The sequence below is a fragment of the Camellia sinensis genome, chromosome 8, assembly GCF_055761805.1.
Source record: "Camellia sinensis isolate YWXY chromosome 8, ASM5576180v1, whole genome shotgun sequence".
NCBI classification, from domain to species: domain Eukaryota; kingdom Viridiplantae; phylum Streptophyta; class Magnoliopsida; order Ericales; family Theaceae; genus Camellia; species Camellia sinensis.
The window spans coordinates 160,587,764-160,659,567 of record NC_138968.1 but is presented as its reverse complement, the minus strand read 5'-3'; the positions used below and the strand labels follow the sequence as shown (position 1 = coordinate 160,659,567).

Below are 71,804 nucleotides of genomic sequence, written 5' to 3'. Positions count from 1 at the left end.
ATTAGCATAGCAGTAAACAGTAGGTCTTAAAGACCGAACATTAATGATGGCCATCAGTCAGTAAACAGTAGTGGTTCCACGAGGGAACCGACAGAGATCTCTGTAACAGTAACAGTAAACAGTAGGTGCTAAGGATGCCACAATACAGTTCAGAATATAGGACATACATTCATTCAGTAAACAGTATCAGTTCAGTAAACAGTTCAGTTCAGTATTAAGAAGATAATCATTTTGAACATATCTTTACACAATTGTTACTCACAGAGTTCGGGCTACAGTAAGCTAGAGCGTGTCTCCCCAGTCGCCAACCCTACACAGTTAACAGATTGAACACACTAAGCTACGCAGTTGGGAAATATAGCAACTTAATCCCTAATGCCTCGGTGTGTTCTACCTCTATATCCTCAATAAGATATCTTAAACTAGGCCTAAGAATGCCTAGGATGGGATGAGGATGCAAGGAGGCACACTAAAAAGCATTTTCAGAAAAACAGATTCCCGCTCGAGCGCAGGTTTCCCCGCTCGAGCGGTCATGCAATAAAGGTACACGCTCGAGCGTAAACTTTCCCGCTCGAGCGTACTGTAAAAGTACTGGATGGGTGAAATCTCCGCTCGACGCCCGCTCGAGCTTGAGACATGACTCCGCTCGAGCGCCCGATCCTCCGCTCGAGCGGACTGTAAAACAGTGCAGAGAGATGCTGGATGCTCGAATTCTACGCTTGAGCGGAACTTCCCCCCGCTCGAGCGGAAGTGCGAAATCTGGAAAACCCAGATTGCACCTCCAAGCTCAAACTCAAGTTTAAATGCATCAAAACCGATCCTCTTGGGCTCATTTTCTGGAAAACTCTTATAAACACATGGAATAACATGATTCAAAGCTCAATTTTGAGAAATCAAGGCCCAAGGGTGGTTAATTCAAACCCAATTTCAAGAACAATATGAACATGCAAACATGCATGAATTCAAATCATTTTGAAGCTTCAATTTGATGCTCTCAGGAGCCAATTCTTTTCAAAACATGGTGAAATCATGGACTTAAACATGATTATGAACATGCATGTAACCTTTTGCCATGAAAACAACTCAAACATCTACAATACAAACATGCATGCATGAAATGAGCCTCAAATCAACAACAATGAACCAAAATATGACTTAGTTCTACAATGAAGCATGACTCATGCAAGAACTAGCTCAATGGCAACAATAAGAAGGTGAGTTTCCTACCTTAGTCTTGTATTCAAGGTTTAGGGGCTCAAATGTGAAATCTACACTTCAATCCAAGCAATTCTTCAAGATGAATTCCAAGTTCTCTCACTCTCTCCCTCTCTTGGTCGGCTAGAGCAAGAAAATGGCTGAGCAAAATGTTGCCTAAGTGTATATTGAGGCTCAAATATGTTATATTGAGTGGGCCACTAAGGGTGGCAAAATGGTAATTAAGTCAAACTCTTTAATTAGCTTAATTTAATCTAATTTAATCATACCTAATCAGTTTTCAGGTAAATACACCATAAAATCACATTAATTATGACGGTCATAAAACATTAATCAATTCCGGATTCGGCCGCCGATAGGGCCTTTAATTAGCAGTCTAAACATATAAGTATGAACAGATAATCATACAGTCAAACAGATAGAATGCAATTTAACTAACATATACTCAATCAATTCGGTTTCCAATTTCAGTCAGTCAGTTCAGTACTTTTAATCAGTCCAATTATCAGTCATAATCAATTCAGTTTAACAGTAATCGATGGTTATCGACAATCAATCAGTCATTAATCGGTAAACAGTATGAGGGTTGTTACATGCCGGCTCTTAACCACCATATCATCAATATAAGCCTCCATTGTTCGGCCCAACAGCGGAGCGAACATCTTGGTCACCATCCTTTGAAAAGTTGCCCCGGCGTTCTTCAAACCAAAAGGCATGACTCGGTAGCAGAAGAGTCCCCCTGGTGTAGTAAACGAACTGATCTCTTGGTCGGGCCGATGCATAACAATCTGATGGTAGCCGCGGTAGGCATCCAAGAAACTGAGCCTGTTATGCCCAGCCGTCAAGTCTACAAGCTGGTCTATTCTAGGCAGAGGGAAGCTGTCTTTCGGACAAGCTCGATTAACGGTTTTGTAGTCAACACAAACTCATCACTTCCCATTCTTCTTGGGCACCACAACCGTGTTTGAAATCCACCGAGGGTAGTGCACTTCCTGAATTGCTCGCGCTTCAAGCAAGTTCTTCACTTCCTCGGCAACTACCTCGGCGTGATGCAACGCCGATCTCCTTGTGCGCTGAATGACTGGCTTTGCTCCGGGGAAGACATTGAGATGATGGCATATAAAACTTGGGTTGAGACCGGGCATGTCGTAAGGTGACCATGCGAAGAATTCGATATTGGCCATCAAAAATTCAACCATGTCGGTCCTTTCTTGGGCTGTAAGGCTTGAGCCGAGCAAGAAGAATTTGTCCAAATGCTCTGTATCGATGTGCAATTCCACCAATTTCTTGACAGCTTTGTCCTCGGCCTTGGTGCCCACATCGTCAAGGACTCCCCGGTCTCCCGATCCTTCAATCATTTGAACGAAGCCTTTGGTAGCTCGGCTCCCATTGACCGCCACAAAGCATTGCTTCGACATGACTTGATCGCCCCAAATATCCTCAATTGCCCCCATAACCGAGGGGAATCTCATCACCTGGTGATAGGTCGACGCTACGGCTTGCATAGCGTGAAGCCATCCCATTCCAAGGATCAAATTATAAGTGGATGGCACTTGCAACACCCAGAACTCCACTTGTTTGACAACGGATCCCGCTTTGACCGGCAGGATAATCTTCCCCAAAGGCCACTCCGGTTGTGAGTTGAAGCCAACCAGTGGCGAAGTTGCCGGGGCCAAATCCGTATCCCGGAGCTTGAGCTGTTTGAAAGCGTCGTAGTACATGATCTCGACCGAGCTTCCCTGATCGATCAAGATCCGTTTGACATCAAATTCTTTGACGCGGAGTGTAACCACCAGGGCATCGTTGTGCGGCGTCTGGATACGCTCTAAGTCTCTTGAAGAGAAACTGATCACTTCTTTCTCTTCGGTCTTCTCCCTTTTGATCGCAGGCTGAACCGACAAAACTTTCCTCATGTGTTCTGCCTTCTTGATCATACCTCGGAGCTCGCATACACGTGCCGGTTCCACTATGCCGTGGATGACATTAATCACCCCTTGCGGAGGCGCATCTCGGTCATCCGGTCCCCGTGGATCAACCGGAGCTTGGTTGGCCTTCACGCCGCCATCAATGTAAAGGTCCAGGTGTCCGGCTGCGACTAGCTCTTCTAAATGTTGCCTCAAAGGCAAACAATCCTCTGTCCGATGGCCTCGCTCCCGGTGAAACGTGTAACGGTACCGCGGATTTAAGCCCTTCTGTCTGTCGCCTAACTTAGCAGGAAACCGAACATACTCCTCGTCACGGATTTCACTAAGTATGCGATAGATTGGAATCTTAAAGACCGTGGTGATGCCTATCCTTGCTTTCAACCTTCTGTTAGCATCGGCTACGTCATCTCGGGAGTAGTCATCCGGTCATTCCGACGTCCCCTACCGTCGTTTTTGCGATTACTGCCACGATCCGAGTCCTCAGCGCGGTCGCTGGATCGGCCGGCCTCCGGCCCGACCGCGTGCACTTTGCCAGCTGACCACTTGTCTGTTGCTACCGGAGTTGCCTTCACGATAGATGCTGACGCATCATCCTCCACTCGGATGTGCTCATTGATACGCTGCATTAGCAGTCCCATTGATGTCGGCTGGTGCATGGTAAGCGAGTCCCACAGTCTATGTCCGACCGGGAGACCTCGCTCGTATTGTGTGATTGCAAGGTTGGTCGGGCAATCCAAAATCTCGTTGAAGGTCTCCCAATATCTGGAGTTGTATGCCTTCAACGTGTCGCTCGGTTCCATCGTGACACTCAGGAGGTGATCAACTTCCTTTGGTGTTTTGGTATTGGTTTGAAGCGCGTCACAAAGGCTTCGGCCAACTACTGCCACCTTTCAATGCTCCCCTCCGATAGCCTCTCGAACCATTTCAAACCCAGCTCACCCAAACTCGACGGGAAGATCAAGCACATTAGAGCGTCATTCCACCTATGTCCGGCCATGACCTGTCGGAAATGACTTACATGCATATACGAGTCGGTTTTTCTGTCATAGAGTGTAAACTTTGGCTGGTGGAAGCCCGCCGGAAGCGGTGCGGTCTCAATATCCACGGAGAATGGGGTGGCACTCAGCCTTGCCAAGTCTGTATCTACAAGGAGAGGCGCGGCTAGACGGGGTAGAGGCATTCCGACCTCCTCGCTGGCGTGAACCTCATAGGATAGCCGCTGGAACGCTGGCACCCTTTGAGCCTCCCGCCGGCGAGCCCGCTCCTTCAAAACTGCCCGCAAATCTTCTGAATGAGCAGAATAAGAATACCTCGACATCATCGCCAGACGTGAGGGTCGGTAGGTACTATCTTGCGCGCTGGATTTCTCTTCGTACGCGTCGGAATCTCCAACCTTGTAACTTCTGGTGATTGAGATGGATGGTGTACGCCGCTGGCTCTGACTGCTTGAACAGCGGGGTTGGGTGCGCTCACTGTGGTCTTCCTCTCCAGCTACACCCTTTCCTTTGACATGCCGCTTCAGCTCCTCCATCTCAGCCGCCATTCGCCAGATGACGGTGTCCTGGTCTCTTAACTTGTGTTCCAGACGCCTGGCATGTGATTCTCTCTGCCGCCGATGACCGTCTGGACTCCATGAATGACCATAACTTCTTCCGCGCTTATCCCGCGCATCTCTCGAATGTCCTCCTGGAGAAATCTCCAGGTCCGCCATCGGAGGAATGATGGTGGGATGTTCTTCTCTCTGTCTGCCCGACTCCAGGGTAACTCCGTCGATGACGGACAGTGGAATCTCCTCGATGTTTGCCATGGATGGCGATCAGATGAACCTGGAAGACAAGGTTTTATCTGTCGATTTCCCACAGACGGCGCCAATTGTGCGGGGAGCAAATATCCAGGCGAGCCCGCACTCCTTGTTTCCGAGCTCCGATTCTATCCGATCACCTGCGTGCATAACAGCAATGAGCTACCCGGCGGTGTGTGGCCAGAAAACCCCTCCGACGATCAAGTTAGAACACACACACAGGGGATAGGTAGAGAGAAGGGAGAGTGTTTAGTGTATGTCTCACCAAATGTTCATCTGTCACAGCATGGGGGGCGCAGACTTACTTATATACCTTCTACGCGCCAAATCCACTCCCATTCGTCTCTCGACACGTGGTGCTACTATTCCATTTGTCAGCACAAATCTTGCTGAACATCACCTAACCCGACTGCCAGCCCACTCTTCTGGAAGCTCGGCAGCCGGGCTGTAACTTCTCGGCTGTAGATGGCCGTGTTGTATAGCTGGCCAGAGCGCTCCGCTCACCGCGCACCGCTTCTACCGAGCTCGGGCATATCCCGGCATCGCCGAGCTCGGGTCAACTACGCTTGTTTGCTGTGGGCCTTTCTGCCGAGCAAACATATGTAGCTCAGTCCAACCTTATCTTTCCGGGCACCGGACAACCCATTTGACAGGCTTCGATACCAAGAAGCTATGTAGCTCGGTTGAACCACACCTTGCATTAACCGAGCAGGATCTTTCAAGACATGGCCGTACTACCTCGGCCCAACCCTTGTTCGGCCTAAACCCGTCCGGCCCAATTCCATATCATAAATCTCCCTCTCAGTTAGTGTGGGGATATATTTTTTAGTATTAATATGTGGCAAGGTGACACCGACGTGTCAGCCAACGTGCCACGTGTCCAGGTCATGACGCCGAGGTAATCTCGGTTAAGCTGAGGTTATCTCCGAAGATATCGAAGTCCGAGAAAAGCGGATAAGAGATAAGGGACAATAGTCTTATAATAAAAAAGAGACTTAGCCAAGATAAGGATAAAGCTCTTAGAGAGTTTATCTTTATCTCTTGAGGAGTCCAAAGTAAGTACTGAATAGGAATTCATAGAAGTCAGGCTTTTATTGGGATGAGGATTGAGGTAACTATAAAAGAGAGGCACCCCCATGGGTCTAAGGTACGCAATTTATATTCTGTCTAGTGAGTTAAGCACTATTAATTATCTTTGAGAGATATACTGACTTTATTGTCGGAGTGCCCTCGGGTGGACGAACCACCGCCGGAATCTTCTCTTTCTGTTACAGGTTAACCAGGTATCATCTATTCTGCCAGTGTTCTCCAGCTAAATACTGAGTCAGGCAATGTGATCAGAAAATCACTCACACAATTTGGCGCCGTCTGTGGGAAGGAAAGTAGAATAGATGGCCAGTAACAGACAGAAAAAAAAGGTTGGGGACGACACTTCTGCTGGGAATGGGAGACCTATTAACCTCGATATCACAGGAGACGAATGCAACGAAGAAACTCGTGATAAGAATCACGGAGAAGAGAACTTCGGCCAGGAGGGCGACGTGCCGAAGAAATCAGATCGAAGCGAGTATTATAACGAGGACGACCTCCAGGTATGGAAAGATAGGTGCCTGTGGAGGGACGAAGAGGTAAGAGATATGGCAAACAAATTGGCAGACCTACAGTCGGTCGTCAATTTCATGATACAAAATAACGTCATGCAGCCACCATTCCCGCTGCAAGACACGCCGATTCCCGCGGCCAATACCCAAAAAGGAGGGCAGAAAACAATCCCCATAGCCCCTCAGCACAACAAGAGCAAAAGATACTCTCACCAACCTTCTGGGGAGGTCGGACGAAGAGAGTCAAGAAGAGAAGAATCACGGAGGACGCATCGCACAAAGGAGGCAGACCCCAAAGGACATCAGCATGTTCAGGGGCAGGCACTATGCTTCGACACAACTCATGGAGAAGGGTCGAAAAGGGCTCACCACGAGGCCAAGAGTAGTATACCGAAAAGACTAAAGTCAAAAGATAGTCGAGCTCCTGGACGGAGCAAAGAAGACTTAAGAGATTACCTCAAGAGGAAGCAACAGAATGCCTACGCTGAAGTAACCTCCCTAGATGGCCGAGGACACCATTCTTGGTGGAATTAGACAGGTTTGAGGCGCCGAAGAGATTCAGTATACCCAGGTTTCAAATATACGATGGTAAGTCAGACCCCAACTTCCACGTTGGACTATATTTAAACTCAATGGCATTGTATAGTGAGAACGAGTCGTTGCTCTGCAAAGTGTTCCCCTTATTTTTTGGGGAGATTGCATCAGATTGGTTCCATAAAATACCGAAGGGAAGCGTGAAGACTTGGGAAGGCCTGGCTGAGATGTTTATGGCCAGGTTTGTGACAAACAAGCTGCAGCCATTAAGGGTGGACGCGTTGATGGCTCTAAAGATCAGCAAGGATGAAGGCCTTAGGGCCTATGCAAAAAGATACTATGAGGTGTTCAATTGAATACCCGAATGTAATCAAGAGGTGGCAGTTGTATCTTTCAAGAACGGCTTAAAAGACAACTGTCCACTACGAAATTCTTTGGCAAAGACATTGCCAAAAAGTATGGAGGAGCTCATGGCAAGAATCAAGAAGTGCGCCAAAGCCGAAAAAGACACGTCGGGAACCAGGAAGATAAAACAAGAGAAAGGAAACAGCTCGCCGAAGCGAGGCCGAGGTAACAATGGAACGAGCAGGCAAGAGACAGAATTGAGGGCCACACAAGTAGTAACAACTGTGTTCCGAATCCCAATTCCTAAAGTCCTGGATCAAATTCGGAACCAGCCCTATTTCAGAACGCTAGAGAGGACTCTAGGAGAGTTCATGGAAAGAAGCATTGGCAGGCATTGTGCCTACCACAATGAAGATGGGCATACAACTCAGGGTTGTAGAGCCTTGAAAACATATTTGAAAGACCTGGTAAGACAAGGATATTTGAGAGACCTTGTCGATGAGACCAAGACAAGGGAAGAACGGGCAAGGTTGCCTCAGGCACCAGCAGCCCCACCTTCTCCAGCACAACAGTCGCAGGCAGGAGGACCTCGGATAATCAACGTAATCCACTCGAAGGTCAACGAAAACGAAATCCGAGGAGAGACCTAGAAAGTGAAGCACCTGCAACATGTCTACCAAGTCGGGGAGAAAAGACATCGGGCAGAAGAGTGCCAGGGACCAATGATAACCTTCACTGAAGCCGACCTAGAGATGGTCCAGCATCCGCATAATGATGCCTTGGTAGTATCCCTCCAGGTTGGGGAGTGCTAAGTACAACGCATCCTGATTGATCAAGGTAGCTCTTGCGACATCATGTACGTCCGATGTTACAAGGGGCTCGGCCTTCACCCAGGTGATATAGAATAATCTAATGGCCCAATGGTTATGTTCAATGGAACGCCGACATAGCCACTAGGAATAGTAAGCTTGGAGGTACAGGCTGGCACAAGGAAGATCAAGACAGAATTCACCATCATCGACACACCCTCCCCTTACAACATCATCTTGGGAAGGCCATGGTTGCATGCAATGGGGGCAGTTCCCTCAACATTGCATCAACTATTGCGATTCCCAACAGAGCATGGGATAGAGGAAGTCAGAGGCGATCAACTGCAGGCGAAGAATTACTCAATGGTAGCAATGAAATCTACCTGCAGCGTACGAGAGCCAGAGAAGGTAGAAATTGAAGATGAGGACGTGGAAGTCTTAGAAGACGTCGGCAAGGAGCCAACCGAGAAGAGCGAAGAGGCACTGAAGAAAATCCTCGTCCAGGATGGGGATGAAGAACGCTTCTTTCTTCTCGGCTCAGGCTTAGCCGAAGAAGAAGAAAAAGAGTTGGAAACTTTTTTTAGAGCAAATATTGAGGTGTTCGCTTGGACACCTTACGAAATGTCTGGCATTGACCCCAAGGTCAATTACCATAAACTGAATGTTGACAGGTCGGCCAAACTTGTAATTCAACGAGCCAGAAGACCGACGTTGATGCACGTCAAAGCAGTAGAGAAAGAAGTAGACATACTTCTGGAGGCCAGGTCCATTAGAGAAGTACACTACCCAACATGGCTATCCAATACAGTGGTGGTAAAGAAGAAGAACGGTAAATGGAGAGTCTGCGTAGACTTCACCAGCCTCAACAAAGCCTGTCCCAAAGACAGCTTTCCTCTACCCAAGATTGACCAGCTAGTAGATGGCACTTCAGGGCATGGAAGAATGAGTTTCCTAGATACCTACAGCGGATACCACCAGATAGCTATGTACCCCCCAGACGAAGAGAAGACAGCGTTCATCACCCCAAAAGGCCTGTACTGTTACAAAGTAATGCCTTTCAGATTGAAAACGCAGGAGCAACTTACCAAAGGCTGGTAACCAAAATATTCAAACACCTGATCGGCCGAACAGTAGAAGTCTACATCGACGACATGGTCGTTAAGACCAAGGAGCCCAAAGGTCATCTTGCCGATCTAAAAGCAGTCTTTGAAATCCTTAAAGCATATCGGCTCCGACTCAATGCATCGAAGTGTGAATTTGGAGTTGGATCTGGTAAGTTTTTAGGATACCTGGTGACTAGAAGGGGCATCGAGGCCAGCCCAGATCAAATCAAGGCCATCCTAGAATTGAAAAGTCCGACGTCGACAAAACAGGTGCAGACGCTAATTGAAAGGGCCGCAGCCCTGAACAGATTCATCAACAGAAGCTCAGATAAGTGCAGACCTTTCTTCAACTTAGTGAAGAAAGCCACGGACTTCCTATGGACAGAAGAATACGAAGCCGCTTTGGCCGACCTAAAGAAGTACTTGACCACAACTCCAGTTCTTTCAAATCCAGAAACTGGGGAGGAGCTGTTCCTGTACTTAGCCATTTCAGAACATGCGATAAACGCAGTACTAATCCGAGAAAAAAAAGGAGAGCAAAGGGTTGTTTACTATGTAAGCAAAACCCTAGCCGATGCAGAAACGAGGTATCTACCCTTAGAGAAATTGGCACTAGCTTTAGTGATGGCTTCAAAGAAGTTGAACCATTACTTCCAGGCCCATAAAATTGTGATGCTAACAGAGTACCCCTTGAAGTCCTTACTGCAGCAAGGAGACCTGACAGGAAGAATAGCCAGGTGGGCAGTCACCCTAGGCCAGTATGACCTGGAGTACAGACCAAAGACAGCAATTAAAGGCCAGGTTCTGGCCGACTTCGTGGCCAAGTTCACGCCAAGTTCCATTGAACATCAAGCTCCGTCGAGCCAAGATGAACGATGTCCAGACAAGCAAGGAAAAGCCCAGGCAAAGGCAAAAGAACAAAAGAAAGAAGAAAAACTCAAACCCTGCAGCATCTACATCAGCGACTCCTTTCGACTGTTCGTTGATTCAAACCGACAAGGAGGCGGGGCAGGAGTAGTATTGATATCCCCAGATGGGCAGGTACTAGAACAGTCTATTCGTTTGGGTTCAAGGCCTCAAACAATGAAGCAGAGTATGAAGCACTCATTACTGGACTGAAGTTGGCAGCAGCAGTGCAAGCAGATGAGGTAATAGTTTTTTGTGATTCACAACTGATAGTTAACCAGACAACAGACGAGTTTACAGCCCGAGATAAAAGAATGTTGGCCTACGCAAAAGAAGTAATTAGATTGTCAGCCTTGTTTCAGAACTGTCGACTACTTCAGGTAAGCCGAGATGATAACAGCCACGCCGATGTGTTGGCCAACTTAACTAGTGCAGTACAACCTGGAAAAGCAAGGATAATAATGATTGACTACCTGTCGGGCCCGAGCATTGAACCAGCAACCACAGAGCATGAAGCAATGTGCGTAGACATGGGACCAAGCTGGATGGACGCAATTGTTGCGTTCCTAAAAGAAGGAAAGCTGCCAGACGACCGCAAAGAGGCACACAAGATTAGATTGAAGCCGGCAAGATTCAGTCTAACAGCAGAGGGACACCTCTACAGAAGATCCTTCACTGGACCCCTTTTAAGGTGCGTACATCCTTTGCATGTTGAAGATTTTCTATACGAAATCCATGAAGGAATTTGTGGAAGCCACGCTGGGGGCAAATCACTAGCTCACAAGGCCATTACCCACGGGTATTGGTGGCCTTACATGTAAAAAGATGCAGAAACCTACGTGAAGAAGTGTGAACAATGCCAAAGGTTTGCACCTTCGATACACTAGCCAGTTGCTGACCTGAACCCTGTATCCAGTCCTTGGCCATTTGCCCAATGGGGCATGGATCTCATGGGGCAATTACCCCAAGCAACTGGACAAAGAAAGTACTTGCTGGTAGCAACAGATTACTTCACAAAATGGATAGAAGCAGAACCTCTTGCCAAGATCCGAGATGTGGATGTCAAGAACTTCATATGGAGAAACATCATCACCAGATTTGGGATTCCTAGAGCAATTGTTGCAGACAATGGAACTCAATTTGACAGCAAGTTAATCAAGAACTTCTGTGCAAAGTTCAAAATCAAAACTACTTTTCAACCCCAAGTTTTTCACAAAGCAATGGACAAGTAGAAGCATCCAACAAAGTAATTCTGGATAGGATAAAGAAGAGGTTGCAGGTAGCAAAAGGAAAATGGGTAGATGAATTACCCAATGTACTCTGGGCATATCGGACTACGCCGAGAAGATCAACAAGGGAATCCCCTTTCGCCATGGCTTATGGCACAGAAGCAGTCATTCCGCTGGAAATCGGTATCCCAAGAATTAGAACCCAGGGAGTAGAGAACGAGACTAATGATGTACTCTTAGCCCGAGATCTGGATCTTTTAGAAGAAAGAAGAGAAAGAGCTGCAATCCAACTCGCAGCATACCAGCAACAACTTGCAAAAGCTTATAACAAAAAGGTCAATCCAAAAGAATTTCAGATTGGTGACCTCGTCTTAAGAAAAGTCGTCGGCAACAAGAAGGATCCCAGAGAGGGCAAGCTTGGCCCAAATTGGGAAGGACCCTACAGAATCATCTCGGTACTGGGTAATGGGGCATATCGACTTGCAGATAATGAGGGCAAAAAGTTGCCAAGACCTTGGAACACTTGTAATTTAAAATTTTTCTATCATTAGAATTTCTTTGTTCCTTTGCCATTTGCCGAAGTAAATAAATAAAGATTCAGTTCTCTTTTCAAGATACTTGACATTGTCTCTAGAATACATGCATAATGAGAACCCAAGTGGAACTCAGGTTCACATTAGGGGGCAGAGAAAAGAAGAATATATTTAACACTTGTTAAAATTTGTGGACAATTTACAAGTTAAGTTAAACCGAAATCATTGCTTAACACTTGTTGAAATTTGTGGACAATTTACAAGTTGAAGTTAAGCCGAAATCATTGTTTAACACTTGTTGAAATTTGTGGACAATTTACAAGTTAAATTAAACTGAAATCATTGCTTGACACTTGTTGAAATTTGTGGACAATTTACAAGTTAAGTTAAACCGAAATCATTGCTTAACACTTGTTGAAATTTGTGGACAATTTACAAGTTGAAGTTAAGCCGAAGTCATTGTTTAACACTTGTTAAAATTTGTGGACAATTTACAAGTTGAAGTTAAGCCGAAATCATTGCTTAACACTTGTTGAAATTTGTGGACAATTTACAATTTGAAGTTAAGCCGAAGTCATTGTTTAACACTTGTTGAAATTTGTGGACAATTTACAAGTTAAGTTAAACCGAAATCATTGCTTGTGGACAATTTACAAGTTAAGTTAAACCAAGAAGTTTGTCTATCCGAGGTGTGTCACCCCGAGAAGATTGTACAAAGAAGAAAGAGTATGTGAAAGACATGCAAAATATTCTAAGTATAGAATCACGCCAGAGTAGTCAAGAAAAGACAAAAGTACAAGCAATCAGTAAAGAAAAGTTGTATTAGCATTCAACAAAAAGGAGGCACATCGGCCATATGGAGGGCTTACATTGTTTCAAAAAACAAAGAAAAACTAAGTACAAAAGAAAAGACATGAAAACTAAGGTTCCTCAGCGTCGATAGTGAGCTGAGTTGGGACCTCAGACAATTGATGAGAAGCAACCTCGGCCGCCTTCTCTGCCGTTAGCTCAGCATCAATTTCTTGCAAAGTTTTTTCAATACTCTTGTTGGCGAAAGGGACGTCGGCTGATACCTTCTCATGAGCAGCGTCTTTGGGAACCTCATCACCTTCCTCATCTTGAGTCAAGTCTAGGACTTGCTCCTTCTGAAGAGAGGACTTGGCCCCATCAACATCCTTGAATTTTCTCACCAAGGCCTCATCCTCATCCTCATCACCATCCTCGGACTCAGATTCGCCGATGTCTTGACTTGGAGGTGGAGATGGAGGGAATGGAAGAGGAATGGCGTCGGCTTTTCTCAAGGACGAGTCCTCAGGAACATTGAGCTTTTTCAGAAGGGACATCCAACCAAGGGTAAAACCCTTGTTGAATGCCTCCTTCACCTGTTTTTCATAAGCCTCAGTGACATCGGCCATGCCCTGGGCGTACGCCTTTTCATCGGCGTCTTTGATTTCAGCCTCTTTGGTGGCCAAGGTTTTTTGAAGCTCTTTTTCGGCTTGGGTCATCTTCTCCTCAGCCTCTTTTCTTTGGGACTCAGCAACCTTTCTGATGGCTTCTGAAGATTCAGCCTTCTCTTCGGCTTCAGTTTGGGCTTTGATTGCAGCCTCGGCTTGGCCCTCCAACTTTTTCATCTTTGACTGCAAATTCCTATTGGCTTTTTGAAGAGAAGAGAACTCCCTCTTCATATAGGCCAACTTCTGCCGATTTTCGAAAGATTGAACAGAAAAAGATTGGGCGTGCTGGATGGCCTGAAAAAAACACAAAGTAAAAGTTATTAGAAAATTTCTAAGTATATGAAAGAAGGAAAAAAGTGCCAGATGAAAGACACTTACTTGAACAGAGCGTTGAAGCATCAACGCATAGTTTTCATACTCGATCATCTTGGCGTTTTGATTAAGATCGCCGGGGAGAAGCGAGCAATACTGAGCGCTACGCCGACATTTATGTCATCGGCACTATCGGTAGCAAGAACTGGCTTATCCTCCAAAGTAATTTTTGGGGACCAGGGGGCATCATTCTTTTTAGACCCCGAAGTTGTAGCGGAGGATGAATTCGGCTTTTTGGATTTTGGGGACTCTGATGGTTGGGCTTCAGAGTGCCTCTTCCCAGTAGAGGGTTGAGGTTTGTCATTCTCAGCCAACTTTGAGATAAGCAAGGTATCTTCAGACTCAACCTGAGTTACCTTAGCCTTTAGTTGGACCTTCTTTATTCTTTTTGGCTTTGGTGGAGGTAGGGCTTGTGTTGGTTGTGCATCTACATCAAAAGGGATGCTAGCCAAGAGATCTTTCGCAATTGGTTTTGGGCGACCCATCTTGGCAGTAGAAACTGTTCGGCGTCGACGGCGGCGTTGGGATATTGGAATCAAGTATGGAGCCGAGGTTGACGGTTGATCAGCTGGATCGGAAGTTGACCCTTGATCTGTCCGAGATGTGGATGCAGTCTGTGGAGTTGTGGCAGATGGTGGAGAAAGGCTTTTTTTCTTCCTCCTAGGGACGTCGGGCAAAGCTGACTTGTACGTTGGGATAAAGTTGAGAAGCAAAGGCGCCTTCCGTTTGTGAACCGAAAGGTTCAGTAGCTTCTTCAAATCCTTGCTGGGGAAGAAGGATTGGCGAAAGTTCTTTGGAGGCTAAGGAAGAACTGCAAAGATAGAACAGCACAGACATTAGAACAGAATATTGAAAACTTTATGCAAGAAGATAAGAAAACTTATGAAGGGTGGCCCTTACCAGCTCCTTCCCTGAGAACTATTCGGCTTAAGGGATAAAGATGGAGGTCATCGTTAGGCTGAAACTCCCAATTGCCCGAGACGATGAAGAAATCATCTCCAGCTCCCTTGTTGGAGTCTGGGAGGTCGGCTACGATTTTATATTTAGTGGATCTCGGCTTGAGGTAGTAGACATAGTCCGTGTCTTTTCTAAGGCGACACATGGTATAACAGTACTGGAAATCAGCAAGCGTAATCCTGACATTCTCTTGTTTGACTAAAGCTATGGTACCAGTAATAACTCGGTAAGAATTGATGGCAAGTTGCATTGGGTTCAACTTATAGAAGTGAAGGATTTGACGGAAAAAATGGTCAAGTGGAAACCGAAGTCCACACTCAATAAAGGCAACCACAGGGAAGGGCATGGAGTTGTCTGTAGGCATGATGGAGTCATCATCCCCAGCCAACCTCAGATTGACATTGACTGGGATTTCAAACTCTTGCCTAAAAAATTCTAGCTTGGAGGGGGTGTCTACCCGATATTTCCACATACCCATGATATCGGGATAACTAAAGGTATTGGATTTCAGAAAGAAGATGTTTCAAAAAGGATTATTGGGACCTCGGCAAAAAACCTAGGTTTTAGCTGGTGTAGAAATTTGTAAGGGATGTTTCAATTTTATCCTAAATTGTGGGTTCTACAGACAAATTCCAAACCTAAGTCTATGGAAACAAAGACTGAAGGCACGAATCTGGAAAAGACACCAAAAAACAGAAATAAGAACGAGTTTCAAAATCAAGAACAGAGATGGTCTATCAAGAGCATAAAGAATACAAGAAGTATAGGGCCAAGAACAATGGCAACAATACAGGGAAGTGGTGAAACAGCGCGTGTGTTCAAGATATGGGCAAGGGCAAAAATCGTGGAAAAAACACATTTAGATGGATGATTCACAAGTTAAAGTTTTGAAAAAATGCAGTTATGGCAGTAAGTAATAAAAAGCACCAAAGAATGGAAAATGAAAGGAACAATAAACTTACCGAAGAAAAGAAGCCAGTGTAAGGATCGCCGAAGTCAGACAATGGTTACAGAAGTAACAGAAACGATGGAAGCTTCAACAGAAAGAAGAATGAAGGCAGTGACAGAGTTTGAGATCCAGAACAATGGCGTATTCAAGAGCTAGAAAGAGAAAAAGAAAAGGAATCGATGTAAAAGTGAAGAACACGAAAGAAGAAGAAAACAAGTTTTGTCAAAAACTTGAAACGGCGGCAAAAGAGGACAGTTAATGTGCCTGGGACAGCGAATGCGTCAGACGGCGCATGTAGGCGCGAAATGACTTATAGGCGCGTCCAGAGTACGATCCAATAAGGAGAAAACACGTGGCTTAAACAGTTGAGTTGTTATAAATGACAGCTCATACGCGTGAAGGAGCTCTTGGAATTCTTGATCTTTAAAAAGATATGTCGGCCAAATATGATGATCTCTGCTTAAACCGACGAATTAGCATGGGGTACTGATGTAGGTTCCATCACCTCAGAATACCAAGGTAATAGAACCTAGGGGGCAGTTGTGGGGATATATTTTTTAGTACCAACACGTGGCAAGGTGACACCGACGTGTCAGCCAACGTGCTACGTGTCCAGGTCATGACGCCGAGGTAATCTCGGTTAAGCCGAGGTTATCTCCGAAGATATCAGAGTTCGAGAAAAGCGGATAAGAGATAAGGGACAAGAGTCCTAGAATAAAAAAAAGACTTAGCCAAGATAAGGATAAAGCTCTTAGGGAGTTTATCTTTATCTCTTAAGGAGTCCAAAGTAAGTACTGAACAGGAATCCATAGAAGTCAGGCTTCTATTGGGATTAGGATTGAGGTAACTATAAAAGAGAGGCACCCCCATGGGTCTAAGGTACGCAATTTATATTCTGTCTAGTGAGTTAAGCACTATTGATTATCTTTGAGAGATATACTGACTTGATCGTCGGAGTGTCCCCGGGTGGACGAACCACCGCCGGAATCTTCTCTTTCTGTTACAGGTTAGCTAGGTGTTATCTATTCTGCCAGTGTTCTCCAGCTGAATACTGAGTCGGGCAGTGTAATCAGAAAATCACTCACACAGTTAGATTATCAGCTTATCTGATTAGGTAGGAATGAAAGATAAGCAACATTCTTGATGTCAAAAAACACACAAGCAGATCATACCTTCGACATATATATAGAGAAAATTAATTGAGGATTTGTATTTAGTTAAATGATCATCTTTTTTGTCTCTCTTTAAATTACAAGCTAGTCAGAACACAACTGTTGAATAAAAGAAAAAGTGGTTCTATTCATATTTCACAAAACAGAACTAGTAATAACATTTTCCATTTTAGGTTGCATAGATGTTGTCAGTGGAGCTTGAAGAAGGCCATGAGAGGATCATAAACAACTTGGTTTGCATTTACACCGAAAACAAAATCAGCATGTGCATACTCTTCCCTGAAGACTGTTACAAGCTTATCGGCGTCGTGGTCTTTGAGAGTATCTAGCAGTGTCTGCACATCCTTCACATCTGCAAGCAAGTCCTGCCCTCCATACCCCATGAAAAGAGGCAGGTCCTTTGGGATGCTTGCCATGTCGTATGCTGGAGGAGTTCGCTGCCCGTAGTGTTTGTTGTTGTCATCTTCATTTCCATAATCATACATGGCTATGGTCCCTTTTCGAATCACTACACAAGATCCACAAACCCACAAACAAAAGTATAGGTTTAAAAGAATTATGGATCGGCCTAATGACAACTCAATGTATTGTCATTAAGGTGAAGAAAATATATATTTTTTTAAATTGTGAATACTAAGGTATTTTTTTACACATTTTCATGCAATTTTCTTACTCTCATTGATCTTAATGATAGATTTTTAGACAGATGATAGTAATTTTCAAGAATTACGACCAATAAAAAGAAAATAAACTTCCAAGTTTTTCCCTTCTCAACTTCCATCATAAAAAGGCACGGGATCTTCTGTCTTCAAAATCTCTTATCCTTCGTTTTAATGCACTCCAATTATACATGATCACTCTAAACTCTAGTGTTTTGGCAATTTATTGGGGGAGAAAAATTTGGGAATAGAGGATCCTGGCCTAATTCGAAACTAAGTTGATCAACCAAAATTAATCTTGGAAATCTAAATTTATTACGATCATAGAACTACTTGCTTTTTCTAAGGAAAATTTTATTGCCAAGGATGTTTTGGTAGCTTAAATGGTTCATTCATTTCAGGTGATCGTAAAGAAACTTACTCTGAGCTAGATGGATGAGGTTCCTCGTGGCTGTTGGCTGCAATGCATGCTGAAGAAAAACATCTATCGTGGAAGAATTCACGCAGCAAGCCTGGCCTGTTTTTAACAAATTTCAAAAGCTTAGTTAGAACATAGAAGCAGAGAGAATTGTGTTTTCCAAGTCTAGACGCTAATGAGGAATTAGTCCAGAAGATCGATATTTACCAGTCAAAGCAACCATTAAGTCGGAACAATTACTGTGCGTTTTGTTGCAGATTTCACCCACAAGATTGGCAACAGCTTCCCTGTTCACTCTTAAAGAAATTAGATCGATTTTTGTGACACTCAACCTCTGTGTTTCTTTTGAAAGTATCAAGAAGATATTGAAATTAAACAAATTTGAAGTTGTACTTGTTCATTAAATTAACCACATGCATTTTTCCAAATTTTTTAAATTTAAGGTGCTTTAATCATGGTCATATTATTTTAGTTGTTCAACCTAGAAAATTTTCGAATATGTTAATAGTTAAAATAATGTTGTCATTTCTCACCCTCCTGGAAGAAATTCATGGAGACCCAACCAGTACAAGTCCTGCAAAAAAGAAAAAAAAACAAACAAACAAACAGAGAGATTAAGAAATAATATGATGAGCAAACTTTACTTCAATTTCTTCGAATTCAAAATAAAGCAAGAAATTTTGCGTTACTTCAGCGAGAAAAGAATCAGCAGCAGCTCTAGCAAGTTCGGTCGGTATCTGACCCAAGTAAGCAATGGGGCATAGCATAGCAGCTGACCTTAACATGTTCAATAAATTTTCTTGGGAAAATGTTGCAAGAGCCATCAAAGTTCCCTATGAAGTAGAATGAAAGAGAAAAGTCAAGTAGCTTCTTTATCTCAAACAAAATCATAAAACTTGGTGCGTAAACCTTTGCAATTTGCCACTTTAAGTGTTTAATTTTGCTAAAATCTTCTCTGATTAATTTTGTGTTATTTTTCTCTCCTCTCATTTCTCTCTCTAATTCTCCTTTTGTGTGTGTTTGCATTGTAATTTAATTTCATCCTCGTCTTTCATAGAGGCATGTAATAGTATTTTAAATTATGACGATTATCACGTTCAAAAATTAAACAAAAAATCAAATTAATAACAAAAAAAAGTGAGTCATTAACTCGAGCATATATCTAACATAGAATTGTGAAATCATGCTGATCGTTAATCGTAAAAACTCAATCTTGCTGTCGTGAGCCAAAATCCTAACTCCACCAATGAAAACAAGTAATCGCAAAAAACATGGAGACTTACCAAGGAGTGCCCAACATAGTGCAGGTCCTGCCCTGTCTGATCATGAACATACTCGAAAAATGCAGGAAGATCATAAGCTGATAATTCGTCCCATGACCAATCCCAGTAAGCCTGCAATGCAAAAGGATATCACAAAAATGTTTAAGAGGTGTCTTAAATATATTACATACTTAAGACAATCATTCAAATTAATGAAGAGGAACCGGATCGTTGGGACTAAGTGATGTGTGTCCACTGCTATATTGAGTCCCGCGAGTGTTGGCTAGCCAAACATCAAACCCCTCATCGGCCAATATGAATGCCAATGATTCATCTGGAGAGTTCAACAGCCATGCTGCAGCATCCTGCATTGCCACAAACACCACCACAAATTAATGTTAATTTCTTCACTCATTTCTCTGTCAATTTGATTTGCAAACAAGTTGAATAAATTGCTGTGTGTGAAATGTAGTTACTATCAAGATCCCATGCTGCAAAAGAACAGGTGGTTTGTTTGATTTCTTGCCAGACCGCCCTGCTGGAATCCTCTGTAAGCTAAGAATATAACCATCATTTGTTGTCACCTGAAACTCATCCAAAGTGATCATGTAGTCTATGAGTAAATGCCGTAATTCAGAGAACATTGTAAATCTATGCGCCGTTTGCTTTGACGAAAACTTTCCTATATTTTAAGTGTACGTAAGCAGAAAACGATAGTTGATAGAAAATATTTTCGTAGTTATGAAAACAAACTAGGGCAAGAAACATTTCCTTTTATTTTTAAAACGTTTTTCAGACTAAATTCTTATCAACGCCACACACTACCACCGCCATGACTCCACCCCTTCCCTACCACTATCGCCACCGGACCCACCACTACTATACAACCATTCGCACATTAGTTTCAAAATCACATATATTTTTTGTAAGAAATGTTTTCGGCCGAAACAGATAGGCTGATGATGAGTTTCATACAGTGTGTTCTTCACAAACATAGCCTTGCGTGTCCACCATTGATTTGCAGATACCATCATTAGCAACCAAGGATGATAGAGACCTGCCACCTTGACCGTTGCTAGAGTATGATACTGTTCTTGCTCCATCTGCGGATAGACATAACAGAATTACCGAAACTAAAGTGATTGTTAGAGTATTAGCCATTGTGTTTTGACTGTCTTTTTCCTTTTCTGTTGTTCCCACTAATCTTGCTGCATAAATACTAGGGAAAAAAAAAAATCCACATAAAAACAAATTATAGTATATGTATGCTTTACCCCTTTATCCAGTGGGTCCCATGTTTTGTCCATCTTGTGATTTCGTTGATGCCACGATGTTTTAAACATTAAAATTCTTAGTTTCACACTTGAGTGACAAGAACATTGGTTTGGATGGTTCGAAGAACAGCAAGAACTAGTACATAAATGTATGTTTGGTTCTTAGATTTATTAACAAAAGGGAAAAGAAAAATGAACTAGGAATGATCTCCTTTTCCTCATTGATGACATTGTTGTCCAGATGTGAGTTGGCATTGTAAAATAAATTGATGTATATTATTGATTGATGTATTGATAGATATAATGTTATGTTTACATTGATTCATATATATAGAAGAGAAGAAGGTAGTAGGTGAAGGGGAGTAGGTGAAGTGTAGTAGGTGAGGAGTAGGTGGTGGTAGGTGATGGTAAATTGGTGGTAGGTGATGGTAAATTTTAACAGCCCCCGCAAACTCAAGGAGGATAGAAACTAACCAACTTGAGTTTGGAAAGAGTAACAAAACAAGAAAATACATAAAAATAAAAAAGGATAGGAGACACTGTATGGTCGTGTCAGACCATTGGTGAAGACACTGGATGGTGGTGCCATAACGTTGTAGAGGACACTGTATGGGGGTGTCATAACGTTGTAGAGGACACTGTATGGTGGTGTCATAACGGTGTAGAGGACACTAGATGGCGGTGTCAGACCGATGTAGAAGACAGTTTATGGGGTCATGTCGGACCGTTGTAGCAGACAATGTTGTGACAGTTTACGGAGTCTTGCTGGACCCTTGTAGAAACTAACCGGAATCAATGTCGGGACAGTTTACAGAGTCTTGTCGGACCCATGAAGGAGCTAACCGGAATCAATGTCGGAACAGTTTACAGAGTCTTGTCGGACCCATAAAAAGTCACACCCTCAAAAGGTGTGCCCAATCTTTCAAAAAGCGTGCCATCAAAAGGCGAGCCCAAGTCATAAAAAGATGTGCCGGACATGATGGCGAGGCACGTGAGTGCCTTGGCTGGCGCGCCCGTTTGTCGTCTGGCGTCAAGTGGCGCGCGATACGCGTGGCTGCCCCATCTATTTAACCAAGGTTGATGCTGAGGCTGAGGCAGACAAAAAACTTCTGAAAATCCTCTGAAAAAACTCTTCCTTTACTGAGAGAGAAACTCTGTAATACTCTGTAACCAACCCATCTCTGAAACACTCAGCAACATGGCCTCTTCTTCCCGTCCAGCTACCCAGAACATGGCCTCCTCTTCCCGTGGGCTGCTCACTCTCTTTCCCGACCTCAATGAGTCAACAAGAGAGAGAACTGGTGCGGTGGCCAGTGAACCTCAACCAAACACCTCTGTGTTTGCTCCGTTGAACTTTCCGATGCGGTCGGTGGAGCAAAAAATGGTGGTGCAAACTGATATTGAGGCCAATCAGTATACTCTGAAGTCATGTGTGGAAACCATGACTGCGGTCACAAACTTGTCGCACCGGCTGCAGAGCAGGACAAATGAGGTGCAACAGTTAAACTCCCAGCTGGCTCTGCTCCAACGCATGTATAAGGATGCGCGAGCAGAGATAAGTGTGCTAAAGGCAGAAAACAAGGAGCTGAAGCGGAAGGCCACCGTGATGTTCCGATTTGGAGGTCCGCCATATGCTGCAGTGGAGGAGTATGGAGGAGTGAACGTGCCCAGTGTAGTGGGAAACACGGAGGCAACACCGTCAAGGGCCGCCCAGGACGGAGACAAGAAGAAAAGACCGGCGGCAGAGTAGAGAAGAAAAATCCCACCTGTGAATGTGGTTGTCGGTTTGTATTTTTTTTTTTTTTTTTTTTTTTTTTTTTTTTTGTTGTTGTGTGTGTAAGTGTGATCGGGGTGAATCCCTGAGATGAATAAAATATGATTTGTTGTGCAAATTTGTAAATGGTATGGTTTTTTTTTTTTTTTTTTTTTTGGTGTGAAAGGAAAAAATATGTGTCAAAATAAAATTGGGATAAAAAAACAAAAAAGAAAAGATAAAAAGCTGAGGGGCAAAGAAAAGTTGGGCGGTGGATAATGTGATGATGGTTTTGGGTGGAGAATATGTGAGAATGGAAAAAGGGTTATATAATAAAGTGCTCTCTGTCCTGAAGAGAAAAAGGTAGTGTTGTCTGCAAACCAACACAATGTGGTGTCAGCTATTAAACAAATATATAGATATATATATATATATATATATATTTTTTTTATTATTTTTTTTTTTGAAACAAAAAAAAAAAACAAATTGTAGGTGGGTGTATGTTGATACTTTAATAAAATAGGAGAGAGTGGGTTGATATTATATTCTCCAAGAACTGAAGCCTTCAGCTCGGCAGGGACGGCTACGGGTTTCGAGGGTCTTCATCAGTGGTGCCCTCTTCACCTCCTTCCAGCTTCTTGATCCCAAACAACCGAAGTCCTTTTAATGTCTCTGAGGAGAGAAGTATCCGGACCAGAGTGCAATAACGGATTACCAGCGCTACTCCGCCTTTGCACGATCTGTTCATCAAACCCGGCAGAAATATGGGATATTGGGTTGCTGATAATGCTAGGGAAAGCTTCCCTTGAACTTTGGGTCGGACGGTCTTGAACAAAGCTAGGTTTTGAACCAGCTGGAGAGAGATGATTGAGGCGTTCAAGGAGAGGAGAGCGAGGTATTCCGGTAAGCGACCTGGTTTGGCGGCGGCGGCGATCGGCGAGATCATGATCGCCAACCGGACCTCGCCAAGCAGGGCGTTGAAATCTGTGATTACGGCGGCGCTGAAATGGAAGAAGTTGTTTTCGGGGCAGGAGGCGTGGCGGAGGACCGAATGGACCGCGGCGATGGAGCCCCGGAGGTATTCGGAGTCAAGAGTCATTGCGATGTGGACGAGTGATTGGTCACAAGAATATACTAATTCCCGCTTGGAATAGATCGGACACTCACCGTTGTTACGGTACTCTGGTGCTTCAGAGAATTGGAACATCAATTTCTTCGAATTCCGACTCGCCGGAGTTGGGAAAAGAACGAATCGCGAGACACATCAACGGCCATAGAGCGAGCAGAGTGAGGAGGACGACGGTAATGAGAGTTATGAGTGGAGCACATGCGTCTGCTGTGTCTGTTTGTATGGAAAATTGTGGGGAATATGGAAGGAGAAGGGTTGTGTTGTGTTGTGGTGTTTTACAGATCAAGGCCCTCTCCCCTTTGTTTCGTGTGTCTCTCTTTCTCTCTTTCAGGGAGTATGTTGACGCCGTTGATGGCGAAGAACTTGAAGCTATGTGTAGAAAATTTTAGCGGGCAGCGAAGGCAAAGTTGCCGGCCGGCTGCCCGCCGGTGAGAAAGAAATACAGGCCTAAATCTTATTGCTCTGATACCATGTAAAATAAATTGATGTATATTATTGATTGATGTATTGATAGATATAATGTTATGTTTACATTGATTCATATATATAGAAGAGAAGAAGGTAGTAGGTGAAGGGGAGTAGGTGAAGTGTAGTAGGTGAGGAGTAGGTAAGGAGTAGGTGGTGGTAGGTGATGGTAAATTGGTGGTAGGTGATGGTAAATTTTAACAGGCATGATTGAGCAAAAGTTCAATATATAATTATACCCACAAATTTGGGAAAAAGAAATGATTCTAGTGGCATTTGCTAAAACATTTTGAAAGCACTTTGAAAAACAAAACAACTGTTTTTTTTATATATGTTTGAAAGCACCCTTAGCATTAACAGAAATATGATATCAAGAATGCTATATGTGTACAAAAAAGGGCATAGAAAAATCAGTGGACCATACATTAATTTTTGTGTGAATCTGTATGCATATCCCACCATTTTATTTATTTATTTATGTTTGTGTGTGTACGCACAGGTAGCAATACTTCAACAATAAGATGACAGAGCAGAGTATTAACTTCAGAAGTGAAATAAAAATTGGAGACTACAATAAACTACCATCTTCCACAAAAATACACCAAGTATAGGGTGTTCGGTGCGGGTAAAAAAATGATGACTCAGTGCATGAGACGCCCACTAAAATGGGTTGTTGGCACGGATATGAGGGAAAATTTAGTCCCGAATCAAATTTTTTGATTTTGTTGTTTGAGAAATGAAAACCGACCGGATGATAAAGTACTTTTTATATTTTTTTTGTTTAGCATAAATGAGGAATTCACAAGAGATTTTAAGATTTTTTTAAAAACTAGTTGAAATCCACATCGAGATAATAAAAAAAGAAGGCGAAGGCTAAATTTCATATTTGAAAGAGACCGTGCCTTGTGAAAGATCAACCGAAAAATTTTAGTCCGTTGACTAAAAATTAAAACACTTATTATTTTTATATAATTTTATATTTTAGAAGGCTAAAAATAATTTTTAAAAATTTAAAATTATTTTTTGATATTTATTTTATCAAATTAGTTTACATTATAAAAAAAATTGAAAAACAAACTAAACATGGCCTTTGCATTTTGTATTTTTATTTTGCTTTTATTATAATTTTTTCAAAATCACGTTTATGAAGAAATTTTGATAAAGTAAAGATTGTAAAGAAACATTGATGGATCGTAAGATTGGAAAAGAAGATAAATATAATTGTAATCCTACATTCATATATTTTCTTATCCCATGCAAATCAAACAATGGACAAGAGAATAATTTATCATACTAATCCAATTGGATAGTGAATATTATACTAATTTGATGAGATTATTAATACTTTCACTATTAATCTTGTGAATCAAACATAACATATGTGTACAAAAAAGTGCAGAGAAAAATCAGTGGACCATACATTAATTTTTGTGTGAATCTGTATGCATATCCCACCATTTTATTTATTTATTTATTTTTGTGTGTGTGCACGCACAGGTAGCAATACTTCAACAAAAAGATGATAGAGCAGAGTATTAACTTCAGAAGTGAAATAAAAATTGGAGATTACAATAAACTACTATCTTCCACAGAAATACAACTAGTACAGGTATTCGGTGTGGGTAAAAAAATGATGACTCAGTGCACGAGACTCCTACTAAAATGAGTTGTTGGCACGGATATGAGGGAAAATTTAGTCCCGAATCGAATTTTTTGATTTTGTTGTTTGAGAAATGAAAACCGACAGCATGATAAAGTTTACTTCTTTTTTTTTTTTTTAGCGTAAATGAGGAATTCACAAGAGATTTTAAGATTTTTTAAAAAACTAGTTGAAATCCACATCGAGAGAATAAATAAAGAAAGCAAAGGCTAAATTTTATAATTGAAACAGACCGTGCCTTGTGAAAGATCAACTGAAAAATTTCAGTCCGTTGACTCGGTTTTCACCATCTTTGCTAAATATTTTACAAATTTAGAATAGTCCACATGACAAGGGATCTGCTAAATACACTCAAAATATTTCTTTCTACATTTGCTGTACAATAATCTCCTTTATAAGGTACAAATGTACCAATACACGGGTGTAAAGAAAAATGTGTCAGGTTTATTTAGAACCACCCATGTAGAGTTGTTCTAGGAACACAAAAATCAATCACAAAATCACACTTACCCTTCTCACGTGGGCGTGCAACCCACAAAAAGGTAGGACCCACATTATGTGAGAGGATTGTGTCCAATTTTAAGATTGATTTATGTATTCCAAGACTTCTTCAAATACAAACAACCATGTTAACTTTTTGTTCCCTTACATGCTTTCAAAATAATGTCATCTGTAGTTACTAGCAATTGGAAACCTTAGTCACAAAACTAATCTAGAGATGAGCCCTGTTCTGTTCTATTATTTATTTATTTATTTATTTATTTATTGTTTTTGCAGATGCTCAAGAGCCACAACAATGGATAAGAACAAAATAAAAGATTGTTTGGATCACTCAAATCACCGCATGCTAATTGATTCAAGTAGATACATTTACCCAATGTTGGTGATATTTACTAGTAATGGTTTAAATTTTAAGAAATATTTAAGAGGGCATATAGTTCATATCGTTTTCAAACTGTCAAGCTTGCAAGAACACCAAGTCAACAATTGAATACAACTCAAACTGTAAAACTGTAATTCATTTTGAAACTCAACTTGATTAACATTTTACATATTGAATATGAATCTCTGCGTAAACAAAGAAAATTCAGCTAGAGCACATTATAATTCATTTTCGGATTGTTGTTGTCACTGAAGCCTAAAAAAGGCCATGAGAGGATCATAAACAACTTGCTTAGCATTGACAGCCATAACATAGTCTGCATGAGCATAATTCGGTACATACTGAACGACAATCTTATCTCCGTTGTGGTCTTTGAGGCTGCCCAGCAAGTGCTTCACATCATTGACATCAGAAAGCGCGTCTTGCCCTCCGTGGCTGAGGAACAGTGGAAGGTCATTTGGAATGCTTGTCATGTCGTAGACTGGAGGTGAGGGCTGACCGTAATGTTTCATGTTCTCCCCCTCATCATCATAGTCATACATAGTGATGTTTCCGCTTCTAATCACTGTCCAAAAATCCCAAAATTAGACCTTGAACCAATTTTCCAACAAAGAATTCTTTTACTTGGGATCTACTAGTTGTTTAGAAATTTGAATTAATAAACTTAAATTACAAGCATAATATTGCTCTTGATGGGAACTCCTCAACTAGCCTAAACCCTATAAACATAGGTTCAGTGATATGGACACCAGATTTCTTGAATACCAGCATGCCTATATTGCAACTGTCGAAACAACCTTAAATGCTGGCACTATCCTTAAAACGCGGTCTTTTTTTTAGCAGTGATAACATGTGGAACGGAGATGTAGACTTACTCTGAGCCACATGGACCATATTCTTTGTCGATGTTGGCTGAGGCTCGTACTCTAGAAAAACTTCTACTATTGAAGAATTTAAGCAGCAGTTCTGACCTGCAATGATGAAACAAAGCTAGGTCACTAGGCAAAGTTGAAAGTTCTGTATATCAAGAAGCTAATTCAAAAACCCGGGACATATATAGTCTACCTGTGAAAGAGGTCAACAAGTTAGTGCAGTCGACACCTGGTTTGTTGCAGATAGCTTTAAGAAGTGCAATTACAGCATCCCTGCTCACTTGGCAAAAATAACCATTGTGAAAAATCTTTTTCTTCGAAATTTATTTTTACTGAGAAACAGTCGAGAAATTTCAGTCACTTATTGGATCAAGTGTAAAACATTGAGAGCTTTGGTGAATGTAGTTGTAGCAATAGAGTTACATTGATACATATGCAGCACACTGAGATAGGAAAGGAGGGAACGATTTCTTACCCTCTTGGATTAAATTCATGAAGACCCAACCAATATAATGCCTGTTAAAAGAGAGATAAATACACGACTGTTAGAGTAACATTCCTCTTGAAATCTGAAAATGTGCACACAAAAAATAGACTTTACTTCAGCGATGAAGTTGTCGGCGGCAGTTCTTGCAAGCGGGGAAGTCATCTGATCCACATAAGCAATTGGGCTGAGTAGGGCTGCAGATCTTAGCATGTTAATCAGCCGCCCTTTTGAAAAGGAAGCAAGAGCAATCAAAGTTCCCTACGAAAGAAATTGACCTAAAAAGTCAGCATTCTAATTTACTGATTCCAAGAACACGATGATGAAACAGATTCTGTTAGTATCTAGAAACAGCATGCTCACCAGTGAATGCCCAACATAGTGCAGTTTCTGTCCTGTTTGATCGTGCACATACTGGAATGTTGCTGGAAGATCATAAGCTACCAATTCATCCCATGACCAATCCCAATAAGCCTACAAAAAATATATATATACATATACATAAAGGTAAGCAATAAAGAAAATCAGAAATGACAAAACAGAGAACAAGAAGATGGAAGAAAAGTAACCGGGTCATCAGGACTGAGAGATAAATGCCCACGGCTAAAGTTAGTTCCACGGGTGCTTGAAATCCACACATCGAACCCATTATCTGCCAAGATCAACGCCAAAGATTGATCTGGAGGACTCAGCAGCCATGTTATCCCATCCTGCAGACAATGTGGACTTTGCTGTTAACAAGTTTCAGTTTTATCAATTTAAATCCTAAAAAAAGCAGCCACAATGAGTACTGACCATGAGAAGACCGTGCTGTAGCAGGACTGGAGTTCGTTTCCCTTGTGTCTCACCTGACCGGCCCACTGGAATTCTCTGCATGCTGAGAATATAACCATCCCGTGTTGTCACCTGAAAAGCAAAAAAAGAAAAAAAGGAGTGATTTTCTATCACATTATATCAATCACATAAACGTGTGGTTTTGTAAACTGGACAGTATATGCAGGTTACTTTATGTTCTTCACAAACATAGTCATGTGTCTCCACCATCAATTTACATATGCCAACATCTGCCACTGCAGATGTGCCATCGTCAACTTTGGTTGTGAACAACTTTGTTCTGCTACCAAATGCTGACCCACAGAACAGAATCAATAGAACAATAGAAGTTAAACTTTTTGCCATTTTAATGTTTGGTTGTTGGTGGTGACAACCCTCACCTTCCCTCCACAGTTTATAGTGGATGAATTGCAGATACAAACAATACACAGTATATAGAAATGAGATAGTCTCAAGCCTCTTGTGTAAATACTCTGCACTAAAGCCTTAGACAAAGCATCTGATAGGCCTAACCTTTTGACTAGAAATTCTTAGTTTACTTTCATTGCATAGAGTAACCAGGTCAATTTGGCTAATATGTATGCCAAAACATGTGCATCATAGAAAACAATTTTTTGGGACTCTTGCTTTTGTCTCCTCGTTAGAGTTGAAGATGCAGCTCCAACAAATTATAAAAATCTAGGAACTAAAGATACCTTTTCTCACACTCGAAATTCATGATTTTCTAGTTGCCACATTTCTTAATGTATGCTAATTTTTGTCCAGAACATATTCACCAATGTTTTGCACAGAGGCCCTTGTTCCTTCCAACGATCTAAACATTCATTAAAGGGCAGTCCCTGTGAGAGACTCTTGGTTTGAACATTTGGCCCAGGTCACAGTGGGGTATCTTGGAGCAAACCTTTAGTTAGGTTACATCTATTTTTCTCAAGGATAGAAAATTAATAAAACTTAAACCCTTCTTTCTTTTGAAGCATGTTGTTCGGAGTTTGCTTATTTGGTGACTATTCTTTTCTTTTTTACTTATTTTCGTCTTTAGTGAACTTTTTTTAAATTTTTCAAAGAAGTTTAAATTTCTTAATTCAGCTTGATTAGATGAACAAAAAAATAAAATTAAATAATTTAAATTAAATTATAAAAAAAAAAAGACAAAAATAAGCCAAAAATAGTGATCTTTTTTTTTTTTTGCTTATTTCACTTTTTCATTTTTTGGGGGGCAGAATTTCAAAAAAATAGTGTGTAGACAAAATAATAGTTCCTGTCATCATTTAAAAAAAAAATTTACCCTCTGCCTTTTTGAAATTCTCCTTTTCTTTGGAATTTTTCAAAAAAAAATTAATTTTTATATTCATCTGCACAAGAAAGACCGGAAAAGTTTAAAAAAATTGACATAATTTAAAAAAAAAAATCACAAAAGACAAATAACATAATAAAAAAATATTTATTTTTTAAGTGTTCCCAACAAAGAAAATATATTAGGAAATATGTATGCCTTGCCTATGGTCCAATTATCAATACACCAACAACATTTTTAATAGAGGGAACAAGCAAGAACACTTGCTAAAATCAAGTCCGTGCCACGGCATTCAAGAAAAACTAAAAAATGTAGACATATATTGTCTCCATTCTTCCAGTCATTTAAGAAAAATGAAGGCAAAAAGGTAAGATTTGAGGAGATCCATCTCAAAGGAAAAAAAACAAATGTAACAGGAGACAAAACTGGTAAATTATATTTCTTCCCAAGTAATAAGTAAGTACAACAAAAATCTCCAGTGAGTATAATCTCAATAAATAATATATTTTCCTCAACAAGTGCTGTTGCATTTTATATCTGCTACTAACAAGGTCGATTCATTTCTCCAGAATTATGTGCAGCAGGTAAATCCTTTTGGAACACCTCTGACGGTTTAACAGCATTTTCGGATGATTTGGATCGTATTAATGGTCTTCTTAAGAACTTGAGTTGCCACCTTTTAGGTTTGATCTGTCCTAACAATTTCATTTGCTCCTTCCTGAACTTCCTATTCGCGTACCATTTTCCACCTCGCCAACCCAATCCATACCTACAATTCAGCAAGAAGCAAAGGGAGAAGCTGTAAGGCAAATTACAATGTAGAAAGCCTAGTTTTGCAAGTGAAGAATCGACAATTGAATGAAAAAATGACCCCCAATCTTTAAACCAACATACCATCCTCAACAAGAAGTATGGGTAAAATGGATTATCATGGTGACAAGTCTTATTGTTATTTTCCACATTTCACTCGCTCTCATCCAATTAAGAATTTTATAGAACAAACAGTAGTAGTACAAAAAAAGGAAGCTAACTTTATTTCAATAGAGATGTCGCCTGGCATTTTTTTACTCTTTCTGGTGGGGTGTTCTGTACACATACAAGTAGCAAATATCATACGCCACTACTTTTTGTAACCTACACATTCCTATCCTATTAATGCTGCAAACATTCTACACTCAACAATCCAGATCTGGCCAACGTTTGAACCAATCGCACAAAGAATTAATCTCATCAACTCTCAAACACTCAAAACATCAACGGTATAGTTTCGTTGCTCCGATGAAGATCTGAGACTAGGAGATTATTCTTCTCTTGAATCCATTGTGGTAAATTATTTCTCTCTCTCTCTCTCTCCCCCATGGCATCTCACATGCTCTTATGTGCACAGTACACTTATTTCGCCATTGACCCTTTCTCTCTCCTCTCCTTTTAGAAGCAGGTATTTCTCACTACCCCTTCCAATACACACACTGTTATATATATTTTGTTTGTCTTCTTTGCTAGAGTGAAAGTTTAATCATGTATACATTTGTCCCCTGTTTTTTTTTTTGGATTGGTTTTTGTCCCCTGTTTTGAACATATAATTAGGGAAAAAATATAATCTCTATTCTCTTTTTTGTTTTTTTTTATGATTTTATTTCATAGTTTTGATATTTTTTCAATCTATGAAGATGATTTTTGAGTTGCATAATGAGTGCATGCATATATATATGTACATATATATATATATATATATGTATATCCATATTCAAATCTATGTCTTGGTTAATTTGTCAATAAAGATGATTTACTAATTTTGTGTTTTAACAACTCAATTTTTAATGCTTTGTTTTGGGTAATATTCTCTCATTTCACTTATTTGATACAACGGTGGTTCAATTTTCAGTATATATCGTCCCCTGTTTTTTTGAGTTGCATAATGAGTGCATGCATATATATCAAATGACGAAAACGGTGTACAAGAATCCTGCTCTCGAGAAGTGAGATTAATTTGTCTATTTGACATATCTACGAAAAATAACAATAATGCAAGAAATAAATTAAAGCACTAATAAATTAACAATCAATATAAAATTGAACTAGAATAATAATAAATTAAGAAATTGAAAATTGAACCAACCATTGTATTAAATAAGTGAAACCGAGCGAGAAAATTACCCAAAACAAAGCAATTAGTCCACTCGTGGATACAGTTAATGCGAAGGCTCATGCGAAGTTCCAAAGAAATGAAGACTTTTTGGTGTATTTTCAAGTGAATCAAGTCAAGACATTAGTAGTTTAGTTTTTCGTTATTATGTTTTATTTAAGGATGTACTGTGTAATGTCCTGTGTAATGTTTTTATTTAAAGATGCACTGTGTTTTTGGTAATTATGTTTTGTTCAAGGATGCACTATGTAATGCTTGCTATGCTGTGTAATGCACAGATTTTTTATTACTAGTTGTATCTTTTATTTTTTATTTTATTTTTTTTTTGGGACCGGGGGGGGTTTGATTTTTGTGAGGAAAAAAAAAAAAAGCGTGATTGAAAAATTTATTGAATTAGTGACAGTGTACATCCCTATCCATATATGAATTGGAATTTCATTTTTTGAGTTATAGATGTGAATTGGAATTTCTAGCTTGTTCGGCTCGAGCTCGTTTATCTTATCAAGCCAAGACAAGCTGAGCTCAAGCTTTTAAATCAACCAACGAGCCAAGCTCGAACATAATTTTTGAAGCACAACTCGAGCTCGAGCCAAACTCGAACTTCCCTCATTTTGACCTAGCCGAGCATGAACATCTGAAACCTCGGCTGGGCTGGGTTCAGCTTGTTTGTAGCCCTAACTATAACAACAACAAATAGTGACAGTGTCCACACTATAGGTACTACAAAAACAAACTTAATACAACTTGAACAAGAGCGGGAGCGGGAAAGCGTGGCCATATAAAGGAGTCATAATTTGGGAACGTTTATATATTATTCTTATTAAAATATTTTTAATTTGACTATATAAACATTTTTAAAAAAATAATTAATTAACATATATATGTTATAATTTTTTATTTTTATGTAATATTTAATTAATTAAATACAACATAAAAAATATTTTTTAAAAATGAATAACAAATAAAAGTAGTGGAGTGATATTTTTTAAAACACTAGTCATTATCTTTGAATAAAATTTATTATATTTTATTTAATAAAACAACATTTACTTATATATTATTTTTATTGATAATATTTTTAATTTATTTATATATATATATTATATTTTTAATCGACATATATATTATAAATAAATATAATTTATAAATAGTAATTTTTATTGATATATGACATATATATAATATAATTGACATATATATTAATTAAATATCTTTTGAGAGAGAAAGAGAGAACAGATTATAAATTAGAGAGAACAGAAGAAAAGAAAACCGAGAGAAAAGAAGAGAAGAGAAAACAGAGAGAGAGACAGAGAAGATAGATCGAAGATCATCGAAGACGAAGCCAGTGAAAATAGATCGAAGCTCGTCTATGGTAGTGCTCGTCGAAGACAAAGATGAAGTCGAAGTCGAAGTCGAAGTCGAAGTCGAAGTCGAAGTCGAAGCGGCCACACCATGCTCGTCAAATTCGAAGGGGAGGTCAAAGGGAGCAAGATCGAAGTCGTCGAATAGAGGATCGAAACCAGCAACCAGGTTCTCTCCTTGCCCTCTCAAGAGTGCTTCCTTCTCGCATCAGATTCTCGTTTCTCTCCTCAAATTCACAACTCTGCTGTGATTTTTCCTTAGAAGCATAGAATTGCACTTCTTCCTCAGAGTCGTCACCATTTGAGACGATTCCTGCTAAGCTTGAGATAGTAATGAAAGATGTGTTAACTTGTTATTTAACAGAAATTATGGACCTTGATCGAGTAGAATGGCAAACAAGATTCATCTAGCAAGCCCAAATAGTTGGGAGGGACAAGGCTTTATTGAGTTGTGTTGGGTATAAAAAGGAAAGAAATAAAACATTTCTACTGTCCACATATAATATAGTGGGTGTTTAGGAAGTTGTTATTTTAGTAGGTTTTTTTAGTTTTTGATTATTTTAGGAGGTTAAAATGTGTTTAGGAAGATAGTTGGATTTTTTTGTAATTGGATGTGATGTTTGTGAGAGAAAAAGTGAAATGATTATAGATTTGATGTGACATTTTGTCTGGATTTGTTTTTTTTTTATTTTTAACCAATTTTGTCTTTTAGTGTTTTTTTAGCAAAAAAAACTTCCCAAACATCCCCATATACTTGTTATGTAAATCATTTTCTATTCAAATTGTTATAACAAATGCAACTTCTTCTGTAAAATTACAAAAATCCTAGGTCTTAAGATACAATATAAGATAAAACCACACAATGCAACACCCACAAAGATCAACACTCAATTGTACTCCCTCCATCCCACAATGTTAGCACCTTCTGGGAGTTCAAATTTTTCAAAGGCACATACAACTAAAGAAATTCAAATTCAAATAAAAAGGCATTTGGTTTCTCAGATTCCCCTTTTATTCCTTGTCTTAAATATATTCAGTCACTTATGAGGGACCATTTTCAAAAATTGTAAAATTTTATGCTTGGACTTTCCAGAGAAGACTAACAATTTGGGACATCCCCCAATTGGGAAAGGACTAACCGTGTGAGATAGAGGGCGTACACAGATTGACACTAGAACCACATTTGTACGGGGTAAGAAGGGCTAGGATTGGACCATTAGTTCCATATCATCCCTTATCCTAAGTTTGGTGACCCTTAAATAAGGTTGAGACTAATTGTCCTCCTGGACAAATAATACTATGTAGACGGCACTATTTAACACAATGGGAAGGGGTATTATTGATAAAGGAACTATGCCAGCCTTTGGTTTGGATAAGGCTCAAAATGACCAGCATACAGTTTATCTTTTCAGTAATTCAACATACAAGGGACATAATTGAAATTACATAAATGGTTTAGGAACATTTTTGTTTACTAGGCCTTTAACCCTTCCCATACCCATGTATGCTATTCCTAAACCAAACTCAGTATAGGACTGGATTACCTTTTAATGCAGTTCCCCCATATTCCACCTCATCCCAACATAAAATTGAGGACAATTAGTCCCAATACTCCTTGTCCTAGTATTAATTCTCCTTATGTTGAACTATCTCCCCTTTTCCATTCCCACAATAAAATTAAGGACAATTAGTCCCAATACTCCTTGTCCTAGTATTAATTCTCCTTATGTTGAACTATTCCCCCCTTTTCCATCCTCAAAAAACAAACACAACCTAGAAAGGAAAACTGCTATCATTACAAATTCAATCAAAGAAGCATCCACGAAGAACGCGTCACTGCGTGCATTGGGCAACATAATCAATTTAGACATAAGTCGCACAAAAATTATGAAAATATGCCCATTGCACTAAGCAAGCAAAACAGTGGTCCACCCAAATTTTCAATATTTTTGAAGAACATCCAAGTTACAAATACAGTTGTTTTATAGATTAAGAATGAATAATAACCACGAGAGAAAAGGTATAGAGCTGTTCACTAGCACCCTTTATTGTATGAGTACTTTTTTTGTTTTTTTAGAGGGTGGATATTGTATGAGTACTAAACTCCCATTAAGTCATAGAACTTCATTTTACCTTTGGCTTCTTTCCAACACAAGTGATAGTCTCCATCAATGAAGAAATTCAAAAGTACATAAATAATAAAGAATTCAACCATCAAAAGACCGAAAACATGGTAATAATAACAGAATAGAAAAAAAGATAAAACAAACCCGATAATTAAAGTGGTTCCAGCAGTGGCAACACAAGTTGCAGTGCTGTAACTTCCAGAGCCAACCAGTTTCTTAAATTCATTACGTTCAATTTGATATTCATACTTCATCTGCCAGAAAAGGAAACCATCATGTCTCAGATCTAACAAACAACACCAGAGAGAAAGGTGCGGGAGTAGGGCAGTGATTAAATATAACCCAAAAAACAATTCAAAAAACACATCAAGAGAAAAGCAAGTTCAAGCTAAAAATACTTGGAACAAGTAACAAAAATCTCATGTATGGTTTAGTTCAGGTGATCGAATCCACTTAAGCTAAATTCTCAACAAAAAGAAAAGGGAATGTGCTAAAGACATTGCCCTGCAATGTGAGGTAAAGATACAGCAACTCATAAGGAGCAGAACAATATAAATATGAATTAACAGTCTTAGCACATCGAGCAAGAAACACATTTTCTGTCATAGTTTCAGAATCTTCCACAAGCACCATGCTTGTTTGGCCAAGGATGTCAGGATTCAGATTCTAGACAGCCATAATGAGAGAATAACAAAATATTGTTAAATTGGAATAATAGGAATTTAGAGATGAAAAAATAACAATACATATATAAGCCTACTAAAATATCATGAGATTTTTTATTGGGCTTCTGTTTGCAATCCTTAGTGATAGGATTCTCTTGTTTTCTTTTAGCTTTGATGACTGTGATGTTTTTATTCTTTTTGGACCTGTTTCACTGTATAAGGACTCCTTGTCCTCTCTTTTCTATTGCTTTTCTTAATAAAATTTATTGTTGATGTTTCAAAAAAAAAAAAAAAGGGATACAATTAGACAAGATCGAGAATCTCATAAAAAAAACATAAGCAGTTAACTCAACCATTTCGTAGATCCAATTAGGGCTGCAAAGGAACCGAGTTGTTCACGAACATGCTAGGCTCGACTTGTTAAGCGCTGGCTCATTTAGTAAACGAGTCAAGCTTGAGCTCAAACATTAGGCTCGAATAAGCTCAGCTAGTTTATCTTTATTTAAATTATATAATAAACATATTATTTATATATTAAATAATAGTATAAATACATTATTTATATGTTAAATAATGTTAAAATCGAGCCGAACCAAGCTTGAGTTTCATTAATATTAATGAGCCAAGCCGAGCTTCAGCCCAGTTACTTATCGAGCCGAGCTCAAGCTCGATAAGCAAACAAGCCGTGCTCGAGCTCGGCTCGGCTCGGCTCGTTTCATTTGCAGCCCTAGATCCAATTAATTAGAAGAAGAAAAAAAAAGATCAATAGTCATAAACATAATCATAGAATTAGAAAGAAATGCCACAGCAGACTGCAATCATAGCAATTCTTTTATCGCTACAAAAATTAAAAATTAAATGGATAGTTACACAGACCACCCTGAAGCTTCTAACAATTACAGGAACATCCCTCATGGTTTTTGAAATTACACAGCCCTCCCCCTATTAGTCTTCTATCGATCAATGTAATCTCAAAAGTTATAAGTTCAGTGCATTCATCAAAATATTATGTGTTGAAATCATACAGGTATAGTAAGCAAAGAGCTGCAGTAATCAACAGTAAAGGCAGCTCTCTATGTCTACTTTGCTGTTTGTGAATGAACAGGACATCACTTCACGGAGCTAACATCAAGGTTCTAAGTTAAAGTTTTTTTATTTATTTTTTTAATTTTTATAATTTATTTGACGACTTTGTTTTTGTGGGCGTCAAGGAGTCCATCCCAAACAGATGTTTGTTTGAGCATTGCTTAGAGAATAACCTCATAATTTTGTCTTCATCCTTTTTGTATCATTGTTTAGCCTACTTCTGTTTGGGTTGCATACCCTTGGCACTCCTTTGGATTCTTTCTTGTCAAAATATGTGTATACAACACATACATGAATAATATGTGTATATAGTATGGCATAAATACTCACAGCTTTTTCAATTGAGTCAAGCCTTTGTTCAACTTTTGATTCATGAAGGTGGCGTAAAGTGTAACCTGCATCATCATTTCATCTTTTTAAGAAAAAGTCCAATCATGGTTAAAGAATTAGGAAGCATACTTTAGCTAAAAAGGAAACAAAAAAACAAAATGAACAAAATTTCATGATGAGACCCTTATTCATCTCATAAAAAACTGAACACCATGGATATTGGCTACACTCAGCAACAGCAACCTAATAAAGGAAAGGTTCCCTAAAATCCATTCAGCATTGTTATTTGGACCAGTAGAATTCTAAAAGTCAAAAGGAAACCACTAATTTCTTAGTAGTTCCTACTCCAAAGAATCTACCATTACTACGACTTAGAAAATACTACATTTCTTATCTGCAAGTCCAGAATAATCAGATAGTCTACCTCTATTCAATGCCCATTAGGTGTATCAGATCCTAGTACAAATCTTCAACAGAAGGAAAAACAAAAAGAACAAAAAATAACATTGCCGTACAAGCTATCTGGTTGGGCTATGTAGTGCAAAAACACAAATAAAATAATTACTCAAGAATTGCGTAAAATTTGAACATCAGCAGAACTTTAATCAAGGTTGAATTCTCAATGGGAACAATGGGTTGAGAGCTTGCTATGGGCTAAGAGGAGTTAAAATTACTGACAATAGGAAAAAAGATGAACTTCCAAGTCTTCAATCGTTCCAAAAGTACAACTAATGAAAGTTGATGTACATTTAACCATGATTAATTCAATCTTGTGATGGGGACGTCACTTGGTGTGATATTACAAGCTCAGAGGTTCAAGTTAAAGGACAGTCAGGCTGTCACCTTGTCTAAATACTGTCAAATGTTAAATCTACATCCAATTGGCCCCTCCCAGCACCTCAAAATAGTAGGACCAACTGCAGGTACAGGCCTTTGGCCACATCCATATAGCGAAAAGATTGTAGGCACCTTGCCTATAAAAATGTCATATTGTTTAGTTTATAGGTCCGCCAGGATAAAGAGAAGACCAAAAAGGTTGTCAATTTAGACATGAGCAAATACACCCATCCTCTAAATTTAACAAGATAAATGCACAAGTAGAGTATAAACGGTCGTACACACACAGTGCACAAGGCCCTTGCTTACAGCAAGGTTAGGAGAGGTAATAGGTAGGCAGCTTTACCCCCATTTTTTTGTGAAGAGGCTGATTTCAGTGACTTGAACCCTCGCCACAAGGCTAGTCCCAAATCCCCAAATAGAGTGAAATGGAAAAATATCAGTTTTTTAACTGACCCCAAATGTTTGAGATTCAACTTTGTTAAGTTGAAGTGATGATGCAGAGGAAGATTTCTTTAGCAGCCTTGGGTCCATAAATTTCAATGTCCAGACCAAAATCACAAACATCCAGTAAATAGTAGCAGCAGAACATTGGACCATTACTGACACATGAAAGGTACATCCCACTGGTCATAGTTAAATAGAAGCAAAATTCTTACTCTTTTTCACATTACCACACTGAAGCAAAAGACATCTACAACTCAGTTATGTTCTTCAACAATCAAAGCCAAGGGCAATACACTGCACATGCATTAACTATTACAAGTTACAACGATTGTCACTTTTATTGAATCTCTGTGCTGACCCTCATCCAAGCAGCAGGAAAGAGATAAAAAAGGATTTTCCCACTAGTGACCCAATCTCATCATCTAACTAACATGAACACATTTGTCAGCCCGAATTAAATTCTTTTAAGTACAAGTGTGCCCTCTGGTTGTTAATGTCAATGTTAATTATTAATTACTAGTCGCGCAGGCTTCATTGTTCATGGCATAACAGAGTATCACAGCAACATAAACCGACTTAAGGCCTCATTGGCATGACTCAATTTCATCTTCAAATTTTTCTAAACAAAGTAAATGAATATTAAAATCATTGATTTTTTTTTTTATTTTATAAAATCATTATTCAGATATGTCAAATTTACATTTGTGACAAGTGTTATAAAAAATGTGGGTCATATCAATTACTACAACCCAAAATCATTTTAATGAGAATTTTTGTTGCAAACCAATGTAAAACCTAGACAAAACATAACAGAGAAGATTTCAGGGGATTCAGGATCAAACAAAACATACCACCCCAAGCTGTAGCAATCGATGCTAAAGATGTTGCAATTGTAAAGACGACTTTGTGCCCCTCAAAAATATCCTAAACATCAATTCCAAACACACAACATGAGAAACCCAAGAAAAAGAAATCCAAGAGAGGAAAATCACAATCAATCTGAGTATAAAGAGGCATTACCTTGGTTGAATAATAGGTGTCCTGAACAGCAGACCATGAATTCAAAGCTTTTCTCTTCAACTGAGGCAGAGCCAGTTGCCCTATAATTGAAGACCCTGAGGTCCTCAATCGCTGCATACTTCAGTACAGTCCAGACCCAGTTGATCGATTGAAGTTTTCCGGTTTCGATTCGGGGAAGCAAGCAAGATTCTCGGAAACCAAACGGGAATTTTCTCGGTGAAAAACGATTTCAACTATTTTTCTTTGCTTCTCTTCGTTGGGGTTGGAAAGAGTTTCACTTCAAACAGCATAATTTTAACTTGGGGAATAGGTAAAGTTTGTAAATTGATTTTGGGCCGTCCACGTTTGGGGTATAGAATAAACAGATGATCTAGGCCGTTCATCTAATCTTTTTGGATTTGTATTTGGAAAATTCTAGGATTGGTTTGGGAAATAATTTTTTTGTTAAAGTATAAGATTTAAAAAAAAAAAAATTATATAAGTGTTCAAAAAATTCTTTTAACTTTTTACCAAAAAAAAAATACGTGAAAAGAAAGAAAAAATAGAAAGAAATTTTAAATTTTTATATGATTTTTTTAATAATTTTTTAATTAAATTAATCAATTGCCAAACACACCCTAGAGTCCAGATCCCCTCCTTGAGGCCCCTCCTTAATTCCCTCCTTGCAGGGGCCTTCGGGTCTACTTTGAGGCCCATTTTTGATAATCCGAACCGTTCATATTTTTAGATTTATTCAGTATATTATGCCTGTAAAAAATCAAGTTGATCGGATATCAGAAAGTATGCGTTCAGAAAATTGGGACTACAAACTATTTTTTAATAAACAATTTTCCGAACACATACTTTATGATATTCGATCAATTTGATTTTTTACAGGTATGATATACTGAATAAATCTAAAAATATTAACGGTTCGGATTATCAAAACTGGGCCTCAAAGTAGACCCGAAGACCCCTGCAAGGAGGGAATTAAGGAGGGGGCTCAAGGGGAGGATCTGGACTCCACCCTAGGGTAGATCTGCTCTCAAGTTCATCTTATAGTTTTCTCAAATTTGATAAACAAACCCTTACTAGGCAAAAATAAATAAATAAATAAATAAAAACAATATGAAGAAAAAAAAATCTTTTATTTCTTTCACAATTTTGAATTTTTTTTTTATATTTTAAAAATCACTTTATGAATTTATGAGTGAACCACGAAATGTATGTGTAAACAGTATATTTATGTAAAATTGTGATTTTTGGTTTTGGATGTATACTTACACGTGTAGTTAGACTTTTGTATATAATCAAAATTTGCCTAACTCAGTTTGGATTGCTGTCAATAAAGAGGGTTTTTTTTTTTTTTTTTTTTTTGTCTTCTTTTTGAGGAATGTTATAAGTGATATATAGATAAAGATAATGTTAGGAACACCAATTTTTTTTACCAAATAAATTATCAAACGTCTAAAATACAAAGGCTTCTTATTCTACAACAACGAAAGTACTTTTTCACTCTTTCAGATACTAGGAGATTTCACTTGGAAAAGAAAACGTTCTATACTAATGGATCCTGGTCCATAACCATGGATTCCAATGCACGAGATCTTGTAGCACTTACCAATGAGGCCATATCAATTAGTATTACACGGAAGAAATCAATTATAGATACTAATATAATTAGATCCGCTCTTCATAGACAAACATGGGATTTTCGATCCCAAGTAAGATCGGTTCAGGATCATGGAATCCTTTTCTATCAAATAGGAAGGGTTGTTGCACAAAATGTACTTCTAAGTAATTGCCCCATAGATTCTTTATCTATCTATATGAAGAAGAAATCATATAACGAAGGGGGTTCTTATTTGTACAAATGGTACTTCAAACTTTGAATGAGCATGAAGAAATTAATGATACTTCTTTATCTTTTGAGTTGTTCTGCCGGATCGGTCGCTCAAGATCTTTGGTTTCTACTTGGACTCAATGAAAAAATTGGGATCACTTCTTATGGACTTAGGGTCCACACTTTTATGGACCTCACATCTATGTAAGACATTTAATCATTCATGTGGTAGAAAATTTAAAACCTATAACATTTTGCTATAGATAAAGTAAAGTAAATCACATAATGTTCTTACACATCAAAAACAAGAACACAACAAAAGACAGATATAGAGTTAAAAGCTCATTTTTTGTGAAGTTCTCAAGATTAAATTCATCGACTGCTATCCTACAAAATTCATGCAATTAGGTTCAAGTTCACAAAATCCCATCTCATATGCCTTAGCATTGGAAAAGAACTCCACCTTTTAGACAATCATCAAAGGATGAATTCCAACATTATATCAGCAAACTAGTCTGATTTATCAACTGGAAAAAAATAAAATTCATTGAACTATAAGCCTAATAAGATTGTGGTAGGTAAAAAATACAATGGATTATTACTGTCCAATCCCATTAATTGAACTTAAATATCTATAAGTCCTGTAGATATTTTGTATGCACCAATAAACCCTAGTATCCTTATTTTGCCCTCATCTTCTTATCCTCTCTCTCTCTCTCTCTCTCTCTCTCTCTCTCTCTCTCTCTCTAACATTTCTCCAAGAGCCTCACACTGCCACCACCATTGCTACCATCGCTGTCATTGTCATCTATCGAACATTGACCACCACCACCTTCGCCGGCCACCTACCACCATCGTTTCTTCGCCATCTCTGATCTACCACCATTGTTCACCATCGACCTTCATCGTCGCCAATTGACATTCCATTGTCACAAATTTACATTCCATACTGTTACCGATCTACATTCCACCGTCACGGATGTATTGTCCTTATTACTTGTTATCTACCATTTTATCCGGCGATCTCAACTATTCTAGATCTACACCGATCTAGTTGTTTTCTATGGTGAAATCAACTCCAAATGACTCCAAGCAACTGTTATTCTCCAGATCTCGTGTTTCTCTCTTTATCTCTATCTCCCTTTTTCCCTATTTATTTCTCTTAAACTAAATCTATTGCAAATAAGGATTTAATATATTAGTGATAATTTTATCTTTGAATGTGTTTATCAGTGATAAATTTAGAGTGGTGCTATTAGCCACCCCATAAATTATTTTGAACCTCCCATTTCTCTGGACCCCACTTATAAATTTTGAAACCCTTAAAATTTATTTTCTTCCCCCGAATAATACCAAAATTATCCTTAAACATTCCACCCATTGAATGCACACCCTACCACCCCAAAAAAACCTCCCTTCCAAAAATCCCTAACAAAACCCACTAAGAAGAAGAACAGTCTCATCATTTTCAAAACCCACGAAGAAAAAGAAGAATATTGTCTCTGTCGATTTAACTAACTTCCCATATGATATTTTTCATTGTTCTCAAATCCAAGCTCTTGATTTGAGCCACAATAATCTTTCAGGGAATGTTCCAATACAAAAGTTGTCTATGGTTGTCACCAACCTTACTTATCTTAACCTATCATACAATCACTTCTCGGAGATTAAAATTTTCGATTCCCAATTCTTAAAACGGTTTAGTTCTTTGAGTTTTCTTCATTCTAGACTCATCCCATATCACAAAAATTTCAAAATCAATGTTCAATTACCGATTCCCGAACAAATAAATAATGTTCAGGCCTGTGTTCCCGAATTTTAGTCATATGTTTAGGAGTTCAGTCCTGAAAAAATGACGAACATATTTTATTATTTTTGTCACTTTTTTCAAGAAACTTACCCTTATAAGGCCAATTTCCTCTGAGTTAAGAACAACATCAAAGCTATGGACCTCCTCTAAGTTTTTATTGTTGCACTCCTCTCGTCTTGTGGTGTTGTGGTTGTTAGAAAAATTTTCACTCAATGTCATAGCCGAAAAAGTGTAGGTAATCAAATGGTTGCCACCGTTACCGCCAGAATATTACCCCAAAGGATTTTCCAGGTTTGAGAGTAGGTAGGTTTTGAAGGTGGGATTTGGGAAAGATGGATGTGTGGTGATGGAGGTGAGTGCTTTCATAAACCCTAATTCATAATGTAGTGGGTGCGTAGGTTTAATTGTGGAGTAATGCTAGAGACCCCAAAAATTCTACCAAAATTTTTGCCTAATGTCTTAAATTAGAGCATCTCCAATGGCAAGCTATTTGAGCTGCAATTCTCAAAATTTGACAAGAGTTCTAAAAAATATTGCTCTAATGGGCTGCTATAACTCCTGCCAAATTTGACAAATGCCATTTCATCTTTCAAATTTGGCATCAAGTTTGGCAATTGCCAAACTTGCCACATCATCCAAATAAACAGAATTTGGCTCCAAAATTTTCATGGAAGAAATAAACACAGTGGAACAATAATATACCAGAAATGGAACAATAATATAAAAAACAATAAAAAAAACACAGTGGAACAAAAAATTTGCCATTACAATAGATTTTTGGTAGGTTGAATTATATTTAATTTTTTTTTAATTTTTTCAATTCTTTTTCATTTATTATATTTGTCTAGTCCGGTATAATGAAAATATATAATTTTTTTTTTACAAATAGTTAAAAAAAGGTCACAAAAAAAATATATATATACTAAAAAATTTATATCCAAACAATATTTACAAATTTGGAGGGAAAGTTGGTTGAGATTTACTAAAATAGCATGTGTACCATTGGAGCACCATTACTATAATTTGACAAATTACTACTATTTATGCTTGGTTGTGTTTTTTCAAAAATACTTTTTAGAAAATTCTACTTTTTTATTTTCCGTGTTTCTTTGTTTTTACTGAATTTTTTTAATATTTTAAGTAGTTTTTTTTTACTTTTTAGACATACCTAACATAAATATATCTAAAAAGTAAAAAATTTGTGAAAAAAACCTTTTAAAAATTCTCTAAATACCAAAAATACAAAAAAAAAAATACAAGAATTCAATACATTTTTTGTATTTTTATGTATTTATTAAAATTTTAAAATATTTTTTTACAAATTTTTTACTTTTTAAATACATTTAAGTAAGGTGAATATAAAAAAGTAAAAAAAATTTAAAAATTTTAAAAATATTCACTAAAAATAAAAAAACACAAAAACCAAAAAACTGAGTTTTCAAAAAACTTAAACCAAACACACTGAATGGTATTATAGCAAATACAATTGGAGATTCTCTTAGTGTGGGATCCACACAATGTGGGTCCCACACCCATGTGAGACATTTTGTAGATTTTTTGAGGCTCTAGCATTTTTGTTAATTGTGAGATGGGGTGTCCCAAAATTAATGATGACAATTGTAGTAACTTTATTTGAAGTTATTATTGTAATGAAAAAAAGATAAAAATTTGGGAGTCCAAAATAATTTATGAGGTGCTAACACGCTAAATTTATCATTGAATGTGCTTTTGATTCTTGACTATCTTGTGAGTGTAAGTGTGAATGTGAATGAGTGAATTGCCGTTTGTAATTTTTTACAAGGGAAGTGATTGAGACTCCCTCCAACCACCACCCCCACCATCCCCACACACACGTGGCGGGTGGTGATTGGAGGAGAAGGAAAAAAAGAAAAAGAAAAAAGAAAAACTGGCTAATCAATAAGAGAGGGGGTCAAAGGCGGTGCCTCCTTGAGGGGATCCAACTCATTTTCCTTTTTACAAATCACTAAAGTGATAAATTTATCACTAAATGTATTATTTTCTTTTAAAATCAAATCTTTGATTTGTAATTTTTTTAACAAATTCACCAATGATAAATTTATCACTGAAAGGGGACAGAGAGTAGATGGCAAATGGAATGATTATGTTGATCTACAACACTTAAGACAAATGTTTTCTAATAAGGCATTTCTTTTTTATTTTTTTCTTCATCTTATTCCTCTATACCCTTCTTCTTCTTCTTCTTCTTCTTCTTCTTCTTCTTCTTCTTTCTCTTCCTTTCTTTTTTTGCCATCAAATCTAAGGAGATAGTGGCGGTAGTGATGTGATGGAGATGGACATTATTTTTGCAAAGAAATAGCCAAACAAATGTCGTCGGAAAATATTACTAGAGGTTCAAGGGTGGTCTCCGATAGTTAGAGATGATGGGCAGAGATGCTCGTTGGATGCTAGAGATGATGGTCGGAGACAGTAGTCGGCAACTGGAGGTAGTTGTTGTCGGTGGGGGCTTGTCGCAATGGTCTTATGGTTGAGGTGTTAAAAAAAGGTGAAAAAGGACATTTTGGACATATTGATAAGTAAAAAAATTAATAGGATTTATAAGTAAACAAATTTGGTCAATAAAATCCTCCCGTAACTGTCCCAAAATATAATAACATCGGCCTCATAAAATGTAATGGGCTAGATCAAAAAAGGGGCCCAGTTGATAAAAATGAGGAAACCTAGCCTAACTTTTAGGCTGCCAATGCACCAATTAAGACCAAGTTTGGAAAGTTTTAAAAAAGTTAAAAAGTTACTTAAAAAGTTAAAAAATTATCACTATTTACTAAAAGTCAACAATTACGGCTGCATAACTCCCAATATTAATTTTTCCCTACACATTAATTTATACAATTTTTTAATACATATTTTTCCATAAAAATCAAAAAGTTAACCCAAATATTCATATTTTCAACCTCAACTTTTTAGTCTAAAAAAATAAAAAATGTATTTATTTAGAACAGCCAAAACAACCCCTAAATTTGTGAAGATAAGAATAACAAAAATCCTAAACACATTACATTAGGAATAAAATAAGTAGAATGTGCAATATCTCCAGTTTTAATTTTAATATATGTGTAGCTCAATATTTGTCACAGTGTTCCGAATGGATTTGGATTCTCTCCAAACTCGGAGAAATCATGTCTTGTCTAGGTAGGTTTTTTTATTCAACTAAAGTAAAAGAAACAGAGTACAAGGCCAATCAGGCCCTTTCACATGAAAGTCCAACCATGTTGCAACAAGCAGACTTACGATTTGATTTAGTTGGTTTTCAAGAACTACCCTCGTCTAATTAGCCTTGTTGGCTATGATGAGTAGCGAATTATTCATTGACCAAATCATATTAATCTAATCATCATAATCATATAAACTTATCAAATCTGTCTTACAAAAAATAAATATATATTTTAAAATTATACTTATCTTTTATTTTTTATTTTTTTAAAACAGATATGATGAAATCACATGCCTACCACATAAAAGCTTTACAAAATGATGGTTCCAATAAGATGATGGTTCCAATGCCTAATCTCATGCTTCGACCTAAAACTCCAAAGAGATTTGGCTAATGTTCAAAATCATCTAGATAGTCCCCTTCCACATTGAAGGACTTGACATGTGAAACTAAGGTGAGATATACATGGTCATATATTATTAGATTAGAATTATATCAAATTAGACATTAAGTATGGAAAAATAAATAAAAAGTGAATGCTATATAACCATGAGACATATAACAAGTCCAATAACCATTATAACAACCATAAAATCGTTCACTCTAATGAAAATCAAACTTTAAAGACAAGTTGAGTTCCAAAATTTTAACAATTTTAATAGTAATACCGTTAATCCAACGCAATCAACCACATGACATGAACACAAGTAAAAAGAGCATAACAAGAATATTCGGAACTTGAACTAGATAGGAAATTGTTGCCATAACATGGACGAAAATGAATTATTTAATTAGTGGCAATAATGGACAAATTTTAGTATATCCTTCATAATACATATTAAAATTAGCAGAAATGTTTTAGGTGGTTCTTTGAAATAAGACTCTGCACTCTACAGGCCCTTGCTTTGCCCTGTCTCTGTCTAGATTCAAAAGAGGGCAACAATCTTTGCATTTCTACAAATAAATAATATTTTTATGGAAGAAGCACAAAATGGAAGGACACAACATATTGCTGAGGTAAGGGCAAAAAAAAGGAATCCACGACAACTTGTGAAATAAGCAGACAATTGTAAGATTGCAATCTTTGTTAAATGTTAAAATTGATTTTTTCTTCCACATTATACATGATTTGTGTTGTATTGATTTTATTTCCTATACACTATTGATGGATTATAATTATCCAATTGGGTAAATTACACTTATCTCCCCTGAGGTTTCTGACAAATACAGAGACCTCCCCTGTAGTTTCAATAATTACAGTAACCCCCCTTACTTTACCTGACATTGTACAAATTCCCCCAATCCGTCAATTATACACAAACGACGTTACTTTTGTATACAAAATGACCATATTACCCTTTTATTTAAGTGTAAAAAGACGAAAATACCCTTTGATTGTAGTGTTCAACTTTTATTTTTGTTTTTATTTTTTGTTCTCTCTTATCTCATCAAATCGAAACACCAGAGAGAGAGAGAGAGAGAGTGAAGCTCGCAGGTGTCGCTCCTTCCGCCGTCTGTCTTCTTCCTTCCGTCGCCACCATCTTTCCTTCTCCTTTTCTTCTGCCGTCCACCGCCCGCCGCTCACTTTTCCTCTCCTCCTCATCTTCTTCGTCTTTTTCTGAAACCCTAGCCCTAGATATATGGTTTTGAGAGCGGTGGTGGACGATGATGGCAGAAGATCCATCAATGATTTCATAGAAGCAGAGAAGTTGTGTATTTGTATCTTTTTTTGCTAATTTAGTGTAAGAAAGTTGAAAATTTTGCTTTAGATCATTTGGGTGTAGATTCCAAACATCACTAATTAGTGTAAGAAAGTTCAAATTTTTGCTTTAGATTAGTTAATGTAGATCTAGAATGTGCTCTGTAACGTTTGATTTTTGAAATCCAAACAGACAGCGAAATATATACATATAAATATATGTTGGGTTTCAATTCTTTGCTAAAAATCCAAACAAGTGTATATGTATATATGTAAAATATATGTATTTATATAAACATACATCTGGTAGACAAATTGTTCCAATGTTTATATATTTGTATATATATATATATATATATATGTTAGAAGAAAAAAAATTATTCCCATGTTTGAATGTGTGTATATATACATATATCTGTTAAACAAATTTAGAAATTAATTTAATTAGATTTTATTTTTTTTGCTAGAAATCAAAATATATTTTCATGGGTTTCAATTCTTTGCCGAAAATCTAAACAAGTGTATATGTATATATATAAAAATATATGCATATATATAAACATACATTTGGTAAACAAATTGTTCCCATGTTTATATATTTGTATATATATACATATATCTGTCAATATATTTGTATGTATATATATATGTTAGAAGAAAAAAAAAATTCTTCACATGTTTGAATGTGTGTATATATATACATATATCTGTTAAATAGATTTAGAAATTAATTTAATTGGATTTTATTTTCTTTGCTAGAAATCAAAATATGTTTTCATGTGTTTATATACATGTATCTATTCTGTGGCTGTTCTTTGCTAGAATTGTGGATGTTCTTCTTTACATGAAAACATAATTAATCTATTCATGTGTAATAAAGTTGTTCTTTAGATAAAGGTTTTGTGTGTTTGAACAAATAAAGTTGTTCAAAAAATGTTTTCGTCTGTTTAAACAAAATTCCCTGTAGTTTTCTTTAGATAAAGGTCTTCTTTAGATAATTACACAAATGACAGTACAGATTCCATCTCTCTCTGGTTTTCTCAACAAGATACTTGAGGGCATTATAGACATTTCAACATATATCTTTGATGACATCAGCAGTTTCTGTTAGTTTTGTGAACGGAAGTCAAAAAATGGGGGAATCTGTACAATGTCAGGTAAAGTAGGGGAGGTTACCGTAATTATTCAAACCACAGGGGAGGTCCCTGTATTTGTCAGAAACCTCAGGGGAGGTAAATGTAATTGATTTTTGTTAAATGTTAAATGTTAAAATTGTAAGCAGACAATTGTAAGATTGCAATCTTTGTTAAATGTTAAAATTGATTTTTTCTTCCACATTATACATGATTTGTGTTGTATTGATTTTATTTCCTATACACTATTGATGGATTATAATTATCCAATTTGATGTAATATTTTTTATATTTGTAATTAAAAAAAAGTTAAACAATAAAAAACCTCTCAAGACTCATATTACCCAAGTGATTTTCAGAGGGTATCAAGTGTCTGTAGAAAACTATTGAGATGCGTTACAATCTAACTACTAACTAACATCTTACTAGGTCAAATAATAATAATAAAACCCTCTAAACAAAATTAAAGAATCCTTGAGTCTCATCCAACAGAAATTGTCACATAATACATGTTCCCTATAGGCTTTGTGCCAAAAACCATCAAGAAGGATTTGCTAAGCATAACCTTTACATATGACACTGAACCATGCATAGTTTGAATAGAATGATGCAAAAAAATGAGGGAGACAAGATTTCACTGGTTTAGAGGAAAAAGGATACAGTATGCAAATGAAATCCGCAATTCACATGTGCAATAAATGGTTCTTCAGAAACCCTTAAACCAAACAACATCATCCATGATCACCACCTCCACATTTCCATTATCACATTCATGCTTGGGCCACATTTCTCTGCTCCACAACAAAAACAACCCATAAGGTTTCTTCTAATCCCTCTTACAAGATCAAATTAATTAACAGAAAAAAAACATAAACTTTCACATCAAGAACAATCACAACTTAGAAAAAGTCTCCAAATTCCTAAAAGGCCAATACTCAAAGCATGCCCATATGAAATGCAATGCCGAAAACAGACTCTGCTAACCTTTATGATCTAATTGCACTAAGCAAAACCTTTACACGACACTGAACCATGCATAGTTTGAATAGAATGATGTAAAAAAATGAGTGAGAGAAGGGAAAAAGGATACAGTTAGTGTGCAAAAGAAATCCACAATTCAAATGTGCAATAAATGATTCTCTCTCAGAAACCCCAAAAACCAAACAATATCATCCATGATCACCACCTCCTCCACATTTCTATTATCTCATTCATGCTTGGGGCCACATTTCTCTGCTCCACAACCCCCCAAACTAAAGTTTCTTCTAATCCCACTTACAAGATCAAATTAATTAACACAAAAAAACATGAACTTCAACATCAACAACCACAACTAAGAAAAAGTCTCAAAATTCCTAAAAAAACAATACTCATATCATGCCCATATGAAATGCAAAGCAAAACCCAACTCAAATCAAACCATTTTCAACCTCCAAGATCTCATTTTTGCATACAAGATGAATCAAAACAGTGTGAAACAATTTGATCTTTTATTTGTAATTTTATACAAAATGAAAGAGGAGTATCAGATCAAGAGAGAAATATCTCAAGATCAGATCCAATTTTCTCTGGGTACAGATAACAATTTTCTGTAAATACGATCTAGCAAAACCCACAACAGTTGAAGAAAAATCCAGATCGCATAATGGCACCACCGTACACTAATCTACATATGATCTAACCAAAGAAAAAGAATCCAACCACCAGGGTCATAATTTTCTTTTTCTTTCATATTCTTTCAAGAGAAAAATTGAAAAGAAAATTTAAAATAATATATATAAAAAATTTTAAAAAAAAATCAAAGACACAAGGCCGTGGCGTGTAAATCATCAGCATTGGAAATATCGACGTCTTCAAGAGGAGGCAAGAGATTGAGATCGAAAGGTAAGAGAGGTTTGTGGAACGAAGAAGTGAGATCGGCATCGCAATTGTCGATCACAGACGACGATGAATCGCAATCGCTGTGACAATCCTCCGGCGTAACCGGCGGTTTGAACTGGCGGTTGATTCTCGGCGGCGGCGGCTGAGGAATCGAGAGTCTGGGGCCACTGGAGGACTCGACGGTGCTGCTGAGGCTGCTGGTGGTGGGCCGAGAATGGAATTGCTGAAATTGATGATGACGACGATGATCTCCAACAGGATTAGGGTTGTTGTTGTGGTTCAAATCGGTAATATCGGGGATCGAGACGGGTACAACGGGAAAATTCGTCTTGGCTTTGGGTCCGCGGAGGTTGATGGCGGCGGCGTCGTAGGCTCGAGCGGCGTCCTCCGCCGAGTCGAAAGTACCGAGCCAGACTCGGGCTTTCTTCCATGGGTCTCTGATCTCGGCGGCGAATCGGCCCCATGGCCTCTTCCGAACGCCCCTGTACCTAATCCCCTTGTCTTCCGCCGCCGTGGTCGCCGGAGCTCTGCCGCGTCGCATAACCATTTGTGGCGGCGATCGGTGGTGATGATCGGAGATCGGAGATGGTAGATTTTTGAGACTTTTAAATGAATTTGAGGGCTACCACCATCTCCTTTTGGTGAAATTGTTAAACTTCTTGTTCTTGGGTTGGATTTGGGTTTCTCTCTCTTATTCTTCTTCTTCTATCTATTCCTTTGCTTTCTCTCTCTCTCTCTCAGAATGGAGTTATTTTATTTTGATTTTTATTTTATTTTATTCAGAGGATGGTGGCAAGTGAATTTACTAAATTGCCATCCATTGTAGGCCCTATTGTACTTTGGGTTTGATGTAATATTTGGGGATTCAATTCGGACGCGCTCGACCGGAACCCAACTCAATTTTTTTTATTTTATTTTATGCGCTCGACAGGAACCCAACTTTATTTATTTATTTATTTTATTTTATTTATCACAGCTTCTATCCTATTCACATTCGTAATCTAAATGTCCTATCTTTAGGGGTTGTTTGGAAATAGGTTAAGTGATTTATTTATTTTTTTTATAAAAAAATATGTAGAAAAATAAGAAAAATGATATGATTAAAATAAAAAATAATGTAACAAAGGATAATAAATAAATTATTTTAGGTTATTCCCAAACAACTCTTTAAAAAATTTCGCTTTGGTTGTTTGTCCAATTAGGCCAAGTTTGACATCCTCTAAAAAATTTAAAAAGTCAAAAAGTCACTATCCTATTTAAGTCACATCATCTTATTTAAGTCGCATCACCTGTCTAACACATCACTTCAAACCCAACCCAAATCCAACCCATATTTCATAAAAAGTCAAAAAGTGCACTTATTTAGTCTTCCCAAACTTGGCCTTAATAGTAAAGGACTAAGGCTCTTTTGAGAAATTATATTTCTTTTTTAAAAAACATGCAAAAAAAAATTTGAGTGAGAATGTGACATAAATAAGTTAATAAGTGTATTTTTTTTTTTACCTTCTCAAAAAAGTCCTAAATGAATACATGGCCCTAATATTAAGAAAATAGTGGACAAACTATAATATTTCATTGATTTGTCATATGAACCTGTGATCTTCCTAACCTAATAAATAATTTCTCACTCAAGCTCAGTTTCGATAATTTAATTTTAAAAAAAAAATCGACTCTAACCCTTGTAAATAAGATCTTGATTTTTTTTAAATTTTGATTTTCTGATTTTAAATTATTTATCTATTTTTTAGGTAAAATTGAAAAAATATATATATATATGTACGGGGAGCAAATATTCAGGCAAGCTCGTACTCCTTTCTTCCAAGCTTCGCTTCTATCCGATCACCTGCGTACACAAAGGCGGTGAGCTACCCGGCGATGTGTGGCCGGAAAACTCCTCCGACGGTCAAGTTAGAACACACACCAAGGGATAGATAGAGAGAATGGAGAGAATTGTGTTTAGTGTTTATCTCACCAAAAATGTCCTATGTCCAGCATGGAGGCGCAGACTTGCTTATATACCTTCTGCGCCCCAAATCTACTCCCAGTGATCTCTCGACACGTGATTATGCTATCCCATCTGTCAGCACAAATCTTGCTGAGCATCAGCTAACCCAATTGCCAGCACACTCTACTGGGAGCTCGGCAGCCGGGCAACATTATCTCGGCTACCAATGGCCATACTCCACTTCAAGCCCAAGCGCACTTGACGGCGTAATGCTCCTCCAACCGGGCTCATTTCTAGCCGTGCTCGACTGCATTCCAGCGAAGCCGAGATGGAGGTTGATCAACTTGGTCGTGCCAGGCTGAGGGCGCGTGTATTACAACTGAGCAACGCGCGAGCTGTGGAACCCTTACTTGACTGAACCTTAACCTGCCCGGTCTCGGTGCCAACGAAATCAGGTAGCTCGATTCCACAAGGCCTTTGCCATTACCAAGCAAGATCACGGCCCAATCTCGGAGCCAAATACCTCGGCCCAACCTCGTTCGGCCCAATCTGTCCGACTAATTCCACCTTCCCAAATTCAGATCATTAATCTCTCTCTCAAATATAAATCTGAAAATCTCAGAGATATTAATTTGTGATTATGTATCAATTTTAAACAGTAAATAACAATTTCAATCAAATAATCAAAGATGAATTGACACAACGATTTAACGTGAAATTGTGATTAAAAAAAAATCACAGGTCAAAGTCACAAAACAGTCTACTAAGAAGACAAAAAATGAATTACATAAGTATACTCTCAATTACCTAGCGAATCCACACTCAAATTGAACTGACCCCAATGTGCCTCTTCCACCACTGTCTTCGCCTTAGAATTACCTTACCCAACGTTGAATCTACAACGCTAATGTCGAATTCATGACAATAAGCCACTCCGGAATCCACCAAAACGTCAAGCCCAAGTTCCTCGGAATCCATCAAAAAACAACCCTCTCTTTTGTGAATAAAAGAAAATAAACAAAACCGTTAAAAACATTGATATAAAGTTCATGGACCCATTAATCACTCTTAAATCATCAAGGAAACACTAATAAAGTACCCTCCAATACATAACACTTTTGTTTTTTCTTCCTCTTTGAAAAACTGGACCACTTAAACCCTACAACGAGCAAATAGCACACTTTATTGAAATTTGGATTGTGAAGACCGGTCAAACACACATTTCACCGCTCGAGTGGTATGACTAAAGGTGATGTGAAATATATAAGCTGACCGTTTAAGCGCAACTTTCACCACTTAAGCACAACTTTCATGGTTTGAGTGGTAAAACTTTCTTCCCAAAAATTCAGACGCTCTACAAAAGTACTGGATGATCTTTTTCTTCGTTCGAGCGCACAAATGACCACTCAAGCGGTCAAACAACTTCGATTGAGAAGTTTGTCATGGGGCACTGCCCCTTGGCCCCCGTGAGCTAACCCAACAACTTGATCCACGTATTTAGTCAGCGAAGTGGCAAATATGATAGGATTAAAATCACAAATTTCTCTGCATAGCACAATTTGAGTTGGATTCGCATATGAACACTTTCATCCTCACTGAACACATAAGAGCGAATAAAATTACAACTTAACGAAGTTTTGTCAAACGAGATTGTCAATTACAAAAACCTAACATAATTTAGGCTTGGTTTGGGAAGTGGGTTGGCTTTTTGGCTTTTTGGCTTTTTTGGCTATTTTAGCCTGGGCTAAAAAGCTTGGTTTGGGAAGGGCTTTTTGGCTTTTTGGCTTTTTTGACTTTTTTTGTGAGAGAAGAGTGTAATGATTATGGGTTGGATGTGATGTTTTGTTTTTTGTGGCTAAAATAGCCTATTTTATCTTTTGTGGCTAAAATAGCCAAAAAAGCCTCCAATCCAACTTGCTAAACGGAGGCTTAGTTGTTAAACTCAATAAAAAGAATATTTTAAATATTTTATATATACTTACATGGTTTTAATTACCAAACTATTAGTGATTTTCTATTTATTTTACTTAACAAAAATAGCTTATTTGCTTAAATTGAAAACAAATCAAAATATTAAGATTTAAATTGATAAAATAAAAAATTTAACATTTATTTTGTTACAATAGTTACCCTTAATTTTTTTTTAATAATTTTTCTTTAATTTATTTATTTGTAAGCTTTTATGTATAAATTGTTTATAAAAAATTAAATCGATAATATAATTATAATCATGTTTTTTCAATACATTTGTCTTAATAAAATATATTTTTTTTCAAAATTAATTTCCATTTTTTGAGAAAAAATATAAATACAATTATTAAATATTTTATATGAATAACCTACCCATAAAAAGTCAACAACCTATAAGATTAATAGAGTAGATTATCATAATAGGGTTCACGTGGCCTCATAAGCCAAACTCATTTATTTTAGGCTGTGAATAATTGTTTCGGATTCGGGCAGTAGATCAAGTAATCTTAGAGCATCTCCAACGGTGAATCAAATTTTTTATTAAATTTGAGTAAAAAATAATTAATTTTATCAAATTTAATACCACTCACTTCAACGGTACACTTTTATCAAATTTGTGCCGGAGACAACCGGTTGGTCGACCGGTTAAGCGAATTTTTTTTTTTTTTAAACTTTTTGAACCTTTTAGTGGTCGACCGACTGGTCGACCGGTTAGGCAAATTTTTTTTTTTAACTGTTTGAACCTTTTCTCCGAACCGTTTGAACCTTTAGGCGGTCGACCGGTTGGTCAACCGGCCGGGCAACCGGTTGGTCTCTCCCAACGGTCAGGAACAGTGATTTGGTGAAATGCTTCGCCTGTTCTCATTTTGGTAAAAGATTTGCTGAATTCTTGATTTGATATCGATTTGATGAAACCGTTGGAGCTCAAAAACTGACTTTTTCATCAAATTTTAAATTTGATACCAGGTTTGATGAACCGTTAGAGATGGTCTTAGAACTTAAAAAAGTGAGGTATAGGTTCAAATTTCGGTCCTTTTGACAAATGGGTTAGTTTTTTGGTTTTTTAATTATTTTAGTTTGGAATTAAAAAGTCTCGTTTGAAAATATTTTTTTTTTGACTTTTTATGAGAAAAAAAATGTACTGATTATGGGTTAGATATAATATTTGATCTTATTTAGATATAATATTTGACCTTATTGAATTAAAAAATCTATTTTATTTTTTGTGACTATTTTAACAAAAAAAAAAACCAACCTTAACTTGCCAAACAGAGGCTTTCGAAAAGACATTTGCCTGGCACTCAAGTGTTGGAATTTAACTAAGTAGGATTCATCAAATTTTTATTAAATTTGAATAAAAATTTGACAAAAAATTTATTTTGATATGATGCATTCCAATCATTTTCATCAATTCTGCTTAGTTGTTGAGTTGGTCATATGGTGTAAAGTAAGTTTTGATCAAAATCTGATCGTCTATCCAATCGTCCGCTAACGGTCACTTGTGAAATTTGATGAAAAATTAAACGCTCTCTGGTTTTGATAAAAAAATCTATTGCTTCCTTCACTTAATATTACCTTGATGACAGGATTGAAGTATTGTTTTTATCAAATTTTTATCAAATTTAAATGTGATGAAAGATATAAATAAACGTTATAGATAACTTAACTCAGTAAAAAAAAATTACCCCAAACAACTCTTAGTCACAAAAAGATAGGCTTGCAATTGTATGATCTATCTTAAACCTCTAATACAACAATTGTTGCTAAAATATTTGGTATAAAAAACTCACAAGACCGATTTTAATTGGCAATAACCATTGACTAAGCTCATTAGTACTGTGAATCAATCTAAGGGTCCGTTTGTTATTTGAGGTAGACATTTGGGCTAGACTATTAGCCTGAACTGGAGCCCCAATCTCACGTTTGTTTGCAATGGGACTAGGAGTCCGTTCAGATTATGAAAGGCTTTGGAGGAGTAGACTACGAGTCTAGGCAAGGAGACGGTATTCAAAAATGAAATTGATCAGATTAAAGTGAACTGGTCGTCCGGGCAATCCATCTAGTCAAGTGTAATTTTGTTTTTTTGGCTAGTAAAACCCATGGTTTCTGAAAAAACCATGGCAGTTTTGAAAAATTAACAATCTATCATTATTTTATATAAAAATAATTTAACAATTCTTATATTAACAAATATCATCAAAATAATTACAATTTTACTTAATCCTCTCATTAATAATCTCATAACTAATAGTTCCTTCATTAACAATCTCATTCATCTAATCTCTGAAAACAAACGAGATCTAAGTTCCTCTATTTCTACCATTGTTCTTGATAAAGTTTCTTTTGCCCTCTTCAAATTGAACAATACACATCCACAATCATACATAAAAACGTAATAACTCTACAAACACTAGGAAGATCTCAAGTAATGCCTTTAATTTCCTTTGGGAGTCACAATGCCTTCCATGAGATATAAAGATCTTTAGTCGAGATGCGTATAAACTCACTTAGAGACTCTTAGGCTAAGTTTGGCATAATACAAAAAATTTAAAAAGGCAAAAAGTCACTATCCTATTTAAGTCACATCATCTCATTTAAATCACATCATCTCTCTACCACATCACTTCAAATCCAACCCATATTTCTCGTTTTTTCGTAAAAAGTTAAAAAGTGCACTTATTTAGATTATCCCAAATAACCCCTTAATTATTACAAAAAAAAGAAAACTGTTAAAGAAAGATTAATAATTCTAAAGTGGATGATTTAATAAAAGCATAGGAGATGTATTTCGTTAAAATCTTTATATAAGTAATAAAATTTATGAAAAATTATTACAATAACAATGCTACGAAGATTAAATTATTATTTTTAATCATCTATCTCGCAAAGCGACGAGTGTCACAAATACCATATAAGATTCACGGCGTTTTGAATGAGGAATAAAAAATGTTGTAAATTTAAACCTTTAGCCAATATAATAAAAACCACCATAGCGTACCAATGCAGTAAACATCCATCAAAGAGCATGGCTACTTTCACTGTCCGCCATTCATTTCAAAATTAATGATCAATTAGCCTTCAAGCAATGTTCACATTAACGCTCCCTTGGTTGAGGTGGAAAATATTTTTTAGAAAAATATATTTTATATTTTTTGGTATTTAGTATAAGAAAAAATGTTTTTCATAATTAATGAAAAATAAATCTATTTAGATGGAAAATATTTTTCATTTTTAAAAAATAAAAAAAAAAATTAATTAAATTTTATCAATACCACCACATTACCACTATTACCATTACCTCCACCACACCATTATCGCCACAACCACTATCACTATCGCTATTGTCTGACGTCACTAGCTACCATCCCAACACCTTTACTTCCACCATGTGTTTCTTTCCTTCTAGTATATAGGGGGTATTTGGTGGGACTTTTTTTAGCCAGCTTATGGCTTCTGGTTTTTAAAAAGTTATTTTGGACTGTTTGGTTAAATTTATTTCAAACTGCTTCTGATTCTAACAACTTATTTTAAGTCAAAAAAACTGATTCTGAGAAGCTGATCACCCCTTACTTCTGATTATCAGCTTCTGCTGTGGACATGTTAATTCACGGTTATACTCTTAGGTTTTTTTATTTTTTATTTTTTTAAAAATAGAAAAAAGACCCAAATGGATTATAAAATATCATTATTATTTTTTATGAAAAATGTAAACAAATAGTGAATAATAAAAAATAAAAATTAATTGAAAAAGTTACTTCACAGCTTATTTAACAAACACTACACAGCAACTTAAATCTATAATCCAACAGCTATACCAAACAGATTAACAGCTTCTGATTAAAGTCATAATCTATAATCTGTTAAGTTATAATCTATAATCTGTTTTAACAGTTACACCAAACAGCACCATAATACAACTATATTTATTTACAATAAAACTATATTTGATTTATAAATTTAAATAAAAAAATTTAAAATATATGTCAAAGATATGTAAAATATAATTATATTTTATTTATATTTTTTTATTAAATTTTTATCTAAATTTATTAACAAAACACGGCAATGAGACTTTTATGCTGCTGTTTGGCAAGTTAGTTCGGAGTGGATTGGGATTAAAAAAATGCAAAAAATGGATTTGTTTGGAGAGTGGGTTAATTTTTTGATTTTTTGATTATTTTAGTTTAAGGTTAAAAAGTCTCGTTTGAAATGAACTTTTTGACTTTGTTGATTTTTGTGAAGAAAAAAAAATATAATTATGAGTTGAACATGATATTTTGTCTCACTAGGCTAAAAAGTCTATTTTATTTTTTGTGACTATTTTAGTCAAAAAGCCTCAAACCCACTCTTCCCAAACCAGCACAGAGTTGTTGTTTGATTAAGACTTTTTTAGTAGGTTTTTTCGAGTTAAATTTTTTTTAATTTGGAATTAAAAATTTTGTTTGGATTGATTTTTTTTTTATGAAGAAAAAATAAAATGATTATAATTTAGATGTGATATTTTATTTTATTAGTTTATTTATCTTATTTTTTCCTTTATACTTTTAGGCAAAAATTTCCTAGCCAAATGAAACCAAAATAAACTAATTTAAATTATAATTATTATTATTATTATTTTTTATAAAAAAAATTAAAAACATGAATTAAAACAAGGCAGATCAAAAAATAAACAATTTCGCTACGTAGCTCGAAATATTAACGGCTCGAATGGCCCGAAATTCCACAACGACGTCGTTTTGGGATTTTTTATTATTATTATTATTTTTTCTTTTTTCCTTCTCGTTTGTCTGAAAATCTAAAGATTGAAGAAGAAGAAGAAGAAGAAGCTGGTCAACAATCCAAGAGGCATCAAACCCAGATTTTGATTCATCATCATCAAATTTTGATTCAAACCAAGATTTTGATTTTGATTCAAACCCAGATGTATACATATCATCATCATCATATCTGCACACATCATCATCAAAATAAAAAAAAAAAATTAGATTCAAACCCAAATTTTGATTTTGATGTTGATTTTTGATTTTCTGTACACATCATCATCAGACAGATTCAAATCCAAAAATAAAAAATCATCATCTGTACTCATCAGTGATAGCAGCTCCGATGTGACGTCGGAGATCTATATAACAAAATCTTTATCAACACATCATCATCAACAACAATAACATTTTCAGCAACATCACCATCATTAACACATCATCTTCATCTTCAGAGCGAAAATATTAACAACAACCCTCCATCACTGTCGCCCCGCCCCGCCATTACCGTCGCCGCTCTCTCTGTTTCCGTCTCTCTTCTCTCATTCTCTCTCTTTCTCCCTCTCTCTCTCTCTCCCTTCCTTCCCTTTTGTGTTCAGATAAAAACGGAAAAAAAAAAAACATGTCAAAACAACATCATTTTAACATTCGGGACATTCCAACCATTGAAAATTCGAATTCTCAGCCATTTCTCAAAAACAAAATAAAATAACAAAAAAACAGGAATTAAAAGACCACACGTGGCAGGAGCACTCGCTTCAAGAAAGCTGAGTGAAATTGACAAAGTCAAAAGCAGAGTGAATTCGCACACCAACAAAGCAGCAGCTCATGTAAAAAAGGAATTGGGATCCTCCCCTTGAGGCCCCTCCTTCATTCCCTCCTTATTCCCTCCTTGTAAGGGCCTTCGGGTCCACTTTGGGGCTCAGTTTTGATAATCCGAATCGTTCATATTTTTAGATTTATTTAGTATATCATACCTGTAAAAAATCAAGTTGATCGAATATCATAAAGTATGTGTTCGGAAAATTGTTTATTAAAAAATAGTTTGTAGTCTCAATTTTCTGAACGCATACTTTCTGATATCCGATCAACTTGATTTTTTACAGGTATAATATACTGAATAAATCTAAAAATATGAACGGTTCGGATTATCAAAAGTAGGCCTCAAAGTGGACCCGAAAGCTCCTGCAAGGAGGGAATGAAAGAGAGGCTCAAGAAGGAGATTTGGACTCGTAAAAAAGTATTCCAATTTTTTAAAAAATATAAAATCGTATTTGTGTATTCCGAGGCGGCCGCCTTTAGCTGAAACCTGTCAAATTGGGATTAGAAGTGTTATACATTTCAAATTTTTTATTAAATAAATTGTTAAATATTTTATATGAGCGTGGAGTTTATAAAATTATAAATCTAACATTCATATGAGATATTTAATTATTTTGATATAAAATTTAGTATTTCTAATATTATTCAACTGGGATTAAATTTAGTCACAGCAGCTATATGTGGTGTTTTGATTTTTTTTTTTTTTTGACAAATTACATTAATAGTCCTTATAGTTTGGAACTTGTGTCACTTTAATCTTTGACTTTTCAATTATGACATATTTGATCCTGAATTTTGAATCTTTTTTCAAATAAGGACAATTGAACATACCATTGCTTAATTTGAAGGACAAAATCGTCAATTTGATAAAATATAAACCAATTTAACAAAAATAAATGTCAAAAAAATAATTTAAAATATTTAAAAAATTTATTTTCACCCACCAAAAATAAAATTATGTAAAATTGATAAAAATTACATGATTAATTTTTAAAAATTAATTTTATATGATCATCATCCAAATACATAATAAAAATTAATTTGGTAAAAAAAATGTCTAAACGATTTACCAATTTTATATAATTTTATCTTTAGTAGCTAGAAATAATTTTTAAAAATTTAAAAATAATTTTTTGACATTTATTTTTATCAAATTGACGATTTTGCCTTTGAAAAATCCAATAGTATCTATAATTGTCCTTATTTGGAACAAGATTCAAAATTCAGGGTCAAATGCGTCACAATTGAAAAGTCAAGGATCAAAATGACACAAGTCCCAAACTATAGGGACCATTAATGTAATTCACCTTTTTAAAAAAAAAATTACAAATACATCTTTTGAGATTTGCTTAAAATACAAATTGTTCCTTATAGCTTAAAAAATTACAAATATATCTCTATCAGAATTTTTTATTTAACAGAATTAGTTAAAAAAATAAAATTTCTAATTGTTCACCAATATAATAATAAAGTTATCTGAATTATTAATTGAAATAAAATTTTAACATTATTAAAAATTGTTAATTAACTTGATAATTTATTAATAAAAGGATTTATTTGTTATGAAATTAGAAATCATAAGGGGCATAATGTAATTTCTAAAACTACATGGATAATTTATAATTTAAGTAAACATCAAGAAGTGTGTTTGTAATTTATCCTTTTTTATTTCTTTTTTTAGTATTTTTTTAATAATTTAAATTATTCATATTATAAGATTTGTTAAATACCCTAGATTACTCATGTAAAAAGTAAATTAATTGAAAATTTATAGCATTATAACAAGAAAATATTTATTTTTTAAAAAATAACTGGCTAATATTATCTTGATAATTTTTGTAAGATAATTTAAATCTAATCTGAATGTGAATATCTGATTAATTTGATTTTTTATATGAATGATATATTTGACGAATTTTACAATATGAATGATTCAGGTTATAAAAGAAAAAAACCAAAACATCACAGATACTGTGCCTGTTTGGCAGAACTTAAAAGCAGCTTATTTCAGCTTTCAGCTTAATTTAAGCTATTTTGATGTGTTTGATTTAGTTTATAGCTTATAGCTTATAACTTTTTGGAAGTCAGAAATCAGCTTATTCTTTGAGTGGGCCTGGAGATACTTAATTTATAAGTCAGAAATCAGCTTATGTTTATAAGTTATAAGCTGTTTAAGTATAAGGTATAAGCACTTTCCCACAATTCTACCAAACAGGGCCACTGTGATTTTAGTCACGGTAAGATCCCAAATCCGTCAAATTGACAACCTTCAAATTTCATTGTGAATTCGTGAAAAAAAATTAAATATTTATCTCTTATCTTTTTTTCAAAAATAAAGATATAAATAAAAATTATGATTATTGAATCAATTTAATTTTTTTTCATCAATAATATATAAAATATTTTTTTCAAAATGTAAAATTGTAATCATTGAAATTAAATCTATAACAAATTTAACGAATCCAAACATAACAATTAATTTTTTTTTTTTTAAAAAACAAAAACTTTCTTTCCGTATAATCGGATCCAAATGGACTATAAAAACTTTAACATTAACATCACATTCTTAATTTTATTTATTTATTTATTTTATTTTTTTTGAATTCAACGGAAATAAATACATTAATATAAGTTAACAAAATCTACAGGAAACTAGTCCCTCGAATACACAGTGCCGACCATGCCAGTCACAAAAAGGAATCTAAGCTTCCGTTTGGGAAGTGGGTTGATTTTTTAATTTTTTTGACTATTTTAGTCTGAGCTAAAATGTTTGATTTGGGAAGGATTTTTTAGCTTTTTTGATTTTTTCTGTGAGAGAAGAGTGTAATGATTATGGATTGGATGCGATGTTTTGTTTTTTATGAGTAAAATAGCCTATTTTATCTTTTGTGGTTAAAATAACCAAAAAAACCTGAAAAAACTCTTTCCAAACGGACATTAAGTGACTCCGGGGGGTCATCAAAAATATCAATCTCGTACACAAAGCTCCATTGGAGACGTCTGATCTGATGTGTTTGAGACTCAAAATAAATGTGTTAATTGTATTTCAATTGGAGGGTAAAAAATAATTACATTATAAAATTAAATATTTCTTAGTGCAAATCTCATCTTTAAAAAAAAATTACATACAAAAAAAAGATTTAAAGATGAAAAAAAAAAATACTATCTACGATTATGAGATTTCCTAAATAATTTTTTTAAACTCATAAATTTAAATAAATATTAGATGTAACAGTAATAATCACTACATGATAATATCACCGATACATTTAATGAGCAATCTCATCTTAAATTAAGAATCACAACATTATTAAGTTAAGTTAATATTTTCAATTATTTCTATTTGTAATTTTTTACCAGCCATTAACATTACGTAAAATAATATTATCACCGTTGTAGTGAATATTTTTCTCACCATTTAGTTCATCATTCCATAGAATCTCTACTTTTGACTGGTCGTTGATCTTATGCTTCCACCTCCCAATACCAAAAGTTGATGGTGATGGAGGGAGATAAGGAGAGGACGGCAGCGTGCTTGCGCCGCGTTGAGTGTGGCTGGGTTCCCACCAACGGCTTTATGGGCACCAATATCAACTCCATATTAAGCGTTGGTTTGAAAGGAGGGTTGTGTTGAGTTCGGAATTATTTTAGTTATAAAAAAAATAAAATAGATTTTTTAATTTAATAAAATAAAATATTACATTCAATACATAATTTTTATATTCTTTTTCTCACAAAAATTTTTTAAAAAAAAGACTAAAAAGTCCTTTCAAATCGAGACTTTTTAGCCCCATGCAAAATAGCTAAAAAATAAAAAGCCAATCCACTTCCGAAATGAATCTTAAGGCCTTGTTTGAGAATAGATTCTTTTGATAATTTTTGACTTTTTAAAAAAAAATATGTAGAAAAATAGAGAGAGTGATGCCGTCCCCAAACAAGACCTAATTTAGGGTACATTACAATTGAAGTGCTTTAAAAAATTATGACATATTAATGAAAAAATTATGATTTTAATTATTTTAATTTATATAATTTATTATTTTTTTGTAATTTTTTTTTTCCTAAGAACTGAGATGTAATTTTTTCATTAATTAAAATAAAGTATATATGGTATAAAAAAATAATTCATTAGTTTCACAATAAATAGGATTAATTTTTTCTCGTCTTGTTTAGAAATGTGAGTTTTTTTGTCAAAAGATTATTACATGTTATCGAATCATTATATTTACTTTTTTACATATTTTTTTTTGTAAAAAAATTTAAAAGTCAATTCCCAAATACTTTCTTCATTAACATCAATAAAAATTTGGTTGATTTTTTTTTTTTTCAATTGATTGAAAATTATTTATAATATGAAAAGAATTATACCTAAAAAGTCATATGTTTAGTCTAATAACTAAAAACAAAATATAATTTGAAGATAATTGATTTCCTGACATCTCAAATAAAAGTAAGGTTAATCAATTTCATTCGTCAAAATATTATCGTTTCTAATGTTTTAAGTACATTATGTTAACATGATGAATAGTACTTCAAAATTACTTAGTAATTATTTGTAAAAATATATGATGTGTCCAATTCAATTTTACAATTACTCATAATTATCTTTATCTATTAGACAATTTCTCAGAAAAATAAACACATATACCGTGAGTGCATGTTTCAAGATTTCTAAATTTTAGGTTTTTAAAAAAATTAATTTAAAATTTTTATTAATATTTGATTGAATATGGCTAAATTTCAAATCCAGCTAACTTTTCAACTTTAAAAAGAAAATTTTGAAAATTTTCCTAAGAAATTTGGACCACTTCAAAATTGATTGACTAAATCGAATCTAATTTTTACAAACTTTTGTAAAAAAATTCGACAAATAAATAAAACCAAACGTAAGTGTTACATCAAGAAAATTTTGAAAATTTTCCTAAGAAATTTGGAGGGTACGTTACCTCCAACATATTTTAATTGTTAATTTTTTTTTTTTAATCAATAACTCAGGGTCTCATTTGGGAAGTAATAATTTTAATTTAAAAGTCAAAAAATTACTAAAAAAACCCCAATAGCCTATAACTTATATTAAAAAGTCAAGAATTTCATTTTTTCTCTACTTTTTGTACATTTTTTTGTAAAAAATTAAAAATTATTCCAAGCATACAAATTTTTTTTATCTTATATTTTAACCAAAAAGTCTTATTAAAATAACTTATTCCCAAACGAGGCTACAAAGGCTGTAATTTTTAAATTTATTTATTTATTTATTTATTTTAATCAAGAACTTGGCCTTGGTAAGATTCATTGGACTCACTGCAAATGCGTAAAATCGAAATTCAAAAGCCACCCCTAAGCCTACGAACCAGTCACACGGAAAATTTTAATAATTAGCACTGTAAATGTAAACTATTGAAATTGTTTCATTTTGTTCCAAATCATGAATGGCATTACAATGGTTTGACAAAAACATTCACATTCCCATTGGACCGTTTGGTAGAACTGTGAGAAACTGATTATATCTTATAGAGATATAGGAAAATGATTATATCTTATAATTTAACAGCTTATAACTTATAATTGTGAACATAAGCTGTTTTTTGACTTATAAATTAAGTTTCTCCTCCCCCACTCAAAGAGTAAGTTGATTTTTGACTTACGAAAAGTTATAAGTTGTATTGTTAAGATAAACCAAACACATCAAAATAACTTAAATTAAGTTAAAAACTGAAATAAGCTGAAAATAAACCCTACTAAACAGGACTATTGTATCATTTTATCCTTTGACCTACCAAGTTAATCAATTAAAACCTTAAACTACTTACATTAATTTACTTTGCTCCAAATCATTAACCACTGTTACAATTTCTATGGAAGACTACAATAATCGGTCAAGAGTGATCATGTCAGAGACATTGGAGAGAAAAAAAAAAAGAAGCCCTTCTTTTAGTCAAATTCATATCATCAACTACAAAAAGAAGAGAATAATACTAAAATTATTTTAATGTTGTTGAGTAATTAATTTCATTTGAAACCTCCAAATTGTCTTCTTCCTTTCTAATATTTCATTTACAGCACAGAAACACAGCAACAAGTGACTTTTCTATAAAGATGGTTTATCAGTTTCATCTATGTAGAGTAACATCTAAAGGCTCCTGAAATTTCTCATCTCAAATATTTTAGTTCCTCGGGCTTGTACATTTAGGACATGTTAGATAACCATTTCATTCTCAATCTTCACTTCATATTTACAATTTTTTTTAAAATTACCATAACTTGTTTGATAACTTTTTTAGTTCATAAATAGTTATCTCTATTTATAAATTTGAATAAAAAATATAAACTCAAAAAATGAGTTTAAATTGATTTTTAAACAAAAATTTAAAAATTTGACTAACAAATTTTTTTTTCAAATTTTTTTTTTAATTAATTTTTTTTTTCAATTATAATATGTATGATCCCATTATCATAAATAACAAAAAATAAATATAAATATTTAAACTTGAACAAACATATTTTTCAATTTATGTTTTTAAAATTTTTCAAATATTTTGTTCAAACCAAACGCGTTTATAGTTTATATTTTTTTAAAAATAAATAAAAACCAATTTATAAAATTTTCGTAAACATAAACAAAAAAAACCGTAAACGTTACCTTAATGTCATATAAAAGAAAGTATTGGGGAGATATAAAATTCCAAACTTTCACATTCAACAACAATCGCTTCTGATGAAATCTCACAGGACACATAATCTGCAGAAATGTGAAAATTTACTGAGGGAAAAAAAAAGAAGGGAAAAGGAATCTTACAATTTCTTCACCTGCATTTTATTCACCACAAAAAGAGCCTTCCACAGCCCCCCCATCTTTCCCTCATCCCATTGAACCCACAAACGACCTATCCCATTCCAAACAATCGCAGGTGAAAAGGGGGCCTGGAGGCACAAGTCATCAAGTGTTTTTATCCAACGAACTCAACAGCAAAACGAATAGTTTGAGTAAAAGGCAGAGAAAGTAACATCAATCAGAATGATCATGTGGAAGTTCTGAAGAAATCGGTGTGGGATGTGGTGGAGAACCAGCATGTTCTGATGAATTTTCAGTATCCAAGTTATGATTTTTGTTGCTTGCAGATTCAGATTTCCTTACCCAGTCAGGAACCTTAGATGGTTTAGAGGGAGATGTTTCTGCTGAGATGACCATGGGTGAATTTCTCTGATATGGAAAGAGTGATGGATGTACAGAGACAGTAGGATAACTCAAACCATAGTTATAAGGATATCCTGTCATAGGGTGATCAAATTTGCAAGTCGGGCCATACTTACATAGTCCATACAAGTTGTAGTATGAACAAACAGCTTGCCCCTGCATGGAAAAGATATCGAGTCAAGACAAATATGGGAAGATCAAATTCTAAAATTCAGTAAGACCCATCGTTCAAATTGATTAAATTATTGTTGAAGCTAGTTCTAATGCATATAGTACCGAACTGAAATGCATACTGCGTATGAATAAAGGATACAACTTACAGGTCTCAATGGAAGCCCAAGTGGTCCTAAAGAATTTGTTGCCAATTGAGCAATCCTTTCTCTTGGGTGATTGTACTTGCAATCAAATCCATATTTGCAGCTTCCGGTGCTCATGTAATGCCGGCATTCTGGTTGATCCGGTCTCTCAGGTAGATGAGGAATGGATGTAGGTAACATATGCACCATGCCAATGGAACCCGACTCGCCCTGATTCTTGGAGTTATAAACAAAATCAGATCCAAGATAACTGGTAGAAGATACATGACTCATGCATCCCTGGTTCACATTAAAACACTAGAAATCAATTCAAAAAATCTCATCCTGATGCAATAACAATATTCCTCCTAGCATATTTCAGAAAACACAAAATAAAACCTTAAATGTTGCCAAAAAGTTAAATAAAAGAATGATTGTAACGAAGACATCATAAGAGAACCGATATAACAAAACACATAATATATATATATATATATCATTCAGAAAATCAGTAACTACCAATTTTGAAAACCTTCTCGTTCAACAAAAACCAATATTCTGACTCACATAACCAGCAGAACATGCTAGAAAGATGGCTATGCATCTTGAATTGTTAGCACCAACAGTTCACAAATAACAAGACAAATAACTACACAAATTGCATAACTAAGCTCATCAGTGGAACTTTATCAGCTGCGATAAATTCAAGATTGTAAGTTTTAACACAATACTCCATACATATTTATTATGAGGACAGTTAAAACGTAAAACTTGAATGCACAGAAAATTGATAAACAACTAAACCAACTATAACCTTCCAAACTTTTAAGATCCACTGGCAGTACAGAGAGAAATCACATATACATTCTATAGTAAGTACATCCTGAAGACTCAATTGTTGGCTCAATTAAAACCAAATCATAAATCAGTTGTCCAAATGAACAGTATGCAAACGTGCTTCTCTAGGTGGATGCTTATGTTGGATATAGCAGAAGAACCGGGATGCTCTGTTAAAGCAGTAATTAAAAAGGAGCTTCACATCCAAAGAAGGATATGATAAAGACAACAAAAGCTCCTGAAGCAATGAATGCTTAATTGCTTAATGAACTAACAGATTTGGACACCCACGTAATTCTTCAGTCTTCACATAGCCCCTTCAAACAGGTAAAGCCATAGCTGTTAATACGATCCTTACAAGAACAGCAGACTCGTTGTAAAGAATGGCCAAGGGGCCATATTCCACTGTTTCACACAGATGAACTTTCCCATATTGTAAGAAACAGATGCAATAAATTAATAATGCCAGGGCCAGTTTATTTCTAGGTCGTAAAACCTAAATAACTTCGAGATAGATGTATAAACCATGTGACTATCTTGTAATGAGAATTCTTTCTGATGACCCCTACTTAACAAAACCTATTCAAGTTTATATAACTTTCCACAATATTTCTTTAACAATATTCCCACAAAAAAGTGCATTATAAGCATTGAAAAATAAAGATAAACATGTTCATTTATGGATATATGCTTGCAATATGATCCCATTAACATAAAAATAAAAAATAAAAATAAATAAAAAAACTATTGGAAAAAGAAAACTATAGTGTGGTATATACCTATGTCTAAAGAAAACCTATTCGATATTCCACCCTTGTAAGAGAAAAAAAAATTAGTCTACAAAAAATTCATGATGGCCAAAGAACAAAAAAATAATTCTGGATACTTTTCATATCAATAAATATGGATGTCAGGAAGTAAGATATTTATCTTACTGATAATTGCAGAATCAAGTTTATCGGGCCACAATAACAGGAACAAGAAGGGAAAAGTGAACAGTAGGTGCTCCAAAAATGGTATGGCCCAAATCACCAAGCATTTGTAAGTAATATTTGTCACTAAGTTGAGGATTATACAACACAAGCAGGTCAGCTGCAATCTAGTCACCAGTAACTAGCAAGAAAATGGTTCAATACTCAAGAAGTCAACATTTAAGGGGATGAAATGTAAAAAAATGATGTATTATTGATTGATATTTGATTGATGGATTACAAGATTCCTATACAATCTATATATAGAAGAAAATGTGGTAGTAGGTGTAGTGGAGGTGATAGTGGGTTAGGTGAAGTGGAGTGTGTAGTGGAGTAGGTGAAGGTAAAGATGGGAATATAGAAGAAAATGTGGTAGTAGGTGTAGTGGAGGTGATAGTGGGTTAGGTGAAGTGGAGTGTGTAGTGGAGTAGGTGAAGGTAAAGATGGGAAATTCTAACAGCCCCCCGCAAACTCAAGGAGGAGAGAAACTAACCAACTTGAGTTTGGAGAGAGCAACAAAACAAGAAAATACATAAAAATAAAAAAGGATAGGAGACACTGTATGGTCGTGTCAGACCGTTGGTGAAGACACTGAAAGGTGGTGTCATAACGTGGTAGAGGACACTGTATGGTGGTGTCATAACGTTGTAGATGACACTGTATGGGGGTGTCATAACGTGGTAGAAGACACTGTATGGTGGTGTCAGACCGATGTAGAAGACAGTTTATGGGGTCATGTCGGACCGTTGTAGAAGACAGTTTATGGGGTCATGTCGGACCGTTGTAGCAGACAATGTTGTGATAGTTGTTGTGACAGTTTACGGAGTCTTGCTGGACCCTTGTAGAAACTAACCGGAATCAATGTCGGGACAGTTTACAGAGTCTTGTCGGACCCTTGTAGAAACTAACCGGAATCTATGTCGGGACAGTTTACAGAGTCTTGTCGGACCCTTGTAGAAACTAACCGGAATCTATGTCGGGACAGTTTACAGAGTCTTGTCGGACCCTTAAAAAGTTGCACCCTCAAAAGGTGTGCCCAATTTTGTCAAAAAGCGTGCCATCAAAAGGCATGCCCAATTCATCAAAAGGCGTGCCATCAAAAGGCGTGTCCACTTTGTCAAAAGATGTGCCATGAAAAGGCGTGCCAGTTTGTCGGGCGGCAAGAGGCGCGCGATATGCGTGGCTGCCTCGGCTATTTAACCAAGACGAAGGCTGAGGCTGAGGCATACCATTCTGAAACCTCTGAAACCAACCCTTCGCTGAAAAAACTCTGCCTCTGCGGAGAGAGAAACTGTGGAACACTTTGTTGCCATTCTGTCACCAACCCTTCCGAACATTACCAGTCTGAAATTGCTATTTCGCTGAAACACTTAGCAACCCAAAAACATGGCCTCTTCTTCCCGTCCAGCTACCCAGAACCTGCTCACGCTCTTTCCAGAACTGAACGAGCCCACAAGAGAAATAACTGGTGCGGTGGCCAGTGAACCTCAACCAAACACCTCTGGTTTTGCTCCATTGAACTTTCCGATGCGGTCGGTGGAGCAAAAAATGGCGGTGCA

General features: G+C 36.3%; 4 protein-coding genes and 1 long non-coding RNA gene across 7 annotated transcripts in view; all 5 read right to left on the bottom strand.

Moving 5' to 3' along the window:
* Positions 1 to 17,093: 17,093 nt before the first annotated feature.
* LOC114279726 (triacylglycerol lipase 2) lies at positions 17,094 to 20,405 on the bottom strand. Its single transcript, XM_028222007.2, has 9 exons — positions 20,220 to 20,405; positions 19,721 to 19,828; positions 19,469 to 19,609; positions 19,266 to 19,376; positions 18,672 to 18,815; positions 18,516 to 18,556; positions 18,190 to 18,269; positions 17,986 to 18,081; positions 17,094 to 17,413 (listed from the first exon to the last, which is right to left on the bottom strand). The coding sequence occupies exons 1-9, from the start codon at positions 20,403 to 20,405 to the stop codon at positions 17,094 to 17,096; spliced, it is 1,227 nt and encodes a 408-aa protein (XP_028077808.2).
* A 6,107-nt stretch (positions 20,406 to 26,512) lies between these two features.
* Positions 26,513 to 40,236, bottom strand: LOC114279716 (triacylglycerol lipase 2). Its single transcript, XM_082885732.1, has 14 exons — positions 39,911 to 40,236; positions 39,742 to 39,814; positions 37,607 to 37,671; positions 35,670 to 35,779; positions 30,437 to 30,661; positions 28,770 to 29,076; positions 28,560 to 28,670; positions 28,334 to 28,474; positions 28,128 to 28,238; positions 27,882 to 28,025; positions 27,756 to 27,796; positions 27,474 to 27,553; positions 27,284 to 27,379; positions 26,513 to 26,973 (listed from the first exon to the last, which is right to left on the bottom strand). The coding sequence occupies exons 1-14, from the start codon at positions 40,025 to 40,027 to the stop codon at positions 26,654 to 26,656; spliced, it is 1,941 nt and encodes a 646-aa protein (XP_082741858.1). The 5' UTR covers positions 40,028 to 40,236; the 3' UTR covers positions 26,513 to 26,653.
* Positions 34,073 to 34,395, bottom strand: LOC114279758 (uncharacterized). Its single transcript, XR_003635386.2, has 2 exons — positions 34,261 to 34,395; positions 34,073 to 34,224 (listed from the first exon to the last, which is right to left on the bottom strand). It is a non-coding gene; the product is annotated as an uncharacterized LOC114279758 (long non-coding RNA).
* A 10,804-nt stretch (positions 40,237 to 51,040) lies between the features above and the next one.
* On the bottom strand, positions 51,041 to 52,448 carry LOC114279759 (ethylene-responsive transcription factor 3). The gene has a single exon (XM_028222043.2). The coding sequence runs from the start codon at positions 51,993 to 51,995 to the stop codon at positions 51,366 to 51,368; it is 630 nt and encodes a 209-aa protein (XP_028077844.2). The 5' UTR covers positions 51,996 to 52,448; the 3' UTR covers positions 51,041 to 51,365.
* A 15,162-nt stretch (positions 52,449 to 67,610) lies between these two features.
* Positions 67,611 to 71,804, bottom strand: part of LOC114279717 (zinc finger CCCH domain-containing protein 3) — an 11,585-nt gene continuing 7,391 nt past the window's right edge. The window contains exons 6-7 of one of the 3 annotated variants that reach the window (XM_082883977.1): positions 68,462 to 68,668; positions 67,611 to 68,297 (exon numbers count right to left, since the gene is read on the bottom strand). In XM_082883977.1, coding sequence (XP_082740103.1) covers positions 67,953 to 68,297; positions 68,462 to 68,668 — 552 coding nt within the window. In that variant the 3' untranslated portion in view covers positions 67,611 to 67,952. Of the gene's footprint in view, positions 68,298 to 68,461; positions 68,738 to 71,804 lie in introns of all 3 variants that reach the window. The other 2 variants (XM_028222000.2, XM_082883975.1) reach the window with 2 other exon arrangements.

Bases quoted from the DNA above. Each gene is read 5' to 3' on its own strand.
- LOC114279759 (XM_028222043.2), bottom strand. From the start codon at position 51,995: ATGGTTATGCGACGCGGCAGAGCTCCGGCGACCACGGCGGCGGAAGAC.
- LOC114279726 (XM_028222007.2), bottom strand. From the start codon at position 20,405: ATGGCTAATACTCTAACAATCACTTTAGTTTCGGTAATTCTGTTATGT. The intron at 19,829-20,219 runs GTATGAAACTCA...GATGAGTTTCAG, and splicing joins ATGTTTGTGAAGAACACACT to GTGACAACAAATGATGGTTA. The intron at 18,816-19,265 runs GTAAGTCTCCAT...TCTACTTCATAG, and splicing joins ACTATGTTGGGCACTCCTTG to GGAACTTTGATGGCTCTTGC.
- LOC114279716 (XM_082885732.1), bottom strand. From the start codon at position 40,027: ATGCAGCGATTGAGGACCTCAGGGTCTTCAATTATAGGGCAACTGGCT. The intron at 27,797-27,881 runs GTAAAGTCTATT...CTCTTTTAACAG, and splicing joins CCGACAACTTCATCGCTGAA to GCATTATATTGGTTGGGTCT. The intron at 26,974-27,283 runs GTAAGTCTACAT...ATTTTTGGACAG, and splicing joins TATGGTCCATGTGGCTCAGA to TGATTAGAAGCGGAAACATC.